Source organism: Bufo gargarizans, chromosome 2 (assembly GCF_014858855.1).
Source record: "Bufo gargarizans isolate SCDJY-AF-19 chromosome 2, ASM1485885v1, whole genome shotgun sequence".
NCBI classification, from domain to species: Eukaryota; Metazoa; Chordata; class Amphibia; order Anura; family Bufonidae; genus Bufo; species Bufo gargarizans.
Genome location: NC_058081.1, coordinates 373,071,795 through 373,143,883, shown reverse-complemented (window position 1 = coordinate 373,143,883; position 72,089 = coordinate 373,071,795). Strand labels below are relative to the sequence as shown.

The window sequence follows — 72,089 nt, the reverse complement described above, 5'->3', positions numbered from 1 at the left end:
TGCACATAGAAATGCCCGACCCGGGTTTCGCTATTCGCTTCTTCAGGGGCTGCAAACACGAGTAAAATGTCTTCTACCCCGGAACTGAAACGGACTTCCGTTCTCAGATTGCTTATCACCTACAGGTGTCCGATATCAAAACGTATATCAAGTGTGCAATATAAATAAACATATAAATTCACGTAAAATAGTCAATACATACAGTGTAAATACATATATAAACATAAAATTTTGCATATAAAATTATTATATAAAATATATAAAAATATATAAAAAAATATATAAAAAAATACTATTACATCTTTTTAATTGATACTATTACATCTTTTTTTATATATTTTTATATATTTTATATAATAATTTTATATGCAAAATTTTATGTTTATATATGTATTTACACTGTATGTATTGACTATTTTTACGTGAATTTATATGTTTATTTATATTGCACACTTGATATACGTTTTGATATCGGACACCTGTAGGTGATAAGCAATCTGAGAACGGAAGTCCGTTTCAGTTCCGGGGTAGAAGACATTTTACTCGTGTTTGCAGCGGTGAGTGCACCGCAGCCCCTGAAGAAGCGAATAGCGAAACCCGGGTCGGGCATTTCTATGTGCAAGTTTGTAATGTGATAATTGTAAGTACAATAAACCTCTTACCTTTAAAGATCCCGAGGGAATTGCACCATCTGTTCTATTCCTTCTTGAAGGTATTCGTGTCCGGTGTTTTGGATTCCATGGTTGGTGAATCTTCAAGAGATCTGTGGACCAGTAGGAGGCGGTTTATACACCTTTTCGTATGAACATTAATTTTCTGCGAATAACGCCTCTGTGAGCTGGAGTGGACGTTCGGTCCTCTATGGTTGCAAGGTTCAAGAACTGACATTAACTGTTTGGTAGAGCGCGGTTCCCGCACTTTCTGTTTGTAACAGTCCTGGGATAAATAGATGATGGGATAGATCTCTGTACTGACACCTGATATATTTATACATAGTAATTAGATCTCCCCTCAGTTTTTTCTAAAGTGAATAACCCTACTTTTGATAATCTTTCAGGGTACTGTAGTCCACCCATTCCAGTTATTACTTTACTTTAGTATTCATCTGAAGCCTGGATTTAATAATGTTGAGCTCTGGGGTCGTAGACCATACAAGGACCATACATCTACATATGCTATCTATTGCTTCTAAAGAAAATTTACAAACATAAACTTGAGGTTCTTAGTAGAAAATGTGATCCTTTTAATTCCATGCATAAAGAGGATATGTGACGTTTTGTGATTTTCTGCCACTTTTGAAAAGTGGGTGTGTTTTGAAATGTTAATGAGGTGCCCTGCAGATTTAAGACATGTACTGTACTGTAACTTTTTTCAAAAAGTTGTAAAAAACAATGCAAAGGGGTGTTATAAAAACTGGAATAAAACCTCCATATTTAAAGATATGCAAATTTATCAATCTGGGACATTTAAAAAGTTTGGTGCAAATTAAAGCAATGTTGACTCAAGCAAAACTAACTTTGAAAATTCCCCTCATAATAAATTCCCAGAAAAGCCTGTAATCATACAAGACTAGATTTTGTGGTAAACTACCGCAGTAGCAAAACATTTGACCACTTTGCTTTACATACTGCTTAGGGCAGGTTCACATCAACGTTATGTCGACAGGACTTTCTTTTCCTTACTGCATAACGTAAACCAGACGGATTTGTTATGCTTGCCCATAGACCTCTAATGCTTCTAAATGTTTCCGTTTTAAATGTCTCATGAATTCCGTAATTGTCCGTTATAACAGAAAGCAATAATGGAATTCATAACGTTGATGTGAACACGCCCTTAAAAAGATTTTGGCCTAGGGCCCACCAGTAAAATGTATTTGGTGGTGCACAATCCAATTATAAGCAAATAATGCTTGGTCACATAGGTATCAGCAAGCGCGCTTAAAATAATTGATTGTAGGGGCATCTGCTTTGCATTGGTGTCTGACTCCTGTGGGTCAGCAGCCAATCCCTCCTGGTGGTTGGGACAGTGGTCACATATCCACAGCCATAACATATGCCCTCTATACATTTACCAAAAACCAAAACAAGCTAAACTTTTGATTGGGTGCATAAAGAAATATAATAAAATAGAAATACTTTTAAAATGCAAAAGGTTACATTTTATTCTAGTCTCCAAGGCCCAAGCACCCTTTCACGATGAAACGGTTAAAATTCAGAATGAACAGACTATTACAGCACTTGCTGTGCTGAAATGTGGACTCGTTTTATCATCTGAGTATTATTTATCTGACTCAATCAGTAATTATTATTCTCTGTTATTGTCTCACTTGGCTCAAGGTTGGGAAGCAGCTTTTGCCAAAGTACATTTTCTTGTGTTGAAATCAAAAGCTTTGTCAGTTTACAAAATATAGCAGATTCCACTATGATTCATAATAATTCTGGATTTTCATGTAGAATTTGCACATTGAACTTTTTCTTTTGTTTCATATCTTGTTGAGCAAACTATGTTCAGCTGCTTGGAAAATAAGCCAGAATTTTAACATATATTTGTTATAATTCCATATCACAAAAGGTAAGGAATAAATCAATCTTATCATGATCAGGTATATGGCGGGTCACAGATTGTTTCACGCTTCACATCCTATACGGTCATTCCAGAGAACTGGCTACTGTATAACAAAAAAGTTAAATGCTTTAACCTCTATAAACAAACTCTATATACAAACTATTATAACTAATGAAAGGTACAGTATTTGGGAATATATTTATAATAAAGTAATATTAAAGTATTTGTATTCTTTTAATTCCTGGAGAACATCTTTAAGTACACTGAGCATGGTTCTAAAACACTCTGCACCCTTGCTCCTCTTGGTTCCTTCGTCAGCCCCTTCCTCAGGGCCGGTGGAAGGATTTTTGCCAACACAAGTGAAGCTACATTTTGGCGCCCCCCCTCACAGCTCACCTGCGAGGGGGGGCGCCCACCTCAGGTCAGACCAGCAATCAGAACCCCAAGGTTAATCAGACCTCAGCTCACAGCCCCAATCAGACCCCCAATCTTAATCAGACCACAGATCAGACCCCCATCCATCAGCCCCCCATGTAAGTCATCATGCCGCCATGTCAGCCATTAGCCCCCCATGTCAGCCATCAGCCCCCCATGTAAGCCATCATGCCCCAAGTAAGCCATCATGCCCCTATGTCAGCCATCATGCCCCCATGTCACATTTCTCCCCCTCCATGTCAAATCACCCCCCTATGTCACATCAGCCCTCCATGTCACATTTCTTCCCCTCCATTTCACATTTTTCCGCCCTCCCCCAAGGTGCGCCCTAAGGCAGCCGCTTGGTCTGCCTTATGGTAGCACCGGCCCTGCCCATAACAGTGCCATCCACAGATCCCCCCATAACAGTGCCCTCTCAGATCCCCCCATAACAGTGCCATCCACAGATCCCCCATAACAGTGCCATCCCCAGATTCCCCCATAACAGTGCCACCCACAGATCCCCCCCATAAAAGTGCCATCAACAGATACCCCATAGTAGTGTCATGCACAGACCACTATTAATTTAAAACCCACCAAAAGCACACCTTTTGGTAAAAAAAAAATATTTCTCCTCAAAAACCTAGGTGCGTCTTATGGGCCGGTATGTCTTATAGGGCGAAAAATACGGTAATTGAGGCTTCTCGCAGGAAGTCTGGCAGTTTTCCTATCTGTTTCGAAGTTTCCCACATCTCAAGCAGTTTTGGTAATAATATTTCTTTATACTGAGCATACACCTTAAACGGAATACCATCCATTCCTGGAGCCTTTTTCTTTGTTATGCTAATTAGTGTATCTATGTTATAGATAACAGGCGTGACATAGGTTAAATACATTTAAATCAAACAGAGTAATGGGGGCTCCAATTGGAGGCTCACCTTAAAGAGTTGTGCTGTATACAACCACAACACTATTTCAGAATTATTTTCTAAGTTGTGGTATGGAGCTGCAGGTGGAAGTCTTCTATATGGAGAGGCCCGGACACCCAAAGAAGAAAAATGCAGACTTGAGCAAACACCCCTCAGCGCAAGGAACCAGATGGATGCTACACGGTGAGATCTTGGTTTATTCAGGAAAAATAACCACGTGTTTCGGGGATTGCAACTTTTTTAACCTGATGAAGGGGAAGTTAATCCCCAAAACATGTTGTTATTTTTCCTGAATAAACCAAGAATATCTCACTTACCTTGCGGAAATTTCAGTATACAGTAACTTTACCCATTAGAGAAAACAGTCGCCAAATCCCATTTTCTTCATTGTATTAATCAAAAAGGGCCATTCTATTGTGTCAAAGGACTTTGAGGCGTCTATAGTTACTATCATCCATTCTCCGCGATTTGTGGGTTCAAGCTGGGTACTCAAGAAATATCTCATAATGTTCTCAGAAGTAGTTTTCCCTGACATGAACCCCAATTGATCCTCATGAACAAGCATCGAGACCACACTCCTAAGTCTAGTTGCCAAAATCTTAGCTAATGTTTTATTATCAGTGTTGATTAATGAAGTAGGACGGTATGAGTCTATTAAGGCTTTGAATAAGTGTACCGTATTTCATTCATAAAGTAGGCGGCGCAGGGACGTGACGTCAGTGAGTTACAGCCGGCCGTCAGCACCCCATGTAAGCCATCGTGCCCCAATGTAAGCCATCATGCCCCTATGTCACATTTCTCACCCTCCATGTCAAATCACTCCCCTATGTCACATCAGCCCTCCATGTCACATTTCTCCCCCTCCATTTCACATTTTTCCGCCCTCCCCCAGGGTGCGCCCTAAGGCAGCCACTTGGTCTGCCTTATGGTAGCACCGGCCCTGCCCTTCCTCTACTTCTTGATTAACCACTTCAGCCCCGCTAGGTAAAACCCCCTTCATGACCAGGCCACTTTTTACACTTCGGCACTACACTCCTTTCACCGTTTATCGCTCGGTCATGCAACTTACCACCCAAATGAATTTTACCTCCTTTTCTTCTCACTAATAGAGCTTTCATTGGGTGGTATTTTATTGCTGCTGACATTTTTACTTTTTTTGTTATTAATCAAAATGTAACGATTTTTTTGCAAAAAAATGACATTTTTCACTTTCAGCTGTGAAATTTTGCAAAAAAAACGACATCCATATATAAATTTTTCGCTAAATTTATAGTTCTACATGTCTTTGATAAAAAAAAAATGTTTGGGCAAAAAAAAAAATGGTTTGGGTAAAAGTTATAGCATTTACAAACTATGGTACAAAAATGTGAATTTCCGCTTTTTGAAACGGCTCTGATTTTCTGAGCACCTGTCATGTTTCCTGAGGTTCTACAATGCCCAAACAGTATAACTACCCCACAAATGACCCCATTTCGGAAAGTAGACACCCTAAGGTATTCGCTGATGGGCATAGTGAGTTCATAGAACTTTTTATTTTTTGTCACAAGTGAGCGGAAAATGATGATGATTTTTATTTTTTTATTTTTTCTTACAAAATCTCATATTCCACTAACTTGCGACAAAAAATAAAAAATTCTAGGAACTCACCATGCCCCTCACAGAATACCTTGGGGTGTCTTCTTTCCAAAATGGGGTCACTTGTGGGGTAGCTATACTGCCCTGGCAATTTAGGGGCCCAAATGTGTGAGAAGAACTTTGCAATCAAAATGTGTAAGAAATGACCGGTGAAATCCGAAAGGTGCACTTTGGAATATGCGCCCCTTTGCCCACCTTGGCAGCAAAAAAGTGTCACACATGTGGTATCGCCGTACTCAGGAGAAGTTGGGGAATGTGTTTTGGGGTGTCATTTTACATATACCCATGCTGGGTGAGAGAAATATCTTGGCAAAAGACAACTTTTCCCATTTTTTTATACAAAGTTGGCATTTGACCAAGATATTTTTCTCACCCAGCATGAAAATGACACCCCAAAACACATTCCCCAACTTCTCCTGAGTACGGCGATACCAGATGTGTCACACTTTTTTGCTGCCAAGGTGGGCAAAGGGGCACATATTCCAAAGTGCACCTTTCGGAATTTGCAGGGCATTTTTTACACATTTTGATTGCAAGGTACTTCTCACACATTTGGGCCCCTAAATTGCCAGGGCAGTATAACTACGCCACAAGTGACCCCATTTTGGAAAGAAGACACCCTAAGGTATTCCGTGAGGGGCACGGCGAGTTCCTAGAATTATTTTTTTTTTGTCACAAGTTAGCGGAAAATTATGATTTTTTTTTTTTTTTCTTACAAAGTCTCATATTCCACTAACTTGCGACAAAAAATAAAAAATTATAGGAACTCACCATGCCCCTCACAGAACACCTTGGGGTGTCTTCTTTCCAAAATGCGGTCACTTGTGGGGTAGTTATACTGCCCTGGCAATTTAGGGGCCCATATGTGTGAGAAGTACTTTGCAATCAAAATGTGTAAAAAATGGCCTGCAAAATCCGAAAGGTGCACTTTGGAATATGAGCCCCTTTGCCCACCTTGGCAGCAAAAAAGTGTGACACATCTGGTATCGCCGTACTCAGGAGAAGTTGGGGAATGTGTTTTGGGGTGCCATTTTACATATACCCATGCTGGGTGAGAGAAATATGTTGGCAAAAGACAACTTTTCCCATTTTTTTATACAAAGTTGGCATTTGACCAAGATATTTATCTCACCCAGCATGGGTATATGTAAAATGACACCCCAAAACACATTCCCCAACTTCTTCTGAGTACGGCGATACCAGATGTGTCACACTTTTTTGCAGCCTAGATGCGCAAAGGGGCCCAAATTCCTTTTAGGAGGGCATTTTTAGACATTTGGATCCCAGACTTCTTCTCACGCTTTAGGGCCCCTAAAAAGCCAGGGCAGTATAAATACCCCACATGTGACCCCACTTTGGAAAGAAGACACCCCAAGGTATCCAATGAGGGGCCTGGCAAGTTCATAGAATTTTTTTTTTTTTCGCATAAGTTAGCGGAAATTGTTTTTTTTTTGTTTTTTCTCACAAAGTCTCACTTTCCGCTAACTTAGGACAAAAATTTCAATCTTTCATGGACTCAATATGCCCCTCAGCAAATACCTTGGGGTGTCTTCTTTCCAAAATGGGGTCAGTTGTGGGGTGTTTGTACTGCCCTGGCATTTGAGGGTCTCCGCAATCATTACATGTATGGCCAGCATTAGGAGTTTCTGCTATTCTCCTTATATTGAGCATACAGGTAATGAGATTTTTTTTTCCGTTCAGCCTCTGGGCTGAAAGAAAAAAATGAACGGCACAGATTTCTTCATTCGCATCGATCAATGTGGATGAAAAAATCTCTGCCCAAAAAAAAAAATGGAGGGGAAAGGCGTCTGCCAGGACATAGGAGCTCCGCCCTACATCCATACCCACTTAGCTCGTATGCCCTGGCAAACCAGATTTCTCCATTCGCATCAATCGATGTGGATGAATAAATCATTGCCGGGATTTTTTTTTATATATATATATATATATATATATACAAAGTGCTTGCCAAAGCATAGGAACGCCGCCTCCTCCTCAGCTCGTATGCCTCGGCAAACGTATCTGTCACTGCAGAGGAGAAAATCCCGTCTTGCAGCGCCGCATACACCGACTTGCGTGTAATCTGACAGCAGCGCAATGCTTCTGTCAGAATGCACATCGGTGCTGCAGCTAGTAGATCGGTTGGTCCACCTGGAAGGTAAAAAGACAAAAAAAAAAAAAAAAAAAAAAAACCAGGCCGCAACGCAATAATTTTATTAACTTTGGAACAGAACATGTAACTTTAACTTTTGGAACTAAACATTAACCTGTTTGCTTACCTGTTTTTTTTTTTTGTTTTTTTACCTTTATAGAACAAACCTCTCCTTCCCCATGGGTCAATGTGCAAAGCGCAAATCGCCCAAAGATGTGGCGAAGTGCGTTATGCACTTTGTCCCATGTGAAAGGAGACGTTTGCAGCAGCTGTGAGTGAATGGGCCCTAATAGCCCTGTGTGCCTATCCTGGTGAGATGTGATCCCTATGCTAGGTGTACCTGTGTGTGGTACTTTCGGAAACACTCCCCTAAGCATAGGGCAGGGTGGTCGGGACAGTCAGGACAGAAATAGCGGGTGTCACGCCTTATTCCACTCCTGCTACAGACACAACATTTTTTTCGGGGTGGCGGTCGGTTTGAGGTACCAGCAACGACACTGGGGAAGTGTCGCTCGTGTAGACGGCTAACTACACTGGTGGATGGGGCCACGGAACCTCCTGGATACAGGAGGTACGCGATGATCTCTTCCTGAAATTTGAGGAAGGATCCAGTTCTCCCAGCCTTACTGTAGAGAACAAAACTATTGTACAGAGCCAATTGAATTAAATATACAGACACCTTCTTATACCAGCGTCTGGTGCGTCGGGAAACTAAATACGGAGCCAACATCTGGTCATTGAAGTCGACCCCTCCCATGTGGAGGTTATAGTCGTGGACTGAGAGGGGCTTTTCAATGACACGGGTTGCTCGCTCAATTTGTATTGTCGTGTCTGCGTGAATGGAGGAGAGCATGTAAACGTCACGCTTGTCTCTCCATTTCACCGCGAGCAGTTCTTCGTTACACAGTGCGGCCCTCTGCCCCCTTGCAAGACGGGTGCTAACGAGCCGTTGGGGGAAGCCCGCGCGACTAGTTCTAGAACAATCCGTTCTAGAAACAAATGCCTAAAGAGGGCCACACTTGTGTAGAAATTGTCCACATAAAGATGGTACCCCTTGCCGAATAAGGGTGACACCAAGTCCCAAACTGTCTTCCCACTGCTCCCCAGGTAGTCAGGGCAACCGACCGGCTCCAGGGTCTGATCTTTTCCCTCATAGACCCGAAATTTGTGGGTATAGCCTGTGGCCCTTTCACAGAGCTTATACAATTTGACCCCATACCGGGCGCGCTTGCTTGGGATGTATTGTTTGAAGCCAAGGCGCCCGGTAAAATGTATTAGGGACTCGTGTATGCAGATGTTTTGCTCAGGGGTATACAAATCTGCAAATTTCAGGTTGAAATGGTCTATGAGGGGCCGAATTTTGTGGAGCCGGTCAAAAGCAGGGTGGCCCCTGGGACGGGAGGCGGTGTTGTCGCTAAAGTGCAGGAAACGCAGGATGACCTCAAATCGTGTCCTGGACATAGCAGCAGAGAACATGGGCATGTGATGAATCGGGTTCGTGGACCAATATGACCTCAATTCATGCTTTTTTGTCAGGCCCATGTTGAGGAGGAGGCCCAGAAAAGTTTTAAATTCGGAAACTTGGACTGGTTTCCACCGGAAAGGCTGGGCATAAAAGCTTTCCGGGTTAGCGGTGATAAATTGTGTGGCATACCTGTTTGTCTCTGCCACGACTAAGTCTAAAAGCTCCGCAGTCAAGAACAGCTCAAAAAATCCCAGGGCCGAATCGATCTGAGCTGTCTCAACCCGAACTCCAGACTGGGCGGTGAAAGGGAAAACTACGGGTGCGGCTGAAGTTGGGGACTGCCAATCAGGGTTTGCCAGCACCTCTGGGATTCTAGGGGCTCTACGGGCACGTCTTTGCGGTGGCTGCGACGGGGTCACTACTGCACGAGCCACTGTACCAGCTTCAACTGCCCTTCTGGTGCTCGCTACTTCACCAGGTTGTACGGCAGTGCTGGTACTAGGTCCAGGAAGGGCTGGGCTGCTGGTGTATGCCTCACCACGTAATCCGACAGCACCAGCCCCACTCTGCTGCTCTTGAAGCGGATCCTGCGCAACCTGCGGTCTAGCGACACGGGGCCGGGTACGCCTGGTGGTATCAGGGACCTCAGCCTCCTCGTCCGAACTTTGGGTCAGAGAGCCACTGCTTTCTACAGGTTCGTATTCTGACCCGCTGGATTCATCAGATGAGGGTTCCCACTCCTCATCCGACTGGGTCAGAAGCCTGTAGGCCTCTTCAGAAGAATACCCCCTGTTAGACATGTGGGCAACTAAATTTCGGGGTATTCCCTGAGACTACCCAAGAAAAAAAAAGCAAGCCTGTCTTACAAATGGGAGGCTAGCGAAGTACCGGAGGCTGCTGCGGTTGATAAAAAATATCAAAACTGATTTTTTTATCGCCGCAGTGCGTGTAAAGTGAATGTGCAGCGATCAAAAAAAAAAAATTTTTTTGTCACTGCGGTGGGGCGGGCGTGGGTGTACGCACGTGTGGGCGACCGATCAGGCCTGATCGGGCAAACACTGCGTTTTGGGTGGAGGGCGAACTAAAGTGACACTAGTACAATTATAGATCTGACCGTGATCAGTTTTGATCACTTCCAGATACTATAAAAGTACAAATGCTGATTAGCGATACGCTAATCAGCGAATAACGGACTGCGGTGCGGTGGGCTGGGCGCTAACCGATCCCTAAACTACCTAACCAAGGGGCCTAAACTATACTGAAACCTAACGGTCAATACCAGTGAAAAAAAAAAGTGACAGTTTGCACTGATCACTTTTTTCCTTTCACTAGTGATTGACAGGGGGGGATAAAAGGGGTGATCAAAGGGTTAATTGGGGTGATCTGGGGGCTAAATGTGGTGTGGTGGGTACTCACAGTAATGATGTGCTCCTCTGCTCCTCTGCTGGAACCAACCGACCAAAAGAAGGAGCAGAGGAGCACAGCAGCCATATAACCCCATCATATTTACTAATATGTGGGGTTATATGGCTGCTGATTGGTTTTTTTGAAAATCAGCAGCCTGCCAGCCAATGATCGTGGCCGGCAGGCTGCTGACGAAATACTCTTCTGCGAAATGCCGGCCCGCGATGCGCATGCGCGGGCCGGCTGTGACGTAATCTCGCGTCTCGCGAGAGGACGCGCCGATGCGTCCAGGAGGAACTAATCAACCACCTCCCGGACGCATCGGTGCGTACAGCGGTCGGGAGGTGGTTAAAGGGAATCTGTCACAAAATGCAGTATAATCTGCAGGCAACATGTTTTATAGCAGGAGGAGCTGAGCAGATTGAGATATGCTATATGGGGGTTATTTATCAAAGTAGAACTGGCTTATTTGCTCATAGCAACCATTCAGATTCCACCTTTCATTTTCCAAAGGAGCTTTCAAAGCTGAAAAATGGAAACTGATTGGTTGCTATGTGCAACTAAGCCAGTTCTACTTTACACCAGTTTGATAAATTACCCCAATAGTTTTGAAAGAGAACATTCAGGAAAACTTGTAATTTATGCATTTAAACCTCTGAACTTTTTATGCATATGTCATGTGGGCAGTGCCACTGTGATTGACAGCCCTCCTTGTATGATATCAATCTGGTCAGTTCCTCCTGCTCTATAACATGCTGCCTACAGACTGCACTGCATTTTTTTGGGTGACAGGTTACATTTAACAGGGTGGATTCTGATCCGAATTTTAAGGAAAATTCGAATTGCCACAAAGCCAAATTTCCTTTTTCTTCGTAGCAGTGAATTCATTTTCCCTGAATGGTGGTAAACAATAAAAAAAATTATACTTACCTCATCTGCTTGAGCGCGAAGAGCCAGTTGCCGCCATCTTGATTGAAGAACTCGCACAGAATTCTACTAAAAACTCCTCTAAAACATCCACACATTATAAATCTGCCATAAAAACTAGGAATGACTAGGGATGAACTGAAGGCCAGATTTGGTTTAAGGGTTCGGGCAATTTATGAATTACTTTATAATTTTCCATTATAACATGGTTATATCAGAAAATAATGTAATTCTTGAGACAGAATGCAAAAGGGAAACCATTAGAGGCATTTCATTTTGCATTCCATAATAATAGAAGTCTATGGGCAGCATAACGGATCCGTCCTGGGTTCCATTATGCAGGAGTCCTGTCCTGCATAATGGAAACCAGGACGGATACTATATGCTGCCCATAAAATGTCAGTCTTAATAAATGACCCCTATGTTTATATATATCTAAATTTTAACTGGAATATGAGATTTTTTTCTGTTTAGTATTCCCTTAAAGTAATAACCCACAGCCAACTTCACTAAATAAATTTAATAAATTATGTTAAATTGTTCATTATTTTAAAATTGCAAGTTCTGTTAATTCTGACAAATTCATTCTTCCGTTGTTCTAGAGAATTACACTAATGAAGTACTTTGGTGAGATACAACTTCTAATGCTAAATAACTTGATGATGATTTATTGTGTCACAAAGCAATACTGGTTATAGTTTGTTTTTGTTTTTCTGTATGAGTATGTAACCATGTATTTTTCTTCATTGCACTGTTGGATGAATAGGGCCATGGATACCTACTAAAGAATTTGTGAAGAATAGACCGACATAAAGATGATACATACTGTCAACTTGAAATTACAGTGCCACAAAGCATTTGACATATCAGATGTCGAACATTTTTCCTTAAATTGTTTTTCAGTATTCAAAGTTGTTTGCTAGCGTGAGGTATACAAATCAGAGAAACCCACACTGCAGATTTTTCAATCTCTAGACACTAACATTTATTCTCTACTTGTAATTTAAAATAGAGAACCCTTATCTGCATTCATTTCTTACATCATTGCTCTAGCACTTTGCAGATTTTATCTGAGTGTGGCTTTTATAACCTTTTGGAAATTGCTGTGATAAAGGATACATCAGCAGTTTGAAATCCCATTGCTTTTTTAAACTGCACATCAAATCTCACCTATCACATTATTGGATAAACCATGAGGCTTTACTGCCTTTTTTCTTTTTTTTTAAAATCAAAAGTTGTTTGTTCTTTCATGTAAATGGAGAAAAAGAGAAAAAAAATTACAACAAAATACATGGAACATATAGTGAAAAGAATCATATGCTGTCCCGTTACTTGATTTGCTTCAAAAGTGCAAATCCTAAAGTGATCAGTATGGTGTTCTTTGTACTGAAATAGCTAGAAATAAAGAATTTGAAGGCCCATCTATATTTTGTAAGATGAGATCAAGCAATCTGTGTCCAAAAATTGCTTGATGGTGACCCTGACCTCATTTCTCATAATCGGCAAATGCAAAAACCCAGCATCAAATAGATAAATAATAAGGGATAAAATTCTGTAGCTGTTCAGATACAGATAATAATAGCTAATTGATAAGAAGATGATCTCATCGATAAAACAACATCATAAGTGGGTTGTTGTTTAACTCTGCACATACCAAGCATGGCAGCATCTCTTTATAGGAGGCACTTTTTGGCCTGATTTATTCAGGGATATTAGGTGCCAACTTATTTCTTGTGAGTATAAACCACTGATGGAATTTTAGTTTTTAAGATAAGGTTCTCCCTATTTGGCTGACAGAGATATTTGTAGAAAATTATTTCTATTTCAATAATCAAGTAAAGCAATTAAGATTCTAAATACAACATACATTAACCTTTTCAGTACCAAGCCATTTTTCAAATTTTGGAAATCTGACATGTGCCACTTTATGTTGTAATAACTTTGGAGCACTGTTACTTATCCAAGCCATTCTGAGGTTGTTTTATTTTGACACATTGTGCTTCATGATATTGGTAAATTTAAGTCAATATAAATTCCCTTTATTTATAAAAAGAAATCCTAAATTTACAAAAGATTTGGAAATGTTTCAAAATTTTCAAAATTTTAATTTCTCTTCTTTTAACCCTTTCATGACCAAGGGTCATTGATGCCCCAATGTCCAAGTCAAAATTTACAGTTCTGGTATGCACTGTTTTAAATAATAATATCTTTACAAGTGCTTTGAATATCATAACTGTTTTGACTTTATTTTTTCCAAGACACATAGGGTAAATATTTTATTGACTGATTTATTAAATTACTGTGTTTTTTTATTATTATGAGCAGAGAAATAGTGAAAAAAGTCATTTTTTTACCTTTTTTGTTAATTTGGCCACTACACTCCCTTGATTAGTAGTACAAATGCAAATATTGATACCAAAATATATTACCTTACTGATCAGGACATATAGAATATCTGAATTGTGTATGTCGCCCATTCCCAGGGCACTTTATGGCGCCCAGAAGTAAAGGCATACCTTTCAGCTTTAAAGTGCCATTTTTTCCATAAGCCATCAGATAGCAGCATGTTGTCTTTGCAGTGGCCCTATGCAGCCAAAACATAAAAAATCACCCAAAAAGGACACTACTGGGTAAACTACACAATACAAAGTATTCAACAAGAGGTTTATTGTAAAATAACTTTTTAAATTTGTTACACCTTTTGTTGGAACATGTAACAAAACTGCATTTTTTCACTATGCTGCTGATTTAGCAAACTACAAAAATAAATAAATACTAGTATAAGTACTTTATGTACCAAAAATACCAAAAGAGAACAGCATTATATATATTTGTCTTCATCACGAAAATTTAAAAGCGTGCCCGTGTAGGATACACTTTAAAACAGTTTCCAATACACAGTGCTGGCCGAGAGGGGCAGTCAGGGCAAAAGTATCTTGTGTCTCATCTAATGCCTCTTTTTGAGCAGACACGGCACCTCCTTTGTGGATGTCTTTGGTTTTGTGTTGGGGGTATAGCTGCAATAAAGTGCCTTTCAACTAATCTCCTGATTTCTTCTGCTTCCAGTGGTAGGGTGGGGCCTCTAATGGGGTACATTCATTTCTCAATAACTATTTCTTGATAGCAAAGAAATGTTTGTTTTCCCCCAGACTTTTTGTACAGCACATAGGAGTTGTACATTGCCATCTGTAGCAAATAGATAGATAACTTTTTATACCATACATAGGACTTGTGCATTACCTCGTATGGTTTAAGTACCTGATCAGACAGGTCAGTGCCCCCCATGTACTTATTGTACTCTAGTATGCAAGTCGGTTTATGTTTATCAGTGGTTGACCCCCTTTCTCTTACTGGCACTGTGGCTTCTGTGTGAATCGTACTTAGCATAAGTACATCTTTTCTGTCCTTGTAGCGTAGTGCCAGCAGGTTGCCACTACGAAGGGCATCAGATTGTCCTCTTTGTAGTTTTTTTGCCAGCAGGGATTGTGGAAAACCTCTGCGATTTCTCCTGAATGGGTCACATGCTCCCGTATTTGCGTCTTGCAGGCTCTGGAAAAGGGGAATGCTTGTGTAATAATTGTCTATAAATAATTTGTATCCCTTTTGTAACAGAGGACCCATTAGTTCCCAGACAACTTTTCCATTTGTTCCTAAACCAGCTGGGCATCCTTGGGGGTTTAATTCGCTGTCCCTCCCTTGGCACACTCAAAATGCAGAAGTTTTGTGCTTTCACACAACTTGTAAAGTTTGATGCCATATCTGGCCCGCTTGGATGGAAGGAATTGCTTGAAATGTAACCTTTCTTTAAATTTTACAAGTGACTCATCAACTGAGACATTTTCAGAGGGGGTATAAACCGTTAAACATTTTTCTGACAGATAATCTAGAAGCGGCCTAATTTTATATAACCGGTCATAATCCGGAGAAGAATTTGAGGGGCACTGACTGTTGTCATTGAAATGGAAGAACTTGAGGAGTATTTCATATCGCTCTCTGGACATAACAGTTGCAAAACTTGGGGTGCTATGGATGGGACTTGCCTCCCAATAAGACCGTATTGTAGTCTTTTTTACAATACCCATTGAAAATGTTAAGGCCAATTTTTTTTTCATTTCTTCCACATTTGTGGGTGTCCATTGTCCAGGCCAGTCCATTGATAATCGTCCAGCGTGCACACTACTGTCAGAGCTCTCTGTCTCGCTCTTGTCAAAACCACAGAAACTGACATCACTATCAGCGTTATCAGACAGCTCACTGTCTAAGCACAGCAGTTTGTAAGCCTGATCTGCAGTGTACTGTTTCTGAGACATATTTCTGAAATAAAATTTTAAAAATAACTATCAGTGAACACACTATTATTTATTCTCCATTTAACTATATTAGGATGGATTAAAACAGAAAGTGTTCCTTTTGTTTTCCGTTATACCAATTCTGTTGTTTTTCATTATAACCATGTTATACGGAAATCAAAACGCTTATGTGAGTGACCCCCCCCCCCCCCCCCCTTGCAACCTAATTAGCCCTATGTGACTTTTGGTCAGTTATTTCCATCAGTTATTGTGAGCCAAAACTAGGTGCAAATCTTTACATCATACCTGATCTCTGAGTAGGCGTCACTACTAGTTTTGGCTCACAATAACTGATGGAAATCACTGATCAAATAACTGAAGTGTGAACTCAGCCTTAGAATTCTGGAATGTATTGTATGTAACACTGACAGCATTATGCAAGGGTTACACTGCATCATAAATCAATATAATGCTATATGAACCCGTCAGTGCTGGAAGGTCAGGATGGGTGCTCTCGCTGACACGTGCTGAGAGACCAATGTGTGGAGCTCGCTTGTGTAAAAGGGATGCAACACAGGTGTCATGCAGATATACATTTTTTTGCGGATCCTTGTTTTGCAGACTGCAAAATTCATGTGGTCATGTGTATGAGCTGCAGCATATCCAACTTTATGGGTGAATAAAGGACACTACTCTTTTCACTGAAATTGGATATTGTGCGGCTTTTTTTTCTTCTCTAAAGCCTCATTCACACATCAGTGTTCCATGCAAGTGTGCAGGATGCCATCCGTGTTTCGTGGATCATTAGAACAAAAAAACTAAGACGGATCCTTTATGGATGCATCACTGACCACATTTTCACGGATTTGAGCACGGACACGGATGTGTGAATGAGACTTAACTGTCAGATGGTTGATCCCACCTAAACTGCTGTCACTCTGTCTGTCACTTTTTTTCCATATCTGCCTAATCAAGTTAGTAAAAAAAAAAATTATATATATATATATATATATATACAGTATATATGTATATAAAAAATTAGGGCATAAATCGTGTGCCTTACCAATTATCTGCTGTATAAAAAAGATAAAAAATCAGTGTCACATTTTCCCCAGATAAAGTGAAAAAAGTGGCGTCCTTTATTAACCCAAGTAGCGATATTTCAGTTCTCTTACTGGTACTAAGCAGATTACATAAAAGAACTGAAACATCACTAAAGGACACCACTTTTTTCAATTTACCTGGATGTGACACTGCTTTTTTTTTATATACTGTATAGATATCAAAAGGAAAATTCAAGGCAGCACAAAATTGTAACCAAAGTATGGATTGCCCACAATAAGACGCAACCCACAGTCTTGAAATACAAAGAAGAAAAGACAGCAGCACTTCCAATCGGTGAAAAAAATGTGAGGTCCTTTATTCACCCATGCAACGTTTCAGTCCACTTTCTGAGACTTGTATTTCAAGACAGAGGGTTGCATCTTATTGCGGGCAATCCATACTTTGGTTACAATTTTGTGCTGCCTTGAATTTTCCTTTTGATATATATATATATATATATATATATACATATTTATATATAAATATATATATATATATATATATATACATATTTATATATAAATATATATATATATATATATATATATATGTATATATCTAAAGGAAAATTCAAGGCAGTACAAAATTGTATATATATGTATATACTATATATATGAAGAAAAGCTGCGTCACATCAAGATGAAGTAAAAAAAAAAAAGTGGTGTCTGTTATTCACCCAAGTGGTGATGTTTCAGTTCTCTTACTGGGGCTAAGCGGATTATTTCCAGTAAAAGAACTGAAACATCACTAAAGGACACCACTTTTTTTCAATTTATCTGGATGTGACGTGTGTATATATATATATATATATATATATATATATATATATATATACCCTTATAGAAATATCTTTCTTTTTTTTTTTTTCCTACCTGACTAATCTGGTTGGGGCAAATGATAGATAATATGGAGATCTATATATCTATATACTAGTGTCACACTGTGTCTTCAGTCCTCCTTTACTAGATCGCTGTGAAGGAGGAAGGGGGAGAAGGGGGGCTGAAATAAGGACAGGAGTGCTGTGTCATGTAAACATTTGACCACCACGATTGGACAATCGTGGTGGTCAACAGAATATATTCTGCCCAGAAACTCAGTTATCCCTGGGCAGAAGAAGATTGAGGCATGTCTTTTAATTTTTGATGTCCAGGAGGAGGAGGAGGGAGGAGGAGGGGGGAGGAGGAGGGAGGAGGAGTAAGTCGGGGCCAGGCTGAAGCTGAAGGGGAGCGCCGGTTCATGTAAGTCATATGACCACCACGATTGGACAAAAATCGTGGTGGTCAAAAGAGACTATTCTGCCCAGAAACTCAGTTATCCCTGGGCAGAAGAAGATCGAGGCATGTTTTAATTGTTATTGATGTCCAGGAGGAGGAGGAGGGAGGAGGAGTAAGTCGGGGCCAGGCTGAAGCTGAAGGGGAGCGCCGGTTCATGTAAGTCATATGACCACCACGATTGGACAAAAATCGTGGTGGTCAAAAGAGACTATTCTGCCCAGAAACTCAGTTATCCCTGGGCAGAAGAAGATCGAGGCATGTTTCAATTGTTATTGATGTCCAGGAGGAGGAGGAGTGAGTCGGAGTGAGTCGGAGGCAGGCTGAAGCTGAAGGGGAGCACCGATTCATGTAAGCCATATGACCACCACGATTGGACAAAAATTGTGGGGGTCAACAGAAAATATTCTGCCCAGAAACCGAAGCTAAAGGCTTGGTTATCTCTGGGCAGAAGCAGGAAGCCGATTTCATTGCGGGGAAGCGCTGCATAGAGCAGTGTAGCAGCGCTTCCTCTAATTAAAGGTCCTGACGTCTATATACGTGATAACTGCACGGGGCATGTGTAATTATCACGTATATAGACAGATTGCGGGCGTGAAGGGGTTAAGGCAGATAGTGATACCTCACAAAATAGTTATTACTTTACATTTTCCATATGCCTGCTTTATGTTTGCATAATTTTGTAAATGTAGTTTTATTTTTTAAGATATTCGGCTTAGAATTTTAGAAGCAATTGTGCACACCTACCAGACTTGCTTTATGTAGCTAAATGGGATTGTTTCTACAGCAATTGCATGGACCGTTACAAACTGCTTTCAGATAAATGGAATAGCCTTAAAAATCTACCACCTGGGAACATACAAATGTAGCAGTACAGATGAGCGAATTTCTCAAAAATGTGATTGTTCGGTTCGCTGAATTTTCAGAAAAGATTCTATTTGATCTGAATTTATTCTCGGCGAATCACTTTAAAAAACAGCTATTTCCTGGCTACAGAGAGCCTGTATAGTGGTGTAGAACACTGTGCCTTGCAGTAACACGCATAGGGAGTCTGCTGTGGTAGTGAAACAATACTGTGAGTCAGTATGACACGCCCATTTAAGTGACATAGTGTTGAGTTAGCAGCAGCATGAGGAGGCCACAGACTGGCAAAGTGGCATAGTGTGAATGTGGCAGTAGCAGCAGCATGAGGAGGCCACAGAATGACACATTGGCAGAGTGTGGAGGTGGCAGCAGCAGCATGAGGAGAACACAGACTTGCAAGGTGACAGTATGGAGGTGACAGCAGCAGCATGAGGAGACTACAGAGTGGCACAATTACAGAGTGTGGAGGTAGCAGCAGCATGAGGAGACTACATAGTGGTACAATGACAGAGTGTAGAGGTGGCAGCAGCAGCATGAGGAGGCCACAGACTGGGAAGGTGACATAGTGTGGAGGTGGCAGCAGCAGTACCATGAGGAGGCCACAGACTTGCAAGGTGACATAGTGTGGAGGTAGTAACAGCATGAGGAGGCCACAGAGTGGCACAATAACAGAGTGCGGAGGTGGAAGCAGCATGAGGAGATAACAGAGTCACCCACTAACATGTTAGTGGGGAGGTGGCAGCAGTATGAGGAGACCGCAGAGTGGCCCAGTGACATAGTGTTGAGTTAGCAGCAGCATGAGGAGGCCACAGAGTGGCAAGATGACATAGTGTGAAGGTGTTAGCAGCAGCATGAGGAAGTCACAGAGTGGCCCAGTGACATAGTGTTGAGTTAGCAGCAGCATGAAGAGACCACAGAGTGGCCCAGTGACATAGTGTTTATTTAGCAGCAGCATTAGGAGACCACAAAGTGGCAAGGTGACATAGTGTGGAGGTGGCAGCAGCATGAAGAGGCCACAAACTGCCAAGGTGACAGTGTGGAGGTGGCAGCAGCATGAGGAGGCCACAAACTGCCAAGGTGACAGCGTGGAGGTGGCAGCAGCATGAGGAGGCCACAGACTGGCAAAGTGATATTGTGTGGACGCAGAAACAGCATGAAGAGGCCACAGAGTGGTACAATGACAGAGTCTGGAGGTGGCAGCAGTATGAGGAGACCACATAGTGGCACAATGACAGAGTGTGGATGTGGCAGCTGTGGATGTGGATGTGGCCAGGTCTAGCTGCTGCTGGTGGTGAATAGTTTTTTCACTAGGCAGGTTAAGAAAGCTGCTCATAATCGACTTAAGCTGCTGCTGATGAATCTGGTACTGCTCCTATCCCCACACCCTGCCACAGCAGCCATGGCAGTGGAACGAGAGCGCAGAGGGCCAGACCTGCAAGAGGTTGAATGATGGCGGAGATAGGCAGCGGCCAGCTGACTACATAAGATGTCTCTATAATAGTTTGGTTTTTCCTCCCTCTCAGCAGGTGTAAAAAAGGCCCCCATTTTGGACTAGTAGTGAGGGTCCAACAAGGTGAAGAGCCAGAAGTCATCACTCTGCCGAATGGTGACAATTCAGCTGTCACTACCCAAGCAAGTGAGCATGCATTGAGCCATTTGTGCAAGTGACTCGGAGGAACTCCTTGCCTTCATCTCCACTGTGTAGAGCCATGGTGTGCCTGGGTCATCTGCTTTGTCTTCCTCATCTTCCTCTTGCTCCTCAGGATGCTCCTGCTCTTCCTCTCCTGTCATCTGTGTAAAAATACTACCCATTTTGCTACACATTGAAGGACACGGAGCAGTTCCTCCCCTGTGTGACTGTTCGCCTAGGCGAATGAGGCGTAGAACAGAGTAACACTGCAGTGCCCTGCACATGTGGCAACCACAATTACCCAGTGGGCCGTAAAAGGACATATATTGTCGTTGACCGTAGTTGTAGTTCCACACTTCAGCGCTACCGTTCACTTTGGCAGACACCGACAGGCTCAAGGAGTTTTCCACTTTCTGTTTTACGTATTTTTGCAGGGCTGGAACTTTTGGTAGGGCGAGGAGCATCAAGACTGTTAGATGATGGGAAGGACAGACAGTTCCCTTCGGCTGAGGTGGTGGTGGAGGCTTGACTATCTGAAATCGAGTGCGTGCCACTGGGTGATGCAGCGGTTGCTGTGGCAGGCTGGAAACCTACATCGGAGCCACGGTTCTCCCAGGCCACTTTATGGTGACACTACATATGTTGACGCAGAGCCGTGCTACCAACATTGGCACCCTTGCCACGCTTCACATTTTGCCCACAGATTTGACATATGGCCATGTTCACCTTCTCCGGCGGCTTAACAAAAAACTGCCACACCGCCGAGTAGGTGATTTTATTCCAACACTCCGCAATGACTGAATGCTATCGCCACTGCATCCGTGAACCCCTGCACCACTACTTTCTGGGCAGGTAGGCTCCTGCACAGTGGGTGGTCTACCCCAGGCTTGTTTGGCTCCCCACCTCCCACTGCTGCCACCCTGCTTACTCCCAGCCACGCTGAAAACTTTCTGGCTCGTCGCTTTATAGGGGTGTAATACACTTATAATATACATTCTAACATAGAAAGCATATTATAGTAGATTTGTATTGTGCAGCATTATGACTGGTGAGCGGTTCTGCAGCGATACTACAACTACAAAGAGTGACAAACGCAATTATAAAACAATTATTATAACTGATGTGATATACCAGTGGCCCCCCAAAACCACAGATTGAAGTGGGTTTTATATACCAATATACTTTCATAATAGTGTATTTGGGTACTGCAGAATTTTTTGCCTGTTTTGCTTCGTACCCTCTGCTACACACAGTGACAAATGGTACTGGAAAAGAAAGTATTATAACTGGTGTGATATACCAGTCGCCCCCCAAAATGACAGATAGAAGCGGGGTGTTATATACCAATATACTTTCATAATAGTGTATTTGGGTACTGCTGAATTTTTGCCTGTTTTGCTGCGTTCCCTCTGCTACACACAGTGACAAACGGTACTGGAAAAAAATTATTATAACTGGTGTGATATACCAGTCGCCCCCCCAAAATGACAGATTGAAGCGGGGTATTATACAGTGATGGCCAGTTCGCATTGTTTGCCCGCAAACACACGTGGGCTGCCATCTTAACTCACAAGTCCGGCGAGGCACAGGTAAGTCCTTACCTGCGCCGCAGGCCGGTCTGAAACAAATGCGGTCAGTGGGAGCAGGCTTCTGCACCCTCCTCATCCTCTCTATCTGCACCCTTTTCACTCTCTGCTGTGTGCACCCCCAAAGACACCAACACCAGCACCACCATATAGCCTCCGCTTGACATTACAAGACATTTCCGATGTGCAGCCATTCTTGGAAGAGGAGGTAGCAACGGCCAACACTGTACTGTCACTGTCCGACACTTCTTTATCCCGTGAATGCCTAATTTTATAGACTGGAATTGAAAATCAATGGGTCTGTAACCGTTCCGCAAAATTATGGAATGTGGACGGACCCATTTTACAGGCATGTGAAGGGACCCTATATGTATTTGCATGTATTTACCGGCTGCTGTCAGTTCTGGCTGATTTAGGCCAAGCTATTACACTAAAACAGAGCAATATTACAAAAAACAAAATACACATTATAACTATTTAAATGATTTATATAACTTATTAGAAAAAAATTATAATTTAAGGCAACTTTTCCAATAGCAGGAGCATCTTCTCCACCTCCTTCATGGCCTGGCATTGCCTCTCCTCCATGGCCTTCATCCGCTCCTGAATGGCCCGCATATACTGGCTGTGCTCCTTCTGCATTTTGGCCAATTTGGCCTTCAATGTCTTCATTACTGTTTGAAAAAAAAAGAACATTATTTGCAACTCTTATTGAACCTTTAAACCTTTATTTTGTGGTGCATATAACTTTATTATCACTTGCTATTACACCTTTTTGTGATAAAAGTTATCCAAAAAATGCCTTTTGGAGAGTTTAAAATTTTTGTTTTGAAAGGTTTCTACCTGAGGGGTTATTTGGTATGATATTTTTATACAGCTGGTTGTTACAGATGGGGCAAGACCTAATATGTTTCCTTATTTTTTGTTATTTCTGTTTTACACAATAAAAGCATTGTTGAACCAAAAATAATTAATGTTTTAGTGTCTCCATAGTTTGAAAGCCATATTATTATTTAAATTTGGCTATTGTCTAATGTTTGGCCGAATGAAATGACCGATTGTTACTATTTTGGGGGCATATGCCTTTAAAGTCTTTATACACATTGACGATTTAAATCTCAATACGTTAGTGATATTTATGATGATTATATAGTTTATTAGTTAGTGATATTTCAGTACAGTATAATTTTATTTTGTTTGTCAGTTAGTGATAGTTCTATAGAGTTTAATATTATTTATGTGTTAAGTTAATGGTTTTAATGTACTGTAGATTACAGAGTTATGGTCCAGTGTTCTTTTTTTGTATTACTATAGTGTATGTTGTCCCCTCATTGTTGGCCCTTTTAATGTTTATGTACATGTTATAGATACATAATCATATTGCTATGTGCACATATTTACCCTCCTGGCAGGGGCTGGTGATCGCCTCCTCTTCCTCCGAGTCCTGAGATGGGGCGGTGCTGGAGGGTCCAGCACTTTCCACCTCCACCTCCTTCACTTCTCCCACATCTGTTGGGGGTTGCTCAATAGGCTGGGAGTGTCCGCCCTCCTCCTCCTCTTTCTCCTCAACCTTTACCACCTCCATGGCCTCCGCCGATCGCCTTCCCCGAATGGAGGGAATAGGAACTTCTGTAATCACAGGATGTTCAGATTTTAGATAAACAACTCAGAAATCTTAACAACATAAGATATAAAGAAATTCCAATATGGAGGGATCTATATATAATTGCAGTGGCTGCCAGCTTTTTGACGCATAACTTAATAAAAAATGAACAGCATGCAAAAAGACATCCCCTCCACAGTGTCTTAATGAAACAATAGGGCGAGAGGAGACCCATGGGATGGGATTATCTCCTGAGTGTTGATAGGATGATCTACTTCTCTACACCAGAGTCGGCTACTTCTTAATCCCATCAATAACACAATAGAACAAAGGGACAAAGAAACTAACACATTCATGAGCAGAGAGCAGAGTTAACCCTTATTACGTTTATGGATTCACACTATGCAACTTTAATGGGGAATAGGAAAGATGTGGCCTATAAACTCAAACAAAATGTCATGGTTTATAGTTCCCTCTAACCCAAATAGGGCAGAGAGGGGTCTCCATAGTCCTGGGTCCATAGCCCGTAGGAAGGAGGCTAGCCCTCAGGCTTCTACTGCAGACCCAGTGATGGTTCAGTCAGTCACTTGTCTGGCACAAAGCCAACACATCATATCACCCAAAGAACACCATCCCCACAATGAAACATGGTGGTGGCAGCATCATGCTGTGGGGATGTTTTTCAGCAGCCGGGACGGGGAAACTGGTCAGAGTTGAGGGAAACATGGACAGGGATATTCTCGGGCAAAACCTGTCCCACTCTGTGCGTGATTTGAGGCTAGGACGGAGGTTCACCTTCCAGCAGGACAATGCCCCCGAACACACTGCTAAAGCAACACTTGAGTGGGTTAAGGGTAAACATATAAATGTGTTGGAATGGCCTAGTCACAGCCCAGATCTCAATCTAATAGCAAATCTGTGGTCAGACTTAAAGATTGATGTTCACAAGTGCAAACCATTCAATTGAAAGGAGCTGAATCAGTTTTGCAAGGAGGAATGGTTAAAAATCCATGTGGTAAGATGTGGCAAGCTCATAGAGACTTATCCAAAGCGACTTGGAGCTGTGATTGCCACAAAAAGGTGGCTCTACAAAATATTGACTTTAGGGGGTGAATAGTTATGCACATTGACCTTTTATGTTATTTTGTCCTATTAGTTGTATGCTTTACAATTAACCAAGTCAAGGGGGGTGAATACTTTTGCTTAGCACTGTATACATTACAGAGTGTTGGCAAAACATACAAAAGTTATTTATGCATCTACCTGGGCATTTTTGGTCCTGTATTCTTTTTATAAACCGGGGGTGTTTTCCCTTCATGTCTGACCATTTTTTAATGATGGCCAGATGGTGGTGTTTGAGACCCGTTTTGCGCCAGATCTTAAATGCCAGTTTCTGCACAATCCGCTGCTTCTCGGGCATGGGACCAGGTGCGGTCGCATCCCCGCCCCAACATCCGCTGCAAGATAAAAATGCAAGAATATAATCCCAATTTTTAACAATAAAAGTATTGAAAGCGCACGGTGTCATTGATTGCTATGATGCTGTGCGCTTCCGGCCACCACCGCTGTACTGTGATACACTTGTATGATCTATACAAGTGTATTACTGTACAGCGGTGGCGGCAAGAAGCGCACAGCGTACTAGCGAGTTAGCAACCAATGACGCCGTGCGCTCGTCCACTCTGCAGGACAGCAGCCTGGGTTTTACGGTCCGTAGTTGTGAAAACACACGCCCGTGTGCATGCGGCCTTACTGTTGCGGTTAAAAGATGGGATTGTATTACGACTGTATGTCGGTGGGTTTGGAGCTATCAGATATTTTCCAGCTAAGCAGGGATGTACCTGTCTAGTGAAGTGGCAGTACGGTATGGGGTGTACAGCTGGTTCGCCTCCCCGGGATGCACCCTGAGTAACTCTAAATGAACCAGCAAATACTGGAGGTCTGACAAAGAAAGCTTCTCCTGAGTACTTTGTCAGCTGTGGACTCCAGGGTATAGCTGCCGGTTTATTTGTATTTTTAGAGGAAAGAAAGTAAAAACTGAGAGAAGCGGGAGTAAAAAAAATAAAATAAAAAGGGGTGAAGATACCTTGCCGGCCGCGGATTACACTGCACAGCAGTTGGCTTATTTGTATTCAAGCCCCTATTGCTACCTCCATTTTGACTTCGACTCTAATCCTCTAATGAAGTTCTTCTAAAAAGGACTAATCCCCTTTTAACACCTCCAAGAGTTTTCTCTTTCTATTATAGGTTTAAAAGTTAGACAAACTCTACTAAATTTCTCGGACTAATCACGCTTTGCCTGGACTATAGGCCTTTGGTCCTTGGCTCTTTTTGAGAGGCTCAGGCTCAAGGTCTAATTAACATCGCAGATTTTTTTTCCTCTTTTTTCCCCTTCTCTTTTTTTTTCTTCCTCTTTTGGACTAATTAGTGTCTAAATATGGACTAATTTACTGTTTTTTGTTTGTGTCTTGATCTTTATGACTAATTTGAAAAGGGGTTCATATTTTGTTTTATCACTGTGTTAAAGGGGTTTATACTCTGTCTTATTACTACTCCTATTAACAATTTTGTAACTAACTGTCTGATAAAATAGGTAGGGGGTAGGGAGAAGGGAGGAAGAGAAGGGAATAGAGGTGCTTTTTTCCCAAGGGCTTATATAGTAAAGGGGAGGGAAGGTTAAGAAACTGAAAATGCCATCAAAAAGAAGGGAGGAACAGCGTGGCCCTACAGGGAGTACCGCCAGGCGATCAGTAACAGGGCTAGAAAGTGGATCCAAACAACAGGGTTTAAATAAATATTTGCTCCCGAATTCACCTGGGCCTAGATCCCCACAAAAAGAAAAAACTGCAGATGCTAGACTTCAGGGCCCAACACATGAGATAACACCTGAGGGGGGAGAGGGGGAGAGGGGAACCCCAGTGACATATACGGAAACAGATGTAAAGATGGTGCAGGATATACTTTGCACTGTTTCGCGGATGGAAAATCTAATGGGCAATCTGGTAACTCAGCTCGGGGCAGTGCAAACCGATGTTATGGTTATACGAGGTGAGATGGAGAAAGTAAGGCAGCATTTGTATGAGATGGAGAAAAGGATCCCCACCTAGAGCAATCTGTGCAGAAGTTAGAGAAGTAGGTGCTATCTTTAAAACAGATAAACGTTAAGATGGAACAAAAACTGGTTGATCAGGAGGATAGATCAAGAAGATCTAACATAAGATGTGTGGGGGTCCCAGAACGAGCGGAGAGAGATAACTGTACTGAATTCATGGAGAAATGGATAAAGGAGAATAGTAAAGAGGGTACTCTCTCCCCTTTATTCTCTATCGAAAGAGCACATAGGGTCCCCACAAAAAATAGGGTCCCAGGGGACTATCCTAGGCCTATATTGGTGAAATGTTTATTGACTAAGGACCGGGATGGAATACTATTTGACGCCAGAACTTCAGAAAAATATCATATACAGGGTGTAAAGATTAAACTTTTTCCAGATTATTCATCTAGTACTAATGCACAAAGGAGAGAATTTATAACCGTAAAAAAAAGATTAAGGGAGGTAGGTCTAAAGTATAGCTTGCTCTTTCCGGCAAAATTAAGGGTGGAATATAAAGGCAGGAGCGTTTTTTTCCAGACTCCGGAAGAAGTTAGTGAATGGGCGGACGGGGAGGGCCTCTGAGGCCAGGGGTGGTGGAGGTGAAAGGAGTCTCTATGCTAAGCTATGGAGTCGCCCAGACTGCTGGTTAGCAGAAGGGGTGATTATTTGGATAGGGGGGGACGTTTTTTTTTTTTGTTTTTTTTTTCCTTTCCTCCCTTCTGCTAGAAGATGGTTAGGATCCTTTCATTGAATGTGAGAGGGCTTCGTGAGAGGGTTAAAAGATACGCTATCCTTGAGTGGATGAAGAGGTTTCTGCCAGCCATCATCTGTCTCCAGGAGACACATTTGGATAAGGAATCAGTAAGGTGGTTGGAGAGGAAATGGATGGTGGAGGGATATCACTCTGTGTATACTACCTATTCTAGAGGGGTCTCAATTTTGATACACAAGAAGATTAAATTCGAAGTTGTGGCATGTGAGGCCGATGACTATGGCAGATACCTCTTCTTATATTGTTACGTAGAAGGGATTAAAACTGTAATTGCCAATATATATATCCCACCACCTTACAAGCCAGATGTATTGTATCAATTGTATAGATCTATGTTGAACAAACAGGAATGTATATTGATTGCGGTGGGTGATTATAATGCGGTTATGGATCCACTCAGGGATAGAACGTCTGGCAGAGGGGGAGGAGCACAAAATGTAGATATATGTAAGCTAGCCCAGGAATTTAATTGGGTAGATGTTTGGCGCGTTCAAAATCCGGATGAAACTATGTACTCCTGTTATTCAAAAACACATCAAACCTGGTCAAGAATAGATATGCTTTTTGGAAATAAAAATGTAATCTCCCAAAACAGGATCAGGATTAAGTATATACCTATGGCTTTGTCAGACCACAATGCAATGGTAATTGACCTAGACTTGAATAAAAATAATATTGTGCCGATGTTCAAGTTTAACCCTCATTGGTTATCACTGATCACCGATAAAGAGAATATAATTGAGGAGCTAAAAAAATTTTTTAAGGTGAATACCGGTTCTGCCAATAGATTAATGGTTTGGGATACGGCCAAGGCATTTTTGAGAGGAGTGTTGTTAAAAAAGGTAAATTATTTGAAAAAAGTGTTAGAGAGAAAGGGAATCTATTGGAAAAAAAATTACAAGAAGCAGGAATGGTATGTATAAGGTACCCCACTGATTTTAATAAGAGAGTTTGGGAGGAAGAACAAGAAAAATCAAAAATATACCAATTTGAGGAAAGTGAGGAAGCAGCACACTGTATAAGCAGGGGGTGCACGTCCGGCCAGTGTGGACCAGCACCTAGGTCCAATGTACTAGAAGTGAAAAATAGCCAGCAGCACTCCAAATCAATTCAAATGTTGAAGATTTATTGGACCCAAAATCAGGCTAGTATATTGCCTGATTTTGGGTCCGAAAAATCTTCAACATTTGAATTGATTTGGAGTGCTGCTGGCTATTTTTCACTTCTCTCTCAAAAATATACCAGTTAGAGAAAACTAGGAAAGAATTGCTTTTTCAAGGGATCTGGTTAGCTTCGGAGGGCAAAAAGGTCGGTAAAATTTTAGCAAATATAGTGAGAAATCAAAAAGGGAAATCATGGATCGGTGTAATTAATGATAAAACGAATAAATTAGTTAGCACACCGGAAGGTATTAAAAAAGTGTAGCTGGAGTATTTCCTAGAGCTTTATAAGTCTAGGGCACAATACTCAAAACAAGAGTTAGATTTATATCTAGATAAGTTTCCTTTCAGTAAGATATCCCAGGCCCAAAAAGAATATTTAGAAAAAGAAATATCGGTGGCAGAAATAAATTCAGTGTTGGGGAAGGCAAAATCCGAAAAAGCACCAGGGGGTGATGGGCTCCCTTTTGAAATATATAAAACCTTCTCCCAGGTTTTAGTACCTGAGTTAAAAACAACATTGGATGAATCTCGAAAATTGGGTGATCTACCTAACTCCATGAAGGAAGCAATTATTACATTCATTCCAAAAAAGGGAAAAGAACAATTAGATCCCGGGTCATATAGGCCAATATCTCTTCTGAATATGGATGTAAAAATTTTGGCAAAGGTCTTGGCGGATAGGCTGTCAAAGGTCATTAAAGTAATAATAAATAAAGATCAGACAGGCTTCATTCCGGGTAGAACAATATACTCAAATATAAGAAGGTTGTTCCTTAACATCGAAGCTAATAATTTAGACGCAGGGGAGAAAGCGATACTTTCACTGGATGCCCAAAAGGCATTCGACTGCATTGAATGGGAGTACCTATGGACAGTATTAAAAAGGGTCGGTATAGGGGAGGGATTTATAAGGTGGATTCAGTTAATATATCTTAACCCAAGGGCCAGAGTGGTGGTGGACAGGAGCTTGTCCCTGCCGTTTGCCCTATATCGTGGCACTAGGCAGGGATGCCCTCTCTCCCCACTGTTATTTGCTATTGCAATTGAGCCTCTGGCAAACATAATAAGAAATGATAGGGAGATCAAAGGGTTTCAATATGTGGGTGGAGAGGAAAAAATGTTAATGTATGCTGATGATATTTTACTTTTTTTTACATAATACTGGGGATCAGTTCAATAGAGTGATAGAAATAATAGATATGTTTGGTTTGTTTTCTGGTTTAAATATTAACTGGGGGAAATCACACATGCTAATATTAAGAGATGGACAATCACAGGGAGATTCACGGGTCCACGTCCTTGAAAAAAATGAGAATTTCAAATATCTTGGTATACAAATCTCTGGAAATATAGAAGAATATGAAAAACTAAATTTCCTCCCCTTAATAAAAGAATTAAGAACTAAAATACACATATGGAAAAGACTACCAATGTCAATACAAGGTCGGGTAAATCTAATAAATATGGTCTTTCTCCCAAAAATACTCTATGTCTTGCAAAATGCTCCAGTGAGAATATCGCAGAATATTTTTAAGCTATTTGATAGCCTAATAGGGGGAATTTATTTGGAAGGGAGCTATCCCTCGGATAAAGAAAGAAGTCCTTCAGTTTCCAGTGCGGGACGGAGGATTAGCGGTTCCTAATCTGTTTTTCTACTATCTAATAACACAATATGGGAATATAAAGGGTAGTTTAGAAAGTTTGGTGGGTAGTCAAGAAATAAATAGATGGGGATGGAAAGAGGAGTGGAATCACTTAGAGGTGTTGGAATCAGGCTTTTGGGGAAAAAAAATACTGATAACAGAATATTAAACTTAATGGAATACGTATGGGGGGAAATAAAAAAAATATTAGAGATTAAAGGGTTTTTGCACTATACACCGATTTGGAAAAATCTTAATTTAAAGGAACTAGAAACGATCAGGGTTTATATAGATTGGGAAAAAAAAGGAATGAAATATATAGATCAGATCTTCGAGGAAGACAATCTGAAGGACTTTAATACAATGGTAACGGAATTTGGGATTCCCCATAGAGATATGTATAAATACTTTCAGCTTAGGAATGCGCTGCGGACAGTGGAGCAAGATGATAGGTATAGAAGGGAAAAATATATATGCTGGATAAATTTATATATGCTGGATAAATTTATTAGAGGAGGGGAAGGAGGAGGAATAACCGCAAGGAGATATGGGATTTTGATGGAGGGAAGGAAAAAAAGGATCATAATGCCGGCCGTAAGAAAATGGGAGAAAGAACTAGAATCTTTTACGGAAGAGAAATGGAGAGATGCCCTTTCGAAATTATGCGAGGGTCTCTGATAGGGGTTCACATAAGATCTCACAATTCTTCATACTGCATAGATTACATCGATCTCCATGGATGTTGAAAAGAATGGGTGTGAGGGAGTCAGATAAGTGTCTAAAATGTTGGGAGGAGAAAGCCGATTTAATACATTGCTTTTGGAGATGCCCCAAACTTTTTAGATATTGGACAGAAATAGTAGAAATCATATTTTTGCGTCTGAAAGTTCAGCTGCCCAACGAATCAGTCATTTGTATTTTAGGGGCAACTGAACACTTGAAGTTAGATAAAAAAAATACGACTGGTTTTGAATAAAGTATTATTCCAAGCCAGACTTCTTATACTTAGGAAATGGATAATGGCAGATCCACCGACAGTGGGACAGTGGAAAAAAGCAATAGATAACTTAATTATAGAAGAACGTGCGATGGAGAGTTAGACTAAAAAATCACAAAATTTGGATAAAGTATGGAAAAATTGGCTACTCTAGGGCTGGATGTGTTTTTTTTTATTTTTTTATTTCTCACGTCCCCCCCCCCCCCCCTCTTCCTATGGGTAGTGGGAGGGAATAAATAAAGATAAATTACTATTATGAATTGTTAATATCTATGTTCTTTTATTGTTAGATTAATGTGTTTTTTTAATGTTTTTTCTATGAAATTGAAATAAAGACTAATTTAACTAGAAAAAAAAAAATACACATCTGTGACATATACAGTACACCATCCGAAAACTGTTTCTTTAGCGTAAATTTAAATAATCAGAGGCCAGCCCTCATTTACTGTCTCTGTAGTGTGCGTTTGTAATACACATCCGTGACAGATACAGTACTCCATCAGAAAACAGTTTTTTTTAGGGCAAATTCCAATAATCTGGGCCTAATCTAGTGTCCATAGTGTGTTGTTTTCTGTGACATATACTGTAAGCCATCTGAAAACTGTTTATTTAGGGAAAATTTAACTAATCTGGGCCTAATATAGTGTCAATATTCTGTGTTTTTCTGTGACATATACTGTCCTGCATCAGAAAACTCAGTTTGTATTGCAAATTCCAATAATCTGGGCATAATCTACTGTCCATAGTGTGTGGCTTTTTGTGACATATACAGTACGCCATCCGAAAACTGTTTCTTTTGGGCAAATTTAACTAATCTGGGCCTAATATAGTGTCCATATTCTGTGTGTTTCTGTGAGACATACTGTCCTGCATCCGAAAACTGAGTTTTTATTGCAAATTCAGAAATTCTGGGCCTAATTTAGTGTCCATAATGTGTTGTTTTCTATGACATATAAAGTACGCCATCCGAAAACTGTTTCTTTAGGGCAAATTTAACTAATCTGGGCCTAATATAATGTCCATATACTGTGTGCTTCTGTGACATATACTGTCCTGCATCCGAAAACTGATTTAGTATTTTAAATTCCAATAATCTGGGCCTAATCTATGGTCCATAGGGTGTGGCTTTCTGTGACATATACAGTACGTCATCTGAAAACAGTTTCTTTAGGGCAAATTTTACTAATCTGGGCCTAATATAGTGTTTATATTCTGTGGGTTTCTGTGACAAATACTGCCTTGCATCAGAACACTGAGGCTACTTTCACATTAGCGTTCGGGGCTCTGCTTGTGAGTTCCGTTTAAAGGCTCTAACAAGCGGCCCCGAACGCATCCGTCCAGCCCTAATGCATTCTGAGTGGATGCGGATCCGCTCAGAATGCATCAGTCTGGCAGCGTTTGGCCTCCGCTCCGCTCAGCAGGCGGACACATGAACGTTGGTTGCAGCGTTCGGGTGTCCGCCTGGCCGTGCGGAGTCAAACGGATCTGTCCAGACTTACAATGTAAGTCAATGGGGACGGATCCGTTTGAATTTGACACTATATGGCTCAATTTTCAAACGGATCCATCCCCCATTGACTTTCAATATATAGTCTGGACGGATCCGTCTGAAGCTACTTTCACACTTTCACACAGAATTTTTTGTACAATATAATGCAGACGGATCCGTTCTGAACGGATCCCATCGTCTGCATTATATGAGCGGATCCGTCTGGGCAGACCCCAGACGGAGCCGCTCTGAACGCAAGTGTGAAAGTAGCCTGAGTTTGTATTGCAAATTCCAATACTCTGGGCATAATTTACAGTCTATAGTGTGTGGCTTTCTGTGACATATACAGTTCTCCATCCGAAAAATGTTTCTTTATGGCAAATTTAACTAATCTGGGCCTAATATAGTGTCCATATTCTGTTGGTTTCCATGATACATACTGTCCTGCATCCGAAAATTGAGCTTGTATTGCAAATTTCAATAATCTGGGCCTAATCTAATGTCCATAGTGTGTGGCTTTCTGTGACATATACAGTACGCCATCTAAAAACAGTTTCTTTAGCGTAAATTTAAATAATCTGGGACCAGTCCTCATCTACTGTCTCTGTAGTGTGTGAGTGTAATATACATCCGTGACATATACAGCACGCCATCCGAAAACTGTTTCTTTAGGGCAATTTCCAATAATCTGGGCCTAATCTACGGTCCTTAGTGTGTGGCTTTCTGTGACATACACAATACGTCATCTGAAAAACTGTTTCTTTAGGGCAAATTTAAATAATCAGGGGCCAGTCCTCATCTACTGTCTCTGTAGTGTGTGTGTGTAATACACATCTGTGACATATACAGTACTCCATCAGAAAAATGTTTCTTTAGGGCAAATTTAAGTAATCTGGGCCTAATATAGTGTCCATATTCTGTTGGTTTCCATGACATATACTGTCCTGCATCCGAAAATTGAGATTGCATTGCAAATTTCAATAATCTGGGCCTAATCTAGTGTCCATAGTGTGTGACTTTCTGTGATATACACAGTTCGCCATCCGAAAACTGTTTCTTTAGCGTAAATTTAAATAATCAGGGGCCAGTCCTCATCTATTGTCTCTGTAATGTGTGCGTGTAATAGAAACCACCCAAAAATGACCCCATTCTAGAAACTCAAAATTTATGGCTCTGATCCTGTAGTTTACATAAACACCACATATGTGGTCGTAATCTGCTGTACAGTCATACGGCAGGGCGCAGAAGGAAAGGAATGCCATACAGTTTTTGGAAGGCAGATTTTGCTGGACAGGTTTTTTGACACCATGTCCCATTTGAAGCCCCCCTGATGCCCCCCTGGAGTAGAAACTCCAAAAAAGTTACCCCATTTTAGAAACTACGGGATAGGATGGCAGTTTTGTTGGTACCCTTTTTTCCACTAATACATCCCAAAAAAAGGCTTTAGAACATATAACTCCATCTCTGAACGGAAAATAAGCCCTTTTTTTCCCCCAATAATACATCCCAAAAAAATGGCTTTAGAACATATAACTGCACCGCTGAACGGCAAATAATACTTTTTGTTTTAAACTAATACACACAAAAAAATGCTGTAGTTTCTCACTTTACCACACAACGGTTAATAAGCCCTTTTTTTCCCCACTAATACACCCCAAAAAAGGATTTAGAACATAAAACTGCACTGCTGAACAGCAAATAAGCCCTTATTTTTTTCCACTAATACACGCCAAAAAAGGCTTTAGAACATATAACTGCACCGCTGAACAGCAAATAATACTTTTTGTTTTCCACTAATACACGCCCCCAAAAAAGGCTGTCATTTTCTCACTTTACTACACAACTGCTAATAAGCCCTTTTTTTGCACTAATACACCCCCAAAAAGGCTTTAGAACATTTAACTGCACAACTGAATGGCAAATAAGCCCTTATTTTTTTCCACTAATAAACACCCAAAAAAGGCTTTAGAACATATAACTGCACCGCACAAGAGCTAATAAGACTTAGAAATATTTCCTAGTAATACACCCTGTTAATGTCTGTATCACACAGCACTTGCACCCCAATAAGAAAGGTTTGTTGAAATTACAGAGGAATCATCTATTGCAAGCCTGAAAGCAGCAGTATAATGGCAGTTTGGATCCCCAGTCAGTGCAGCAAGATGTAATAGGATTGTGCATGGCATTGTGGGTGATTCCTCATTCCCAGAGTTCTTTGCTCAATGTCCTAACATGTGCAGCAGCCATTTTAGGTAAAAATTGTATTCGTTACCAGAAGCATCAGGAAATTCGGATTTGGTGCGAATCAAATTTTTCCTGAAATTCGGATTGAATTCCACTTCATCAACTTCGCTCATCTCTAGTAGCAAGTTAAGACAGTGGCAAGAAATTTTTATTTCACTTAATGGTTGTCAATGGACTTACCATGTTTTTGTACTTTCTAGGCATAACTCTTTCTCTGCCAACCGATTATACATTTTTGTCCTGTAGATACACAATATAATAAATACATATTGATAATTTTGTGAATCCACTCTTTTATTTACCTTTCAAATTAATTGAATCTGAAAGTTCCAAAATCCTTATCTTTGGTGCTTTGACCTTGGTCTTGGAATACATAAGTATAAAAACAAAAAAACTATACTTTTTCGAAGCATTTGATATATGATTATGCCCCTTACATCTGTTCTGGGCGTTGGATGTCATATATGTTAGGAAAAGAAGCTGCTAAATAAAGTTTGTCCCAGTCATATTTGCTCTCTGCTAATGTTATTTAATAAATCTATACAAAATACTAAGCCTTCTGTAGATCAAATGATTGTAAAGATTTATGTCTGTTATAGAAGAGGTATTCAGAGGTAAAGTATGGCTCAATATGGATGCAGTATTACAGTTCCACTTGGAACTAGTACATGAGTTAATAATCTGAAATAACATTTCAAACACAAACTAGGAACAAAAAAAAGTCTTCTTAAGGCAAGAGCACAAAGATACCAAAGTAATCACACAAGTGACATTTTAAGTAGTCTATGTGAATATCATTGTCACTTGACTAGACTTACAATATATTCTAATGAAACCTACAAACATATAATTTTCATCATCAGAGGTGAGCGAATTTCTTAAAAATTTGATTCAGACAATTCGCAAAATTTCTCAAAAAAGATATGATTCGATAAAAAATTTATTTCTGACGAATCGCGATAAAAAACAGCTATTTCCTGTCTGCTAAGAGCCTGTATAGTGGTGTAGAACACTGTGCTTTGCAGAAATATGCATACAGTGTCTGCTGTGCTAGTGAAACAATACTGTGAGTCAGTATGACACGCAGATGGCAGGTGTCGCTCTTAGAATCACTTCACACCTCACTCATTTGATCAAATACAGGGCCAAAACTGACCAAATAACTTAAGTGTGAACTCAGCCTTCCAGGAAAATTTTTGTGTCAAGAAGAAGCGCACTCCTTTTACATCGTCATCAGCTGATTCTACATAGATTTCTACAGAACCTGTTCTGTCAAATGCCCAAAAACTGGTTGTATCAGACCGCACTTTTAACCCAATAACAGATGCTAGGATTACTGCAATTACTCTTTAAAACAACCTAAAATCTGTAGTAATAGATCACTTTTAGTGCAGCAAGGTGTAATAGAATAGCTCCTATTACCCAGCCTTTACACTCTCCTATTGGTCCCTGCTCTCTCGCTACAGTGTGAATAATGCCTCCCTATCCATTCCCTACACTATGAATAATCTCTCCCTGAAGCAGGCTGAGACTTTTTATAGGGATGTGACATCGCAGAGACTGGCTGCTGTTTGGCAGGCTGCATGTCATTATGTGTGCTGCCTCATTCCTGGGCTTCTTTTTTTCCACTTTGTAACATGTGCAGTAGCCAGGAACCATGAGAAAATTTGACTTCGTGACAAATCTAACTTTTCCTGAAATTTGGATCGAATTCCACTTCATCAACTTTGATTCGCTCATCTCTATTCATCATCAATATGTAGTATAGAACCTGTTGTCAATATTCGTAAAGAAAAAAGCCTGCATGGAGACTAGATTTTTATCAACTGTTATACAATAATGGAAATTGTGCTACCATGCAGCTTTTACTGTCTAGCAGTTGTTATTACATGTTATGTTACTATACTATTTGGTATCATCCTTACACCCCTGCTGTTTCTGGCTAGTTGGTTGTTCCCACCCTCCATTTCCTGCTGTAACTCCATTTTGTATAGTTGTTATGAAGAGACTGCAGAGTGAGGGAGCTGTGTAACTTCATTGGAAATTTACCTATGTAAAAGCCTCTATGGTCATATCCTTGCTACCTTGAAGCATAAAGAAGCATTGAAATTCACCTCTGGAGTCTTTATTCATTGAGTAAGCTATCTGTTAAAGTCACCATTCAACCTGCCGCATACATCCTTACAGACTGGGTCTACAAGAAGCTTGTCGCAGGTACAACCGATGCTGAGACAATAGTAAATTTATAGAAGAAGAATCCATCACATGGCTCTCTCTGCAGCCTCAGAAACGTGAGTAACTACGCGCCTGTGTGAAGAACTAACTCCCTAAGACAGGAAGCCATCTTCAGGGTGTGCACTGAAAGTCTATGCCTGTGTGTTACTGCCGCAGTCACCAGAAGCATTACTCTGCATATGAAGCCAGCCACCTACTGAATGCTCCACAACTGTTACAGCCTTTGCTGCCAGGGATTGCTGGTCTGTGCTGTGGACCCATTTCTCTAGTAATACCAGCATATACAAGTTTTGCCTTTATTGGGAGCCATAAGTACCGTTTGAACTGTGCAAGGACTGTGTATCATAGCTATATCAAGTCCCAAGGATTCATCATTGTCAAGCTGTTTGGGTTGTGAATCCAATACCTGAATCTACTGAAATACTGTATATTCCTGCCTGTATAAAGTGATAGTGAACTGTGCACTGAGCTGAGCTATCCAGTCTGGACCAGTTGCAGCACTAGCTGGCTCATTGTCACAAATATCCAGCTCCTCAGCTCAGCCTGCTTACTAACAGAAGTCACTACCTACAGAGCTGAGCTCTGGCAGATTTCTAACAAGACACCAAAACTACAGCACTTGTCATTATGTCTGACAGAGATCCCACAGAGTTACCTGTATTTAATCAAGATAAAGCAAACTCCTTACTTCATTCTGCTCGTCATGTTAGAGCCCCTCATCCATCCTTGAAGGCAAGGGAGGCTTATGAAGCAAGTAAGGAAGAAACATCTAGTAACCTGACTGCATTATGGGAAAAGACTTTAAGTTGTATAACAGCCACTAATGAAACTAGCAACAATTCTGAGCAATTGAAAGCTGCTCTCTCAAGGGTTAAGAAGGCATTTGAGAATTATAATAGACTTTCTGAGAGGTACTATTCCCTATTGTCTCATTCCAACATAGAGGAAGCTGAATTGGAATTAAAGGACTTTACTTCTACTGACCAGCAGAGGCATAACACATATCTTGCAGCAAAGGCACAGATAGAAGGTAGATTAGCACAGCTACATGAAACTACATCCTGTATATCTGCTTCTTCCAGACACTCAGGAAAATCATCTAAATCTGCCGCTCCTATCATAAATTCTCTTCTAAGTCACTGCGGTCCTGCTCTGTAAGGTCAACGCTGAGCGACCAAATAGTCAAAGCTCGCCAGAAGGTTGCAGCAGCCCAGGGTCAAGCCGCCTGTTCTGAAAGAGAAGCAGCCATCAAAGCAGAAGCTAAACGCATTCAAGCAGAAACAGAGGCTGAGCTAGAAATCCTTCAGAAGAATAAATAAAAAAAGTAGCCTTAGCTGAATTATCTGTCTTGGAACAAGCCCTATTGGAAGAAGAAGGAGCAGCTTGTCCCAGATTGGCTGCTTGTCAGGACCCTGTTGAACGAACCCTACAGTTTGTCTTAACCCAGAACCACGACAATACAGTCCCACCAACAGTTGGAGATTCTTTTCATAATCATCCAGCAAGTGGATCAGAAGGCAACGTGTTGCCAAATCAAGCTGGTAAACTACACACACCTACTAACAGAGACACTCCACAACTACCGCATGTCACAAAATCAAGTGAATTAACCTACGCAGCTCATGTGCCACCACAACCCTATGTGAATAGAGATTACAAAGGCACAGCAGAAGAATACAGAATGAACTCTATACCCCTTATGATACAGCTCTCTTCAACTTCAAATGCTCAGAGATCTTCAGACGACAGACCCTTACCTACTTTGAACCCATCTGCAACACCTTTCTCTCCATCTATCAGCAAACATCTGATACCAACCATGGTCCAAGTCGGCCCACCATCAGTATCCCCTGTGGCTATAAAAACCGAAAGCACTGATGCTGCAGAGTTCAGCAAGTATATGATTCGACGAGAGTTGATTACTATTGGACCGTCTAGATTTAATGACCGCCCAGAGAACTACAGAAGTTGGAGATCTACATTTAAGGCGGTAACCAAGAACTTGGACATTGAACCTCAAGCAGAACTCGACTTACTAATAAAGTGGTTGGGGCGTCAATCTTCAGAACAAGTAAAGAGACTTAAATCGGTTTACATTTATAACTTTAAAGTAGGCCTTGATGCTGCCTGGGAACATCTAGAACAAGTCTATGGGAGCCCCGAAGTCATTGAATCTGCCTTATTCCAGAGACTAAACAACTTAACTAAGATCTCTGTTAAGGACAATCATAAGCTTAGAGAGTTAGGTGACCTCCTTCATGAACTTGAAATTGCTAAGTTAGATCCTAGTTTACCAGGTCATAGCTATTTAGACACTGCTCAGGGTGTAAATCCTATTGTAGCAAAGTTGCCTAGTCATCTTCAGGGAAAGTGGACTAGTGTAGGATCAAAGTATAAGTATTAACATCATGTTTCCTTCCCTCCCTTTTTTTATTTTGCAGAGTTTGTGCGGAAGGTTGCAAGATACAAGAATAACCCAAGCTTCTTCTATCCAGATACAACAACCATTCCTTTAACTATTTCAAGGGGTATTGCCACCAACAGTAAATTTAAGAATTTAAAGCATCCTATTGCCGTGAGGCGATAGCGTCCAACGTCTTGGCTACAGACATTAACCACTTCAGCCCCGCTAGCTGAAACCCCCTTCATGACCAGAGCACTTTTTACACTTCGGCACTACACTCCTTTCACCGTTTATCGCTCGGTCATGCAACTTACCACCCAAATGAATTTTACCTCCTTTTCTTCTCACTAATAGAGCTTTCATTTGGTGGTATTTTATTGCTGCTGACATTTTTACTTTTTTTGTTATTAATCGAAATGTAACGATTTTTTTGCAAAAAAATGACATTTTTCACTTTCAGCTGTAAAATTTTGCAAAAAAAACGACATCCATATATAAATTTTTCACTAAATTTATAGTTCTACATGTCTTTGATAAAAAAAAAATGTTTGGGCAAAAAAAAAAAAAATGGTTTGGGTAAAAGTTATAGCGTTTACAAACTATGGTACAAAAATGTGAATTTCCGCTTTTTGAAGCAGCTCTGACTTTCTGAGCACCTGTCATGATTCCTGAGGTTCTACAATGCCCAGACAGTAGAAAAATAGTAGAAAGTAAAAAGTAGACACCCTAAGGTATTCGCTGATGGGCATAGTGAGTTCATAGAACGTTTTATTTTTTGTCACAAGTTAGCGGAAAATGATGATGATTTTTTATTTTTATTTTTTTCTTACAAAGTCTCATATTCCACTAACTTGCGACAAAAAATAAAAAATTCTAGGAACTCGCCATGCCCCTCACGGAATACCTTGTGGTGTCTTCTTTCCAAAATGGGGTCACTTGTGGGGTAGTTATACTGCCCTGGCAATTTAGGGGCCCAAATGTGTGAGAAGAACATTGCAATCGAAATGTGTAAAAAATGACCGGTGAAATCCGAAAGGTGCACTTTGGAATATGTGCCCCTTTGCCCACCTTGGCTGCAAAAAAGTGTCACACATCTTGTATCGCCGTACTCAGGAGAAGTTGGGGAATGTGTTTTGGGGTGTCATTTTACATATACCCATGCTGGGTGAGAAAAATATCTTGGTCAAATGCCAACTTTGTATAAAAAAATTGGAAAAGTTGTCTTTTGCCAAGATATTTCTCTCACCCAGCATGGGTATATGTAAAATGACACCCCAAAACACATTCCCCAACTTCTCCTGAGTACGGCGATACAAGATGTGTGACACTTTTTTGCAGCCAAGGTGGGCAAAGGGGCACATATTCCAAAGTGCACCTTTCGGATTTCGCAGGCCATTTTTTACACATTTTGATTGCAAGGTACTCCTTACACATTTGGGCCCCTAAATTGCCAGGGCAGTATAACTACGCCACAAGTGACCCCATTTTGGAAAGAAGACACCCTAAGGTATTCCGTGAGAGGCACGGCGAGTTCCTAGAATTTTTTTTTTTTTGTCGCAAGTTAGTGGAATATGAGACTTTGTAAGGAAAAAAGAAAAAAAAAGAAAAATCATCATTTTCCGCTAACTTGTGACAAAAAATTAAAAATTCTAGGAACTCGCTGTGCCCCTCACAGAATACCTTGGGGTGTCTTCTTTCCAAAATGGGGTCACTTGTGGGGTAGTTATACTGCCCTGGCAATTTAGGGGCCCAAATGTGTGAGAAGAACATTGCAATCGAAATGTGTAAAAAATGACCGGTGAAATCCGAAAGGTGCACTTTGGAATATGTGCCCCTTTGCCCACCTTGGCTGCAAAAAAGTGTCACACATCTTGTATCGCCGTACTCAGGAGAAGTTGGGGAATGTGTTTTGGGGTGTCATTTTACATATACCCATGCTGGGTGAGAGAAATATCTTGGCAAAAGACAACTTTTCCAATTTTTTTATACAAAGTTGGCATTTGACCAAGATATTTTTCTCACCCAGCATGGGTATATGTAAAATGACACCCCAAAACACATTCCCCAACTTCTCCTGAGTACGGCGATACCAGATGTGTGACACTTTTTTGCAGCCTAGATCCGCAAAGGGGCCCAAATTCCTTTTAGGAGGGCATTTTTAGACATTTGGATCCCAGACTTCTTTTCACACTTTCGGGCCCCTAAAAAGCCAGGGCAGTAAAAATACACCACATGTGACCCCACTTTGGAAAGAAGACACCCCAAGGTATTCAATGAGGGGCCTGGCGAGTTCCTAGAAATTTTTTTTTTTTGCATAAGTTAGCGGATATAGATTTTTTTTGTTTTTTTCTCACAAAGTCTCACTTTCCGCTAACTTAGGACAAAAATTTAAATCTTTCATGGACTCAATATGCCCCTCACGGAATACCTTGGGGTGTCTTCTTTCCGAAATGGGGTCACATGTGGGGTATTTATACTGCCCTGGCTTTTTAGGGGCCCTAAAGCGTGAGAAGAAGTCTGGAATATAAATGTCTAAAAATGTTACGCATTTGGATTCCGTGAGGGGTATGGGGAGTTCATGTGAAATTTTATTTTTTGACACAAGTTAGTGGAATATGAGACTTAGTAAGAAAAAACAAAAACAAACAAAAAATTTCCGCTAACTTGTGCCCAAAAAAATGTCTGAATGGAGCCTGACAGGGGGGTGATCAATGACAGGGGGGTGATCAATGACAGGGGGGTGATCAATGACAGGGGGGTGATCACCCATATAGACTTCCTGATCACCCCCTGTCATTGATCACCCCCCTGTCATTGATCACCCCCCCCAGTAAGGCTCCATTCAGACATCCGTATAATTTTTACGGATCCATGGATCGGATCCGCAAAACACATGCGGACGTCTGAATGGAGCCTTACAGGGGGGTTATCAATGACAGGGGGCGATCAGGGTGATCACCCCCCTGTCACTGATCACCCCCCCTGTAAGGCTCCATTCAGACGTCCGCATGATTTTTACGGATCCATGGATACATGGATCGGATCCACAAAACACATGTGGACGTCTGAATGGAGCCTTACAGGGGGGTGATCAATGACAGGGGGTGATCAGGGAGTGTATATGGGTGATCACCCGCCTGTCATTGATCACCCCCCTGTAAGGCTCCATTCAGACGTCCGCATGATTTTTACGGATCCATGGATACATGGATCGGATCCACAAAACACATGCGGACGTCTGAATGGAGCCTTACAGGGGGGTGATCAATGACAGGCGGGTGATCACCCATATACACTCCCTGATCACCCCCTGTCATTGATCACCCCCCTGTCATTGATCACCCCCCTGTAAGGCTCCATTCAGACGTCCGCATGTGTTTTGTGGATCCGATCCATGTATCCATGGATCCGTAAAAATCATGCGGACGTCTGAATGGAGCCTTACAGGGGGGTGATCAATGACAGGGGGGTGATCAATGACAGGGGGTGATCAGGGAGTGTATATGGGTGATCACCCGCCTGTCATTGATCACCCCCCTGTAAGGCTCCATTCAGACGTCCGCATGTGTTTTGCGGATCCATGGATACATGGATCGGACCCACAAAACACATGCGGACGTCTGAATGGAGCCTTATAGGGGGGTGATCAATGACAGGGGGGTGATCAATGACAGGGGGTGATCAGGGAGTGTATATGGGTGATCACCCGCCTGTCATTGATCACCCCCCTGTAAGGCTCCATTCAGACGTCCGCATGTGTTTTGCGGATCCGATCCATGTATCCGTGGATCCGTAAAAATCATACGGACGTCTGAACGGAGCCTGACAGGGGGGTGATCAATGACAGGGGGGTGATCAATGACAGGGGGGTGATCAATGACAGGGGGGTGATCAGGGAGTTTATATGGGGTGATCATGGGTGATCAGGGGTTCAAAAAGGGTTAATAAGTGACGGGGGGGGGGTGTAGTGTAGTGTAGTGTTTGGTGCGACTTTACTGACCTACCTGTGTCCTCTGGTGGTCGATCCTAACAAAAGGGACCAGCAGAGGACCAGGTAGGAGGTATATTAGACGCTGTTATCAAAACAGCGTCTAATATACCAGTTAGGGGTTAAAAAATTCGGATCTCCAGCCTGCCAGCGAGCGATCGCCGCTGGCAGGCTGGAGATCCACTCGCTTACCTTCCGTTCCTGTGAGCGTGCGCGCCTGTGTGCGCGCGTTCACAGGAAATCTCGGCTCTCGCGGGAGGACGCGTATATGCGTCCACCCAGAAGAGCAGGACCGCCGGCAGGACGCAATCCTGCGTACGGCGGTCCTGAGGATTTGCTGCACTTTAGAAAACTCTCTGTAACAAACCTGAGATGCAAGAGCACTTTCTAGCATTTATGCAGAAGATTTTAGATGACCTTCACGCTGAGCCAGCACCAGACCTTATGGAAAGTGAAGAATGCTGTTACCTTCCATCCTTTGGAGTCTACCATCCTCGCAAACCGGGGCAAATCAGAATAGTCTTTGACTCAAGCGCTCAGTTCCAGGGAACCTCTGTCACGGACGGTGTACAGGAAACAAGACAAAGCAACATGCATATATGACTCACTGGATCCAAAGCTAAGGAACCAAAAGGGAGACCCCTGCACAAGACCTAGCACTTTCCCTGGCTGCTCAGCCTATGCAAAGATCCCAAAGGTGGATGGTTGCATATCCACGTACCTCGACTATATAACCCCTGAACACCCTACAATAGTGAGGGGACACGACCACCGGCTCCCTACACCAGACACGGAGGGAGTCAGGGTCACCTGGGATCCAGCAAACAGAAAATAACAGATAAATGTACTGCACTTAACTTTGTAGCAGACTGGGAAACAGGATCAGCATGCACACACACTCCAGGAAGAAGTATAAGCCGCCCAGTAAAGCATTATGGGAGGAATTTAAAGGGAAGCAATCAGTCCAACTACATGACAGCTGAGAGAGGCTAACGGGATGAGGAACTGAATACCACAACAAAGAAAACTCCAAGGAGGAGGTTCTGAAAGGCCTCTGTCAGAGCTTCTCAGCTGTCTGGTTGTGACAGTACCCCTCCCTCTACGAGTGGACTCCGGACACTCAGAACCCACCTGCTCAGGATGGGACCTATGGAAAGCCCTAATGAGACGAGAGGCCTTAATGTCCGTCACTGGGACCCACATCCTCTCCTCAGGACCATAGCCCTCCCAATGAACAAGGTACTGAAGAGAACCGCGGACAAGACGAGAATCCACAATCCTAGAGACCTGAAATTCAAGATTCCCATCAACCATAATCAGAGGAGGAGGCAAAGGTGAGGGTACAATGGGTTGAACATAAGGTTTCAATAAGGACTTATGAAAAACATTATGGATCTTCCAAGTCTGAGGAAGATCAACACGGTAGGCAACAGGATTGATGACAGACAGGATTTTGTAAGGCCCAATAAACCTAGGACCCAACTTCTAGGAGGGAACCTTCAATTTGATATTCTTGGTAGACAACCACACCAGATCACCAACATTCAGGTCCGGACCAAGCACACGTCTCTTATCTGCCACACGCTTATATCTCTCACTCATGCTCTTTAGATTATCCTGAATCTTTTGCCAAATAGATGACAAAGACGAGGACTCCTGACGACGGTTATTTAAAGCAAACTCAGCAAGGGACAAAAAAGAATAGCAATCCTCTTGATTCTCCGCCACAAAACAGCGCAGATATGTCTCCAGATTCTGATTGACGCGCTCTGTCTGGCCATTCGACTGCGGGTGGAAAGCAGAAGAGAATGACAACCGAACCCCCAAGCGAGAACAGAAAGCCTTCCAGAATCTGAAAACAAACTGCGTGCCCCTATCAGAGACTATGTCTGAAGGAATACCGTGCAATTTGACAATGTGATCAATAAATGCCTGCGCCAGCGTCTTAGCATTGGGCAAACCAGGAAAAGGGATGAAATGCACCATTTTGCTAAAACAGTCCACCATCCCCAGAATCACAGTCTTCCCTGAGGAACGAGGCAGGTCCGTTATGAAGTCCATGGTTAGATGTGTCTAAGGACAGGAAGGAATGGGTAAGGGAAGGAGAGGACCTGACGGCCGTGAATGAGGGACTTTGGCACGAGCGCAAGTCTCGCAGGCTGCCACAAAACCCTCAACCGACTTACGAAGCGCAAGCCACCAGAATCTCTGAGCGATGAGATCCAGTGTGGCTCTTGCCCCCGGGTGCCCAGCAAGGACCGTATCGTGGTGTTCCTTAAAAATCTTGTGTCTTAAAGCGAGAGGCACAAACAACCTCCCAGGAGGACAAAGATCAGGAGCCTCTGACTGGGCTGCCTGCACCTCTGCCTCCAATTCAGAAAAAAGAGCAGAGACCACCACACCTTCAGTCAAAATGGGACCCGGGTCTTCAAAATTCCCGCCTCCCGGAAAAAAAACCGTGACAGGGCATCTGCCTTCACATTCTTAACTCCAGGGCGGAACGTGACAACAAAATTAAATCTTGAAAAGAGGTGTGATGTTGTGATAGATCACTGTGACCTTTACCCTTTTCTCCTGATGCATGATGGGGGAGGAGGAGCTGTACCAGGAAGTCAGACAGTGTGTGTGAGGGGAACTGGAAGCAGACACATGAGGCTGAGAAGGGATTACATCTGATAAGGACAGAAGCTGTTGGAATAAGACTCCTCCATGTAAGAATGCCATAATGTTCTGAGTAATAAACCTTGCTCTGGTTAAGTAGTACATCGGCCTGTGTGCGTAACTTGCTGAGCAGATACCGGCAGCATTGCCAGCAGCACCTGAGAGACACAGAGTGTCCAGGGGACATAACAGTGGCGACGAGGATTGTGGATTTTAGCACACATGGCCTTCATAGGGTTTATTCAACCATTTGATCCTGCAGCTGAGTCATGGACCTCCTGGGTGGAGAGGCTAGAACAGTATATGAAAGCGAATAATGTGACTGTTGAAAAGAGAAGTGCAGTTTTTCTCACTGCATTGGGTCAAGCTGCATATGGAACCCTCAGAGACCTTGTTTCTCCAGACAAGCCAGCCTCTAAGTCCCTGCCTGAGTTAATTCAGACGCTACATACACACTACAACCCGAAGCCGTTGGAAATCGCGGAGCGGTTTAAATTCTACGGTAGAAGGCAGCAGGCCGGGGAGGATGTAAAGACATATATCATTGCTTTACGTAAACTGGCTGCCCTTTGTCAGTTTGGAGACTACCTACAGACGGCTCTCCGTGACATGTTCGTCATGGGACTCTGCGACCCAGCCATACAGAAACGTTTACTCACAGAACCCGACTTGACTCTGACGAAAGCCACTGACCTTGCTACGGTCATGGAGTTGGCAACACGGGACGCCACTCTACTGAAGGCACCACCTACAACTCCTGCAAGCCAGGGTGAGGAAATATTCCACACTGCTTTCACTCAACGCTCGAGACGCCCGTCCCCTGCCACTCAGCTTAAACCTCGCCACCCTAATTCTTCTGTCTCTGGGACCCCGACTTGCTACCGTTGTGGTAACACTACTCACAGTGCGCCTGCTTGCAAGTTCAAGGATGTCGTTTGTTTTCGCTGTGGGAAGACTGGTCATATTGGGCACGTTTGCCGCAGCTCTCGCTCCCCGAACACTACCACAAAAGATAGACGTAAACAGACATTCCGTGTGGATATGGACAATAACGGTTTTAGCTCTGATGAGGAGACATGTGTCCAGCATGTTGGACTGTTTCGAGTAGCTGGGAGTACTCCGGCGATTAAAGTGGATGTCACACTCAATGGCTGTCCTGTCTCCATGGATGTTGATACAGGGGCAGCTGTGTCTGTCATTTCATGGACTGATTTAAAGGCATCGGGTCTGTCCCTGCCGCTAAAACCTACAAAGCTCACGCTACAAACCTACAGCAAGGAACTACTACAGCCCTTGGGTTATGTAAAGCCCCTTGTTACATTAGGCAACCACAGTCAAAGTCTACGCCTTTATGTTGTAAGGAATGGAGGTCCTCCGCTGTATGGAAGGGACTGGATCAAAGCCCTGGGCATGCCTCCTTTTACCATTGCCCAATGTACATTGCTTTCTAAAGTAGACCATTGGGTGGAATCCCTGAAGTCACGTTTTAAAGAGGTTTTTGAGGACTCTTTGGGCACCGTAAAAGGAAAGATGGCCCACCTCCTCTTGAAGCCTGGTGCTACACCTCGTTTTTGTAAGGCAAGATCAGTACCTTTTGCCTTGCGGAAAAAAGTGGAAGCAGAGCTGGACCACCTATTGGCTGAAAAGATCATAACAAAAGTGGATAGAAGTGAATGGGCATCACCAATTGTGCCTGTCAAGAAAAAGAATGGAGACATTAGGATTTGTGGTGATTTCAGGGTAGCTCTGAACAACCAACTTCTTGTGGATCAATACCCATTGCCTCGACTTGAAGATTTATTTGGCTCACTGGCTGGGGGGCAAAAGTTTACAAAAATAGACTTAAAGCAAGCTTACCTGCAACTGCAAGTACACCCAGATTCACGCCATCTGTTGACCATTAACACTCATAAAGGATTATTCCAGTATAACCGCATGGTTTTTGGCATAGCCCCAGCTCCAGCCATCTGGCAGCGGATCATGGATGAGGTACTGGCAGGAATACCTTTCACCCAATGTCTACTGGATGACATGCTCATCACTGGTCCCACTGATGAAGAACACAGAAAGAATGTTGAAGCTGTGCTAGGGAGACTCCAAAAGTATGGGTTACGTGTTAATCTGTCAAAATGCGAATTTCTCAAGTCTCAACTGGAGTTTTGTGCCCACACGGTGGACCGTCATGGGTTACACACTACTGAAGAAAAGGTTAAAGCCCTTACCCATGCCCCTACCCCCCGGAATGTCACCCAGCTCAGGTCCTACCTTGGCCTCCTAAATTACTACCACCGTTTCTTGCCGAACCTAGCGCACCAGCTCTACCCATTGCATCGCTTACTGGATGCAAGAGCTAAATGGATATGGACAGACAAATGTGAAGAAGCTTTTCGGCTTTCTAAAGAACTCATTCTGTCTTCTCGAGTTCTGGTCCACTATGATTTAAAGAAACCCGTCATCCTGGCTTGTGATGCCTCGCCTTATGGACTGGGTGCAGTGCTTTCCCATGTCATGCCGGATGGCACGGAGCGCCCCATTTCTTTTGCCTCCAGGTCTTTAACCTCAGCAGAACAAAACTACTCCCAGATTGACAAGGAAGCTTTGGCCATTGTATGGGCCACAAAAAAATTTCACGCGTACGTCTATGGTCGGGAGTTCACACTTATCACTGACCACAAACCTCTGTTGTCAATACTGAACCCTCAGAAAGGAATTTCTACAACAACCGCATCTCGCTTACAAAGGTACGCTTTATTTTTAGGAGCTTATGCTTATTCGATCAGATACCGCTCCCATGATACCCATGGCAATGCAGATGCATTTTCCAGATTGCCACTAAGAGATGACCACCCACTAAGAGAGGTACGTGTAGTGGAAGTACACAGGCCACAATCTTGCATGTCCACCTCCCTGATTGCCAGACATACAGCCACAGATCCTTTCCTGTCTCAGATATTCTCTTATGTTCAGACTGGATGGCCAGAGAGTGTTTCAGGTGACTTTCGTCCGTACTTTGCCAGAAAATGCGAGCTTGTGACTAATGCTGGTTGCCTACAATGGGGCGATAGAGTGATTGTACCCCAGTACTTGCAATCAACCATGCTACGGATACTGCATGAAGGCCATCCTGGTGTGGTGCGCATGAAGCAGCGGTCCCGGAGCTATGTTTGGTGGCCACAAATGGATACAGCAATTGAAGATTATGTTGCTCAATGTCCTGGGTGCTGTCAAGCCCAGCGACCCCAAAAGAGAGGAACCCTGCAACCTTGGCCATGGCCAACAGAACCGTGGTCCAGACTCCATCTTGATTTTGCTGGCCCCATCCAGGGTAAAATGTATTTGATCGTGGTAGATGCACATTCCAAATGGCCAGAGGTTTTTCAAATGCCTTCTATTACCTCAGCTGCTACCATTCTAGTCTTAAGGAAGCTCTTTGCTCAATTTGGTTTGCCTACAGCCATAGTCTCCGACAATGGAACTCAATTTACATCGCATGAGTTTCAATCCTTCCTTAGTGGTTTGGGTGTCCAACACTACAAAACAGCTCCTTATCATCCAGCTTCAAATGGGCTGGCAGAACGATTTGTGCAGTCATTTAAGAAGCACTTACTGTCCACTCTGGACCAGGTTGGACTGTCAGAAGAGAAGCTGCTGGAATTCTTGATCATGTACCGTAACACGAAACACGCTACTACTGGGCTGTCACCGGCTTTTCTTATGTTTGGCAGGCATCTCCGCACCAAACTTGATTTAGTTCGTCCGCAGGAGCAGTCACCAACACCTCCTCCGCCGGGCCGCCTGGGATTCCGTGCCGGTGATCTTGTATGGTCTCAGAATTACAGAGCTTTGCCTCCTTGGCTTCCTGGCGTTATTGATGGAACTCTTGGCAGAAGAATGTACCTTGTCCGCCTGGAGGAAGGCATTTGTGTTCGGCGACACCTTTCACAATTGAGGAAACGCATTTGCCGGCAACTAGTGACAAACCCGACCCTTCTTTCTGACCACCCACCAGAGTCTACTCTGAACTCTGCTGGTGACATATGGCATGGTGTCTGGCATGATCCCACAAGTTTACACCCAAACCCTGAACCGGTTGGTGACCATATTCCTGAGGAGCCCGGACATGTGCCTGAAGTTGCAGAGCCTGATTTGTCTGTGGGACGCCCACTGACCTCTCCAGTACCTTTGACTGACTTTATTCCTCCCGGTGCTGTACCTCTGCGTAGGTCTACCCGTCAAAGACGTCAAACGCCTCGCTGGCAAAGTGCTGAAATCTTACGGGACACATTGGAGGTCAGGGAACAGAGACAAAGGGCTCATGAAGTGCTGCGGAAATCACAGAACTGAGTTGGAGATACTACTTGCTGAACTGATCTCGCTTGCCTTGTTATGTTATGTGTTCAACATTTTGTTCTCTTGTTATGTTTTTTTTTTTTTTTTTTGGGGGAGGAAAGGAGGTGTGATGTTGTGATAGATCACTGTGACCTTTACCCTTTTCTCCTGATGCATGATGGGGGAGGAGGAGCTGTACCAGGAAGTCAGACAGTGTGTGTGAGGGGAACTGGAAGCAGACACATGAGGCTGAGAAGGGATTACATCTGATAAGGACAGAAGCTGTTGGAATAAGACTCCTCCATGTAAGAATGCCATAATGTTCTGAGTAATAAACCTTGCTCTGGTTAAGTAGTACATCGGCCTGTGTGCGTAACTTGCTGAGCAGATACCGGCAGCATTGCCAGCAGCACCTGAGAGACACAGAGTGTCCAGGGGACATAACAAGAACAAAGACCATCTGGCTTGTCTCGGGTTCAGACGCTTGGCTGACTCCAAGTAGGCCAGATTTTTATGGTCAGTAAACACTGTAATAGGGTGTCTGGCTCCCTCCAGCCAATGGCGCCATTCCTCAAAAGCCAACTTGATGGCCAACAATTCCCTATCTCCCACATCATAATTTCTCTCTGCGGAGGAGAGTTTTTTCGAGAAAAAGGCACACGGTCGCCATTTGGCAGGAGAGGAAACCTGATACAAGACTGCACCCACACCCACCTCAGAAGCATCAACCTCAACTATGAAGGGTAAAGAAATATCAGGTTGCACCAAGATGGGAGCGGAAGCAAAACTCTCCTTGATATTAGAAAAAGCCTTACGCGCCTCTACCGACCAAGAAGAAAAATCTACCCCCTTTCTGGTCATATCAGTGAGTGGTTTAACAATAGAGGAATAATTCTAAATAAACTTCCTGTAATAATTGGCAAAGCCCAAAAAACGCATCAGCGCCTTCTGATTCTCAGGAAGCTCCCACTCAAGCACAGCGCGGACCTTCTCGGGGTCCATGCGAAAACCAGAAGCGGAGAGAAGAAACCCCAGAAATTGAATTTCTGGAACCGCAAACACACGTTTTTCCAGTTTCACATATAATTTATTCTCCCGCAGAATGAGCAAGACCTAACGTAAATGTTCCTTATGAGTTTTGAAATCAGGAGAAAAAATCAAAATGTCATCCAAATACACTAATACAAATTTTCCCATCAAATGATAAAAAATGCTGTTCACGAAATGCTGAAAAACGGCTGGGGCATTCATCAAACCAAAAGGCATAACCAAATTTTCAAAATGGCCCTCAGGGGTATTGAAGGCCGTCTTCCATTTGTCTCCTTCTCTGACCCTGACCAGGTTGTATGCCCCTCTTAGATCTAATTTGGAAAAGACTTTAGCCCCAACAACCTGGTTAAACAGATCCGGGATTAGAGGAAGCGGAAAAGGGTCACGAATAGTCTTCACAAATAAAAAACCAGCGGCAACAGGTGACTTCGAGGGTCGTATGTGTCCTTTTCTCAGACTCTCAGAAATATAAGCACGCATAGCGATCCTTTCAGCTTGGGAAAGATTGTATAAACGTGATTTAGGCAGCTTGGCGCCTGGGATGAGATTAATAGGGCAATCGTACTCCCTGTGCGGGGGCAAATCCTGGACTCCACTCTCAGAGAAGACATCCGAAAATTCAGAGAGAAAAGATGGTACAGTCTTAGTAGCAACCTCAGAAACAGATGTCGTGAGGCAATTCTCTCTGCAAAAGTCACTCCAACCATTTATTTGCCTCGCTTGGCAATCAATGGTGGGATTATGTTTAGTGAGCCAGGGTAGCCCCAACACTAGAGGAGTAGGCAAACCACTAAGGACAAAACATGACACATCCTCAACATGAGCATCACTCACAATTAAAAGGATATTGTGAACTATGCCCTTTAATGATTTCTGAGAAAGTGGAGCGGAATCAATAGCAAAAACAGGAATATCCTTTCCCAAAGTGCACACCTGGAAACCATGAGTTATTGCAAATTGACTATCAATGATATTGACCGCTGCTCCACTATCCACAAAAATCTCACAAAAAATGCTCTTGCTCTCTAGCACCACCCTAGCAGGCAGGACAAAACGGGAACTACAAGCAAACGGAAAACCTTCAATTTCCACCTCAACCATGCCAATAGTAACAGACGGAACATTTTTAAAATATTTTTTCCTCTTTGTTTCTTTATTACTCCCAGAGAACTGCCTGAATCTCCTAGAGGGACAAACATTTGCCAAATGATTTATACCTCCACAACAAAAACAAACCCTCCCATGCGGGCTGAATCTTCTATTGTTAGAAGCAATCAACCCCAGCTGGCAGTGCGCAGGGGCTGACAGCGACTGAGACCCCTGCGCACAGAATGGGACCGCTGCACTGTCCTGGGACTGAGTATGACAGGAAGGAGAGATCTCTCCTCTCTCTCTAAGACGCCTGTCAATACGAACGGCCTGAGACATAGCAGAGTCCAAGGAAATAGGCCTTTCATGAAAGGCAAATGCATCTTTCAATCCCTCTGAAAGACCATGGCAAAATTGACTTCGGAGTGCAGCATCATTCCAACCAGTATCAGCTGCCCATCTCCGAAATTCTGAGCAGTATATCTCTGCGGATTGTTTACCCTGGCATAATAGACGTAGTCTAGACTCAGCCAGAGCAAAACGATCCGGATCTGCATATATCTGACCCAGGGCTAAAAAGAATTCATCCACTGAACGGAGGGGCCGTACCCCCTCCGGCAACGAAAAGGCCCAGGACTGAGCGTTACCCCTGAGCAGCGATATAATGATCCCCACCTTCCATTCCTCATCACCAGAGGAATGGAGAAGAAGGCGAAAATGGAGTTTGCAAGCCTCTCTAAAACGCACAAAATTCTCACTACCCCCGGAAAACGTATCCGGGAGCGAGATCTTCGGCTCAGAACAAACTCCATGAACGCCAGCTGAACAGGTCACTTGAAGCTGAGAAAGAGTCCTGCGGAGATCAGCTACCTCCAATGAAAGACCCTGAAGGCGTTTAGCCAAATGTGAAACCGGATCCATGCTTGAGACGGTTTTGGCGGCTTATAATGTCACAGACGGTATACAGGAAACAAGACAAAGCAACATGCATATATGACTCACTGGATCCAAAGCTAAGGAACCAAAAGGGAGACCCCTGCACAAGACCTAGCACTTTCCCTGGCTGCTCAGCCTATGCAAAGATCCCAAAGGTGGATGGTTGCATATCCACGTACCTCGACTATATAACCCCTGAACACCCTACAATAGTGAGGGGACACGACCACTGGCTCCCTACACCAGACACGGAGGGAGTCAGGGTCACCTGGGATCCAGCAAACAGAAAATAACAGATAAATGTACTGCACTTAACTTTGTAGCAGACTGGGAAACAGGATCAGCATGCACACACACTCCAGGAAGAAGTATAAGCCGCCCAGTAAAGCATGATGGGGAGCAATTTAAAGGGAAGCAATCAGTCCAACTACATGACAGCTGAGAGAGGCTAACGGGATGAGGAACTGAATACCACAACAAAGAAACCTCAAGGAGGAGGTTCTGAAAGGCCTCTGTCAGAGCTTCTCAGCTGTCTGGTTGTGACAACCTCTTTAAATAACGTTCTTCTAACTGGTCCAAATCTAACGAACAACCTTGTAGTAGTTTTGATGCAGTTCAGGAAGGAACCAATTGCCGTGACAGCTGACGTCCAACAGATGTTCCACTGTTTCATAGTCAAAGAGGACCACAGAATTTATCTCAGGTTCTTGTGGCACCGCAACAATGACATTAATGATCAGGTGATAGATTATCGCATGAAAGTCCATGTCTTTGAAAATAGTCCATCTCCTGCCGTGGCAACTTATGGACTGAGAAGAACAGCGCAGGAAGGTGAAAAGCAATTCGGATCTGACACCAGGCAATTTATTGAGAGAGATTTTTATGTAGACGATGGCCTGAAATCCTTTTCAACACCTGAAGAAGCCGTCAATCTGATAAAAAGAACTCAACAGCTCCTGTTGACTGTTAACTTAAGGCTTCATAAGATTGCACCTAATAGCAGTGAGGTAATGAGGTCTTTCAATCCAGAAGATCGTGCTAAGGATTTAAAGGATTTGGACTTGGGAGTAGATGCCCTACCCATTTAAAGGAGTCTCGGTCTTCTCTGGAATATAACTTCAGATACATTCACCTTTCAGGTCTCTGATGCCAAGAAGCCATTCATCAGACGAGGAGTCCTGTCAACTGTTAATAGCCTTTACGATCCCCTAGGCTTTGTGATTCCAGTTATTGTCCAAGGGAGATCCATACTTCGCCAGATTGGGATGCCCCTCTGCCAGTAGACCTACTGCCTAAATGGGAGAAATTGAGAAACTCCTTGAAAGTACTGGAAGAACTTAATATCCCGCTCTGCTATTCACCCACTTCAATTTCAAGAAGTCTGAGGAAAGAGATTCACATATTTTGTGATGCATCTACCGAGGCTATAGCGGCTGTGGCTTATCTCAACATCATAGATCCCTCTGGGAGATCCTATGTAGGTTTTCTACTAGGAAGAGCCAAGTTAGCTCCAAAACCTGCTCACACTATTCCAAGATTAGAATTGTGTTGTGCAACCCTAGCTGTCGAAGTCGCAGAATTCCTGCAAAATGAAATGGACGCCGAAATTGATCAGGTTAAGTACTACACTGACAGCAAAGTCGTACTTGGCTACATATGCAACAGTGTAAGGAGGTTCTATGTGTATGTGGCTAACAGGGTAGAACAAATAAGGAAAATCAGTAGACCTATACAATGGAACTATGTCCCGACTGGTTTGAATCCCGCAGAGATTGCTACGAGGGCAGTGCCAGCAGTTGTCCTTACGCAAACCATTTGGTTTTCAGGACCCAAGTTTTTAACAGACCAGTCTTCTACAAACGCAAAAGAAGATATTGATTTCCACCTGGTGGATCCAGATACTGATCCAGAAATCCGCCCTGAAGTAATAACATTAAGTTCCAACATCTGTTCAAGAAGAAACTTGGAAGTGAGACGTTTTGAACGTTTCTCTTCTTGGAAAAGATTGGTGAAGACTATAACAAGATTGAGCAATATTGCGCAGACTTTCTGCAAGTCTAATCAGACATCGTCTTATCATGGATGGCACTCCTGCAAGGAGTCACCCAATGCGTTAGAGTATGAGAAGGCAGAGTTATTCATCATACGTCTTGTGCAAGAAGAAGTCTTTGCAGAAGAGATTAAGTGCTTGAGAGGCAATAGACCAGTCTCAAAGAGTAGCCCACTATTCAAACTGAACCCAATAATCGACAATGAGGGCATGCTACGAGTCGGTGGACGACTAAATAAGTCAAACTTGCCAAGAAGAGAACAGAACCCCTTGATAGTACCAAGAAGCCACCATTTGGCAACCTTGATTATCCGGCATTACCACGAGAGAGTCAGACATCAAGGAAGACACTACACAGAAGGTGCAATCAGAGTTGCAGGGTTCTGGATAGTTGGAGTGAAAAGACAAATAGCCACGATCATTCACTACTGTGTCAAATGTCAGAAGTTAAGAGGTAGACAGCAGTATCAACAGATTGCTGACCTACCTGCAGACAGACTGAGTGAAGATACACCTTTTGCATATGTCGGAATCAATATATTTGGACCATGGACAGTAACGGCTAGAAGAACTCATGGTAGTCAAGTCAACAGCAAAAGATGGGCTGTAATGTTCACCTGCTTAAGTGTAAGAGCCGTACATATCGAAGTAATTGAGTCAATGGACACTTCGAGTTTTATCAATGCTCTAAGGAGATTTCTTGCTCTAAGAGGTCCCGTGAAGATGTTGAGATCGGATTGTGGAACTGACTTCATTGGTGCTTGTAGAGAGTTACAGATATACCAATAACCAGTTGGAAGTTATTTGAGTGATCAAGGCTGCGTGTGGAAATTCAACCCACCACACTCTTCACACATGGGCGGAGTATGGGAACGCATGATTGGGATGGCAAGGCGCATACTGGATTCAATGTTGCTTGATGTGAGTTCTTCACGCCTTACCTATGTGCTCACCACATTTCTTACTGAGGTTGCAGCAAAAATCAACTCAAGACCATTGACCGCCGTATCTACAGACCCAGAATTTCTGACTATCTTAACTCCAGCTACATTATTGAGCCGGAAGATTGGACAGATTCCAGCGCTAAAGGGTATCTTCGATGAAAAGGCCTAACTTAAAGGAAGGGGACCTGGTCCTGCTAAAAGACCAGCAAGCTCACCGGATTCAGGGGCCAGTTGGACTTATTACAAAGGCCATTACTAGTAATGATGGAAGAGTCCGAAGTGTGGAAGTCAGGATCGTTAAGGATGGGGCATCAAAAACCTTCCTGAAACCAGTCACAAGACAGTCTTAATTATGCCTGCTTCCAAAAATTCTGATTCAACGTGATCTGAAGGAGTCACTTAAGACCTTTAATATAGCTAGCTTATAGACTTGAGAAGGTTAAATAGCATGTTACTGTATGCAATGTTAATAGTATGTTAAATGAAAATAATGTAGTGTATAGTGGTATCTCACGATACCAGGCGGGGAGTGTGCTACCATGCAGCTTTTACTGTCTAGCAGTTGTTATTACATGTTATGTTACTATACTATTTGGTATCATCCTTACACCCCTGCTGTTTCTGGCTAGTTGGTTGTTCCCACTCTCCATTTCCTGCTGTAACTCCATTTTGTATAGTTGTTGTGCAGAGTGAGGGAGCTGTGTAACTTCATTATAAATTTACCTATGAAAAGGCCTCTATGTTCATATCCTTGCTACCTTGAAGCATAAAGAAGCATTGAAATTCACCTCTGGAGTCTTTATTCATTGAATAAGCTATCTGTTAAAGTCATCATTCAACCTGCCACATACATCCTTACAGACTGGGTCTACAAGAAGCTTGTCGCAGGTACAACCGATGCTGAGACAGAATAGTAATACTAATAGTAATTATATTATTAGTTATTATTTTGCTTAAATTAAACATTTGGTACATATGGTAGTTTTATTTTAACATGTTTCAATTTTTTCAATAATTTTTTTTTTTGTATGAAAGCTTTAAAGGCAAAGTGCAGGACTCAAAGGAACATGAATTCTAAAAACCTCCATAGAATCCTTGCATACAATTTCAGTAAAATCTTCTATTTTCATTTGATAGGCAGATTATTTGCCATCTATTGGGATGCCAGACATATTCTTTCCTTGGAGATAAAGAATCAGAGATTATATGCTTGGTGCAAGTCACACTTAAAAGGCATTTTAGTAAGGTTTAGTGCATTGTAATTTAAAGTGTATTTCTATCTGTGAACACCATATTACAGTATATATATATATATATATATATATATTTACATGAAAAGTGGAGAACATTTCTTATGTTATTCTTGTGCAGAGCAGAGATGAGAGCCTTTCAAAAAGCCCAGAAATGATGCAGAATCGAAAAGTGTAGTCCAAAAATATATACTATATACGTATATTTAAATCACAAACCGGATAGATATCTGCGCTGTGTGATTATGGCATTTTACTTTGTGCACTCCCAAGTAGAAATGAGAAGAATACTACGTCAGCAAAACATTTCTCCTGCTCTCCTAAAATAAAATACTACTGAGTATCTATCTCTGCAGTCATGTCCGCTCTATATCTGAAACATGATCTTTTTTTTTCTATAATCTTAATTAATTTTCCATACATACAATAAGAAAGCACAATATATTACCCCTCATATTTTTCCCCTTATCTTATATCCTTCCCTCCCTTAAAGACATATTTATATTTTGCACATTTTAATTTATATAAACTGTATATACATAACAAGTCATTGTAGAATTATTTAACTATGTTCCTTAAACCTCCCTCCTTTTGCACATCTCATCGATACCCCCGAGAGAAAAGAAAAAGGGAAAAAAAGGAAAGAAGGGGGAGAGAAACCAACATTCTCCCTCTCCTCCATTATCCTCTCCAAATTGCCCTAAAAAGTTTTTCTTCTTATTGTTCGCTTGAACCATTTTCAGACTTAATATTGATAGATTTACCATCCGCACCACATATCCTTAGTTGGTACTGTTTTTTTTAACCAATGTTTTGTTATTCTTGCAAGAAATTATAATTTATCGACTATGTTATGTTCCCTTATATTATGTATAGAATCATTCAGGTATCCCAACACACATACTTCAAATCTGGGTTGGAACTCAATATTATATATTGTATTTGTAGAGAAAAAGAGATTTTGTCCAGCTTGTGGTTGTGGTAATCCAAGGCTTCTTTATTGAAAATTCAGTATACATGTTTCGGGCACAATGCAGTCTTAGCCCTTACTCATGACTGTTTCAAATACACTGTGGGTTACTTTTGTAGAGAGGAGGGGGAGGGTCTCTCACCTGAGATAATCAGGCTGAAAATTCAACCCCTCCCCTCTACAAATGTGTACAAAAGTAAAAACATGCCAAAAAGACAATTCATATGGTCCATAAAATATTACATTTAAAGAAGACGAGAAATAGAGGAAGAAAGGAGGAGAAATAAGCCATTAGTTAATACTGCAGAATTAGATCCAGTTTTTTATTTAAACCTTGGGGCTGGCGACTTTCAAGTCGGAAAATCCAGTATGATTCTCTATTTAAGAGTTTCCTTTTTCTGTCACCACCTCGTGTTGGCTTTTTAACCTTTTCAATGCCTTGTACTGACATATAGGAGACATCACCACCATGTACCATAGCAAAATGGAGACTTGCCGCAGATATATTGCGGTTCTCATGGTGCGGTATGTCTGATATATGTTTTCTAATGCGTGTTTTTATTGCATTTGTGGTACATCCCACATATTGTAGCCTGCAGTTTGTGCATGGTATGCAGTAAATCGCATAGGTGGTATTACAATTTAAAAAAGATTTTATTTTGAAAATTTGGCCGTTAATAGTGGATTCAAAGTTTTGACAGATCTTCATGTATTTACAACAGGTGCAGATGGAATGACCACATTTATAGTTTCCTGTTGTTGACAACCATGTGTTTTGTGTTGTTCGACATTTGTAATTTTTGAAGAGAGATGGACTAACGGAGCTAGCTATGGTGGGTGCCTATATATTGTATTTAGTTGGAATATATTTCCAAAAGTCCTGGATATCCCTTCAATTCCATGGTAAAGTATATACTCATGAGAAGGCCAGGAAGCAAGCAGAAGAATGATGTCTAGGATTGAATCGAAGCCAGATTTGATGAATATTGCTGGTTGAAGCTTTTTACATTTTTCTACAATGTGTTTTCAGTGTTTGATAATAGAGACAAAATATAAATACAATTGTTTTACTTCATTAAACAACTTTTTGAGCAAATGTTTGTGGAGTTTATATTAAATTATTCATTTTTTTGGAAATTTGTATATACATTATAATCAAGCACAAATGTACCAAGCTAAATGGTTATCAATAACGAAAAACCTTTTAAATTAGGGTATTACACATCAAAAGGCACATTTTTGGCCCCCCTCATTTACATAAATCCCAATTTTTTAGTTTTCTCCTCTAAATTGACACGCCCTACCATAACATATACATAATCTGTACTCTCCTCTCCACGATTAGTGCATCTTAAGTTCCCATTACTATAGAACCCTAAAAATTTTGCTGGGGAGTAATACAGGCGATGCACAATATAGAATTAGGTTATTCTATAGACTGGATTTTTGGATACATTGGAAAGTATATCCCTCCTTTGATGTTCTGTCATCAGTTCTACTACTCCAGACTCCACTTCGTTTGTAGAAGGGGGGGATATTTATTTTATTTTTGTGTTAGCTAAGGGTTATATATAGCTGAGATCCTTCCTTTGTCCTCTCTTTAATTGATAATCCTAGTTAAAGAGTTTGGTATTATTTTATGGGCCTTGTTGGAAAATCTCTTCTTTTTTAATGGAACATTTTAATTGGATATATAGAAGAAGAAACTCCTTTCCAGGTATTGAATATTTATTTTAAAATGTCTTCAAAGCTTAATCTTTTTTTTAAAATATTTGACCTATCTTGTTAACTTCATATTTCTGCCAAAAACTATATTATTAACTCATTTAGCATACTATTATTCCATATAGATTCACACTCTAGTAATCCCCTAATATTCCACAGTCCCCTCACCTCCAGCCAAACCTTATTCATCAAGAAGAATATAGGGAATTTCTTTTGGGTGCCTTTCAAAAAAGAGTCTGTCTCAATCATCTGACATACACTTCCCTCTGCTAGCTTTTTGTCCATTAATTTAGTTATTATGTTATAGTGGAAATTTATTTCCCAATCAACAGTCCCTGACAAAGTCTTGTCGCTTGTGTACAAATTGACCTGAAGTGCCGCTAAAATATATTTCTAATCAAGATTTTGTTACAGGAAATGGGTCATTTTAATCCCAACAGCTTTTGTAATAATGTTTCATTGCAAAACGAAACTGAGAAAAAGTATTCTAATATTCACAGCCCATTGAGTCAATTTTTGACAAGACATAAGTGTTGTCGCCTTGTCATATGAGCTTCACCTGTGACTAATAATGGATCAATTAGGTCTCAGGTGTGTATAAAAAGAACCCCAGTACACTAGACCTTCACATCAACTGCAACTAGACCTCTGCAAACATGCCTAAGATTCACCCGGAGACTAAAGTGTTTATTATCAAGAGGCTGAAGACCAGATCCACTGCGGATGTGGCAGACACCTTCAATGTGTCTCAGCGTCAAGTTCAGAGGATAAAAAAAAGATTTGAAGAGACTGGAAACGTTTTGGACAAGGCCAGGTCAGGCCGACCCCATAAGACAACTGCTTGAGAGGACCGTTTGTTGGCTCGAAAATCCAAGGCCAGCCCATTTTCCACTGCAGCAGAGCTCCACGAGACATGGTCACCTGAAGTCCCTGTGTCAACCAGAACAGTTTGTCGGATTCTGTCTCGAAATGGCCTCCATGGTCGAATCACTGTCCATAAGCCAGCACTAAACAAAAGACGATTGAAAAACCATGTGGCATTTGCCAAGGGCCACATCCTGCTAAAAGGATGGACGCTGGAAAAGTGGCAGAAAGTGGATTTTTCTGATGAATCTTCTGTTGAATTACACCACAGTCACCACAAATATTGCAGGAGACCTACTGGAACCTGCATGGAGCTGAGATTTACCCAGAAAACAGTGAAGTTTGGTGGAGGCAAAATCATGGTCTGGGGTTACATCCAGTATGGGGGTGTGTGAGGGATCTGCAGGGTGGAAGGCAACATCAATAGTCTAAAATACCAAGAAATCTTAGCTACCTCTTATATTCCCAACCATAAAAAAGGCCAAATTCTGCAGCGGGATGGTGCTCCAATGCATACTTCCATCTCCACATCAAATTTTCTTAAGACGAAGAAGACCAAGATGCTCCAGGATTGGACAGCCCAGTCACCGGACATGAACATCATTGAGCATATGTGGTGTAGGATGAAAGAGGAAACATTGAAGACGAAACCAAAGAATATTGATGAACTCTGAGAGGCATGCAAGACTGTTTTCTTTGCTATTCCTGATGACTTCATCAATAAATTGTATGAATCTTTGCCAAACCACATGGATGCTGTCCTTCAAGCTCATGGAAGTCATACAAGATATAAAATTTAGATCTCACAGCACCACTACTTAATTTGCTGACATATTTTGGGATTTGCAGTAAAGTTGTTCAATTTCTGTATAGGCGACAAAACTATTGTCTTGCCAAAATTTGACCTTTCTGTCTTGATTAAATGATAAATCTTTTTTCAGTGAAACTAATTTAATTTAGTGCATTAAACATCATTTGGGAGGGCTTTAGCTTTTCATATGAGCTATTTCTAACACCAATTGATTAATTAAAAGTCAGGTTAATAGCAGGAGTTTCTACCAGTGGCGACTCTAGGAACAATATATAGGGGGGGCACAAAGATACCACAGTCAAAAATGGGGGGGCAAAAACAAAATAAGTATATAGAAATAAGATTACAAAATACTAGAGAGTTGCGGTATGCAGGGATACATTTATAATAAAACAATTTACTTACAAAAGAAGCTATTCAGTCGTCTGCTGTGCCGTCCTCTGCTTGCTTCCGCGGATTCTTTCCCCTTCTTTCTGTCTCTCGTCAGTGCACAGGCGCACTGTTATGGTGGATCTGTGGAAGACACACTGTTATGGGGGCATCTGTGGATGACACATTATGCCTCTCATTAGCCCTCATTATGCCTCTCATTAGCCCCCATATCAGCCCCTATGCCTCATTAGCCCCCATTATTCTTCATATTAGCCCCATTATGCCTCATTAGCCCACATTATGCCTCATTAGCCCACATTATGCCTCTAATTAGCCCCCATTATGCCTCTTATTAGCCCCCATATGCCTCTTATTAGCCCCCATATGCCTCCTATTAGCCCCCATATGCCTCCTATTAGCCCCCATATGCCTCCTATTAGCCCCCAATTAGCCCCCATATGCCTCCAATTAGCCCCCATATGCCTCCAATTAACCCCATATGCCTCCAATTAGCCCCATAGACCCCATATGCCTCCAATTAGCCCCCATATGGCTCCAATTAGCCCCCATATGCCTCCAATTAGCCCCCAATTAGCCCCCATATGCCTCCTATTAGCCCCCAATTAGCCCCTATATGCCTCCAATTAGCCCCCATATGCCTCCAATTAGCCCCCATATGCCTCCAATTAGCCCCCATATGCCTCATATTAGCCCCCATATGCCTCATATTAGCCCCCATATGCCTCCAATTAACCCCCATAGACCCCATATGCCTCCAATTAGCCCCCATATGCCTCCAATTAGCCACCAATTAGCCCCTATATGCCTCCAATTAGCCCCTATATGCCTCCAATTAGCCCCCATATGCCTCCAATTAGCCCCATAGACCCCATATGCCTCCAATTAGCCCCCATATGCCTCCTATTAGCCCCCATATGCCTCCTATTAGCCCCATATGCCTCCTTTTAGCCCCCAAATATGCCTCCTATTAGCCCCCAAATATGCCTCCAATTAGCCCCCAAATATGCCTCCAATTAGCCCCCAAATATGCCTCCAAATGCCCCCATATGCCTCCAATTAGCCCCCAAATATGCTTCCAATTAGCCCCCAAATATGCCTCCAATTAGCCCCATATGCGTCTAAATGCTCCCATATGCCTCCTATTAGCCCCATATGCCTCCTATTAGCCCCCATAATGCCCCCAGCAGCCACATTTTTTATAAAATAAAATAAAAAAACACTTACCTCTCCTGCTCCTGGACGGACGCCGCCTGCCATTTTCTCCCTCCTCAGTCGACTGTGCTCTAAACTGGCGCGCACAGCGTGAGGTCACAGAGCGACCTCACGCTGTGCGCAGCCCTGCACAGCCGACAGCCGAGGACCAGGAAGTGGTGAGTACAGAGCGTTCACCACTTCCTGGTTCTTCGGTACTAATGAGCGCTTCCATAATGGAAGCGCTCATTAGTATTCACTCAGGGGAATCAGCGGGGGGGCACCCGGGGGGGCAAGGAACAACATAGGGGGGGCAATTGCCCCCCCTCGCCCCCCTCTAGCGACGCCACTAGTTTCTACAAAATAGAGAAGCAACAAGACTTTTGTCAGGGACTGTAAGAACAACTTGAATTGTCCTGCTTAATAATATAACCAAATATTGGGAACAGATAAGCCTGTCTATAAGTTGGAGGGATTGTTATTTTATTGGAGATTTCTATTGGTGAATTCCACAGAATATAATTAATCATTGGAGGATGCACATTTTAATTGGTACTATTCTTCCTGCCATCAACAGGGAAAAACGTTTCCAAACATTGATTTTCCTTCTTATTGTATCTATTGAGGGAGAGATATTTAGTTTAACATAATCTAAAGGGGAGTGGGATATTTTAATTCCTAAGTATTTTATACAATCTCCTTTTTTTTCATGATTTCCAGAGCTCCTGGCTTAAAATCCCCCAGTTCATCCAAAAGGATACAATCCCACTTGCTCCAGTGAATAATATGAACCAATAAATAGGAGCAAGTCTTCAACATAAATAGATATTTTCTCCATATTATTACCATATTGAAACCCCATTATATTTTATTCCTTCTAATCATTTACACTAGAGGTTCGAAAGATAAAGCAAAAAGCAAAGGTGAAAGGGGACACCACTGCCTTGCCCCCCTGCTCACTATGAATGAGTCTAATATATGTACAGATGTAGCAGGGGGTAACACACATACTCTTAACTGAAATTTCTTAACTCATCGCGTTATCTTGAAACAAAAGCCATTGAAAAGCAATTGCATTTGGTTGCATTTAGTTTAGATAACATGTCTCACAAAGCATGTGCGTTAACCCTGCTACATCCGTATTTCCATTGATAGCCATACTATTAAAATATAAAAGTATTTATCCCATATGGAAAATGGCAAAAAAAAATCAGTTTGTTACAGCTCTGGCTAATCCACCGTCAGATGGTCAGATACATATACTGTATATAGTGGAGTGAAAAAGAGTAGGTATCACAGACAAATACCACTAAAACATAGCCTTTAATATTAATTCTAAAAATTTACTTACCGGCTGCGCGATCAAGTGGATAAGGTGAGTTTTTTTTCTTTTTTAACCCCTCAATAGAGTTTTTATCTAAAATTCTGTTTTAAGAATGCTATTATTTTCCTTTATAAGCATGTTATAATGGAAAATAATAAAATCACATGAACACCGAACCCGAACTTCAGTGAAAAAGTCTGTGTTCCGGTCCGGGTACCAAAACTCGCAAAGTTTGGTACGAACCTGAACTTTGCAGTTCGGGTTAGCTCAACTCTAGATGTAATGAATGTTAAACAAATATATCCACTTAGGGTCCGCTACGTCCCTACGCATTTCACTATGCCACTCAAGCACTAGATCATCAGGGGACAACAAACAAATAGAAATATGTCCTGTAGGGAAACGCAAGGGGCCGTCATTGATGGAAGATATGTGTCACCAAGGTTCCTGGCCTCGGTGAGGTAAGAGCCGGCAAATATAAATGTCAGCAACAGCTAGTGCTGACTGACACTATTGGTTGTTTAGTGTGGCTGTAAAGCCGATCCGGGCCAGCTCTTACTGGGAGCAGCCAAAGTGCAGGGTGGGTGGCTGTTCCCCATGTTCCAGGTTGGGTTTTGGTTAGGGATATAAAACCCAGCCAGCAGTCTCAGCTGTGTGGATTATCCTCCTTCTGACAGTGGAGCTTTGCCAGTCTCTGTGTTGGAGCCTGAGAGTTTGGATCGGGATTAAGGCCTGCTATCTTCTTTTGGATGAAAGCACGTGGATTTCTGTTTCACCCAAGGACTTATGTGTTGCTGCCTGGTGTGAACAAACACCAGACTCAAGGTGACAGTTTTTTCCTTGAAACTGACTTTTTGTTGTCAGTTTACTTATTTGTGAATAAAACACTGAACTGTTAAAGACGTTGTCGATGCCTCTATACTGCGTCCGCAAATCCCCACAGTCCATATAAATAAAAATATGTTTGTGTTAGAGAAGGAAATACAGAATAATAATAAGGTGGGATCTAAGCACTAGTGAGTATCGGCAGCCTATGATACCCTAATATGACCAAATAAGCCCTTATGAGGGGCCCTCCATATGGCATCAGTAAATTAAATGTTTTAAATGTTAATAAACCAATAAAACATGTATTTTGCCTTGCCACTGGGGCCAAATATTTGTGCATATGTAGCATATCAATGTAGGGGTACTTTGGTGATGTGTATCAGGCCCAGAATTTTGAGAATTGTAACACTGGAGGTGTGATATATTTGATGCAGTGTCAATGTTGGTCCATATATGTGGGTAAAACATGTAGTGAGTATACAAATTTTGGAACATCTAGGGGATATTAGAAATAAACGAGACAAACCGATTGTGAGGCATATTCAGTTACAACATAATGGAGATTTTGCTGGTATCTCCTTGTCTATGATTGAAGTTGTTTGCACATCAATCAGGGAAGGAAATATTGCTCAGTTATTAAAACAAAAGGAATCACGGTGGAATCTACTGATTAAATACGGTCTCACCCACAGGACTAAATGAGAATACTGACTTTACATGCTTTATTTAAAACTGGTCCATATGTATTAAACATATTGGGGGAGTACTAAGGGGACCCCATATCAGTTGATCATCTATCTGTGCATGAAAGATTGGGTAGGTTTTCTGCCCCAACTCTTCTTTTGCATGGATTCAGATATTTAGTGTGAAATGACTCCCCCTTTAAGAATAGGGTATTGTATAATATTCTGCCCAGAATATTTTTATATAGATATATAATAATAATACAAAAAGTAACCTTCTATATATATATCCTCTTTCATAATAGGTTTCCTTGTATGCCGAATCTTTCTCCGATGTATTTTTATTTTTGGTATGCAAGGTGTGCCTTTTAGGAATGGAATTTGACCGCTATGGCACTGACCTAAGATGACAATCACTATTGTTGTTTTAAATAAATTTGTTGCTGTTTTCTGTACAACATAGTACTGACAGCCCAAGCAGTGAAAAGAATCGCTGAGTGCATCATGACGTCAGGCCATGTCAGAGCCTGCGCTGAAGTCGTGATGCAATAGTGAGATGAGCGTCCTTCTTTTAAAAAGCGCTCTGATACACCAGACGCCGATCCATATCGAAGATCGAATTGCACATTATTTATAGCGCTGCCCCCCTTCTCTGCTTCAGGGGCCTGAGGAGCATCAAGGCATTATGAATCTATGTTCTAAGATGGTGATTTTTACCATAAGAATCCCTACATTGATATGCTACATATGCACTAGTATTTAGCCCCAGTGGCCAGGCAAAATACATGTTTATTTGTTTATTAACATTTGAAACTTATTAATTTACTATCTGACACCATATGGGGGGCCCTTATAGGGCTTATTTGGTCATATTAGGGTATCGTAGACTGCCTATACTCATTAGTGGTTACATCCCACCTTTTTATTATTCTGTATTTCCTTCTCTAACACAAACATATTTTTATTTATATGGACATATTTCCATTTGTTTGTTGTCCCCTGATGAGTTAGTGCCTGAGTGGCACAGTGAAACGCGTAGGAACGTAGCAGGACCTAAGTGGATATATTTGTTTAGCATTCATTACATCATTTCATTTCAGGGTGGAACTACTCTCCTTAGGGAGAGAGCACCTTAATCAGTGTGAGGAGACATATAGGCCATACATGCTCCTCTGGAATTCTGGGAGAGAAGGGATGCAAATGAGCTCTTAGCAAGCTCTGCCTCTAATGCCACCAGATGTAAGGCAGCTATCCTATAAGTCAATGTTCAGCTCTTGAAATAAGCCTTGAGACATGACTTGGATATTAAATAATCCAGCACCTCATCTGCAGACAGCTGTTTCGGGGTGATTGCTCAATCATCAGTGCAGAGCAGAGTACTGGCTTAACTGGGTGAGATGTCGCTGTCCACATCAAGAGGAAACTGCTCTACTTAGGGAGAGAGCACCTTAATTAGTGTGAGGAGACTTATAGGCCATACATGCTCCTCTGGAATTCTGGGAGAGAAGGGATGCAAATGAGCTCTTAACAAGCTCTGCCTCTAATGCCACTAGATGTAAGGCAGGTATCCTATAAGTCAATGTTCAGCTCTTAAAATAAGCCTTGAGGCATGACTTGGATATTAAATAAGCCGGCACCTCATCTGCAAACAGCTGTTTCGGAGCAGAGAGTTCTGGGTGAGAGGCCTGTGTCCATGTCAGAGGGGAACTACTCTCCTTTGGGAGAGAGCACCTTAATCAGTGTGAGGAGACTTATAGGCCATACATGCTCCTCTGAAATTCTGTGAGGGAAGGGATGCAAATGAGCTCTTAACAAGCTCTGCCTCTAATGCCACCAGATGTAAGGCAGCTATCTTATAAGTTAATGTTTGCCTCTTAAAATAAGCCTTGAGGCATGACTTGGATATTAAATAAGCCCACACCTCATCTGCAAACAGCTGTTTCGGGGGTGATTGCCCCTCATCAGTGCAGAGCAGAGAGTACTGGCTTGTTAAAAGCTCATTAGCATCCTTTCCCTCCCAGAATTTTAGAGGAACATGTATGGCCTATAAGTATCCTCAAACTGATTAAGGTGTTCTCTCCCTAAGGAGAGTAGTTCCCCCCTGACGTGGACACAGGCCTCTCATCCAGTTAAGCCAGTACTCTCTGCTCTGGTGTTTTATGATAACAGAAAAAAAAAAAACGTCAAAATGGCTGATTTGCTGTTTTTTGATCACTTCTTTTTCCACAAAAACAAACAAACAACTGTGTAAAGTAATTAATACGAAAGAGGACAGAATACTGCTACAGAGGGATCTGGATAGATTGGAGTCTTGGGCAGAGAAGTGACATATGAGGTTTAACATTGACAAATGTAAGGTTATGTACATGGGAAGGAATAATACAAATCACCAGTACATACTAAATGGGTAACACTGGAAAAAGGACCTAGGAATTTTAGTGAACAGCAAGCTAAGCAGTAAAAAACAGTGTCAGGCAGCTGCTGCCAAGGCCAATAATATAATTGGTTGTATCAAATGGGACATAGATGCCCGTGATGAGAACATAGTCCAGCCATTTAAAAAAAAAAAATCATTAGTCAGACCACACATGGATTACTTTGTACAGTTCTGGGCTCCTGTGAACAAGGCAGACATAGCAGAGCTGGAGAGGAGGGCAACTAAAGTAATAGCTGGAATGGATAGACTACAGTACCCTGAAAGATTATCAAAATTAGGGTTATTCACTTTAGAAAAAAGACGACTGAGGGGAGATCTAATAACTATCTATAAATATATCAGGGATCAGTGCAGAGATCTCTCCCATCATCTATTTATCCCCAGGACTGTAATTGTGACGAGGGGGCATCCTCTGCGTCTGGAGGAAAGAAGGTTTGTACACAAACATAGAAGAGGATTCTGTACTGTAAGAGCAGTGAGACTAAGGAACTCTCTGCCTGAGGAGGTGGTGATGGTGAGTTCACTTAACCTCCTCCCATCCGCACATTGACTAAAAACGTCCAGGAGGTGGTTCTATATCTCTGAATGGACGTTCCAGAATGTCTATTCAGAGATCGCAGCTGCACGCTAATCATGCAGCTGCAGATCGGGTTGCCCGCTGTCAGTGACAGCAGGGCAACACTTAGAGAAGGCAGGGACAGTTCCCAGGTGTCCCTGCCTTCTAGATCGCTGTATACACAGTGCTCACTGAGCGCAGTGTATACAGTGCAGGAAGCGCTATGTGACCGCTGGGGCCGGAGAGTGCAGGAGCTGTTGGGTCTTTCACAGACCTCAATCAGCCCTGCACTGTACAGCCTCTCTGGGGGGTGTATTTCCCCTGGAACTGGGGCTACTATTTCAGCCCCAGTTACAGGAGAAATCAATAGTGAAAAAAAAAAAGTTAATTTAAATGTCCCCCAGAGGTATTCTATGACCTCATGGGGGAAGAAACGTGTAAAATAAAAAAAGAAAGTGTTAAAAAAAAATGGTTTTACATATAAAAAATAAAAAAATTAAACTAGAGAATTTTTTGGTATTGGTATTGCCTCATCCGTGACAGTCAGCTCTATAAATATATCACATGATCGACCCGGTTCGATAAACACCATAAAAAAAATTTAAATAAAAACTGTGTAAAAAAAAGCCATTTTTGTCACCTTACATCACAAAAGTGCAACACCAAGTGATCAAAAAGGCTAATGTCCCACAAAATGGTACCAATAAAACTGTCACCTGATTCCGCAAAAAATGAGCCCCTACATAAGAAAATCGCTCAAAAAATAAATAAAACTATAGGTCTCAGAACATAGACACATTGAAACATATATTTTTTGTTTAAAAAATGTTCTTATTGTGTAAAGCTTAAATAAATAAGAAAAATACATATTAGGTATTTCCACGTCCATAATGATCTTCTCTTTAAAAATCTCACATGACCTAACCCCTCAGGTGAATGCTGTAAAAATAATTAAATAAAAACTAGGCTAAAACAACCAATTTTTTGGTCACCTTGCCCCATAAAGTGTTATAATGAATGATCAGAAAATCATATGTACCCAAAAATAGTACCAATAAAACTGGCACCTTATCCCCTAGTTTCCAAAATGGGGTACATTTTTGGGAGTTTCTACTGTAAGGGTGCATCAGGGGAGCTTCAAATGGGACATGGCATCTAAAAACCAGTTCAGCAAAATCTGCCTTCCAAAAAACATGTGGTGCTCCTTTTCTTCTGCGCCCTGCTGTGTGCCCATACAGCAATTTATGACCACATGTGGGGTATTTCTGTAAACCGCAGAATCAGGGTAATAAATATTGAGTTTTGTTTGACTGTTAACCCTCGATGTGTTAAAGAAAAAAAATTGCTTAAAATGGAAAATCTGCCCAAAAAGTGAAATTTAAAAATTTGATCTCCATTTTCCTTTAATTTTTGTGGGTTAACAAAGTTTTTAAAATCAGTTTTAAGTAACTTGAGGGGTGTAGTTTCTACAATGGGGTCATTCATGGGGGTATCCACTATGTAAACCCCACAAAGTGACTTCAGACCTGAACTAGTCCTTAACCACCTCAGCCTCCCTAGCTTAAACACCCTTAATGACCAGACCACTTTTTACAATTCTGCACTACACTAATTTCACCGTTTATTGCTCGGTCATGCAACTTACCACCCAAATAATTTTTTACCTCCTTTTCTTCTCACTAATAGAGCTTTCATTTGGTGGTATTTCATTGCTGCTGACATTTTTACTTTTTTTGTTATAAATCAAAATTTAACAAAAATTTTGCAAAAAAAATTAAATTTTTTACTTTCAGTTGCATTTTTTTTTAAAAAAAAACGACACCTATATATAAATTTTTCTCTCAATTTTTCTGTTCTATTCTGTTGATAAAATAAAAAGTTTAGGTAGAAAATAAATGGTATGGGTAAAAGTTATAGTGTTTACAAACTATGGTACAAAAATGTGAATTTCAGCTTTTTGAAGCAGCTCGGACTTTCTGAGCACCTGTCATGTTTCCTGAAGTTCTACAATGCCCAGACAGTAGAAAAACCCCACAAATAACCCCATTTCGGAAAGTAAACACCCTAAGGTATTCGCTGATGGGCATAGTGAGTTCATAGAACTTTTTATTTTTTGTCACAATTTAGCGGA

At 41.9% G+C, this 72,089-nt stretch overlaps 1 protein-coding gene across 1 annotated transcript; it reads left to right on the top strand.

Moving 5' to 3' along the window:
- The first annotated feature begins 46,750 nt into the window (after nucleotides 1–46,750).
- Nucleotides 46,751–50,872, top strand: LOC122925912 (uncharacterized protein K02A2.6-like). The gene has a single exon (XM_044277256.1). The coding sequence runs from the start codon at nucleotides 46,751–46,753 to the stop codon at nucleotides 50,870–50,872; it is 4,122 nt and encodes a 1,373-aa protein (XP_044133191.1).
- The last annotated feature ends 21,217 nt before the right edge of the window (nucleotides 50,873–72,089 follow it).

What these genes read in the sequence shown, in the direction of transcription:
- LOC122925912 (XM_044277256.1), top strand. Translation starts at nt 46,751, where the DNA reads ATGGCCTTCATAGGGTTTATTCAACCATTTGATCCTGCAGCTGAGTCA.